Source organism: Sorex fumeus, unplaced genomic scaffold (genome assembly GCF_029834395.1).
Source record: "Sorex fumeus unplaced genomic scaffold, SorFum_2.1 ptg000093l, whole genome shotgun sequence".
NCBI classification, from domain to species: Eukaryota; Metazoa; Chordata; class Mammalia; order Eulipotyphla; family Soricidae; genus Sorex; species Sorex fumeus.
Genome location: NW_026606150.1, coordinates 2,648,491 through 2,720,579, shown reverse-complemented (window position 1 = coordinate 2,720,579; position 72,089 = coordinate 2,648,491). Strand labels below are relative to the sequence as shown.

Sequence of the window (72,089 nt, the reverse complement as noted above, 5' to 3'; positions counted from 1 at the left end):
TAGCAATAGATTTGGGGAGGTGAGGCGCAATTGGGAAAAGTTTGGACAAAGGAAGAAGGAGCACGTGTTGCCCAAGCACGCTTGTTGCTCTGCTGGGTGCCTGTGTTGCCCCCCCCCCCCCCGCCCCCGCGCGCATACATCTTGCCTGAGCACCTGTTGCCCATAAGATGTGGAATTTCATACTTTAATGTTGGGTAGTGCACTGACTCTCTCCGCACTGGAGAAGCCCACTTTCTCTCTTGAAGATGTATCCTAACTTGATGTTGGTGGGCCCCACAGGTGAGAAAGGTGGTCACTCTTGTGGTGGCATGAGCCGCGAGTGAACAGAGAGAGAGAGAGAGAGAGAGAGCGCGCTCAGGATAGGATAATGAGTTTATTAGAAGCTCAGCGATGAGGACCCCAAGTCAGAAGAGAAAGAGACTTGAACCCCATTTGCTGAGAGGGTCTCTCTTTTATCCTCTAAGAGTGGGCTACAGTCTATGTACCTTTTTAATCAGTGAGACAGGGGAGACAGGGGAGACAGAGATAATTGGTAAAAAATCAAATAATCAAAACATCTTTCCCCTATGGTATGGACTTCAGGAGCCAAAAGCATAGTACAGTATATCCTGCCTATTTGGTGTCGTCTCTGCACATTCCCATAAATTCTTCAGACCCAGTACAGTCCTGTAAATCTGGTGGTTTTGGGGGGTTCATAAAAGGAATGCTTCTTCCTCCCTTCTCTTGTTTAACATAAGGTTCCGTTTTCTGTTTCCCAGTCCCCATTCCATTTTCTCAGCTCACATTACTATTTCATAATTCTTATTACATTCAGTTTCTTACTTATCATTACAGTCACCTTCTCCCACTCCACCTCTGCCACCCGGGACCCGTTGGGAAGAATAGACAGGTAAAATCCGCGATGAGCCCCTGCTTGACTCAAGGCCTGAGTCCCAACAGCCCCACCAGGTGGCCATCACGCCACATCTGACTTCCACTTGGTCTTCCAAGCATGGGAGTTGATCCCCACCACCTGATTTCTCGGGGAGACACGGACTCAGGTTGGATCATATGGTCACTGGCTGGATGATATGGTCACTGGTATTCTTGCTGCAATTATGAAAATAATTAGGCTAAGTTTAATAAGATTAGTCTAATTTTAGAAGCAAAAGCAGCTTTATTTCTATTACCTTTGCATTTTTTTTCTCTACTTCACACCTGCTAGTCCTTTGTATTCTAAATCCCATATCACAAATTGGATTCACTTGAACCCTTGTCAGAGTCACTTTTAGATGGAGACCATAAATACACAGCAAGACATAGGGATGACTGTGTGAGTCCATTTGCCCCCTTAGTGAAAGATAGTGATATGGCAGAGTTGAGAAAGAGGAAGCATGTGAAAATTAACAACCTAAACTGTGTGGGTCACTCATGAAATTGAAGAAAGCCCATTTTTTTTACCATCCCAAGGATGAATCATTCTTATTTTCAGAAAAGTCGTGAGAATTGTAGATTAGCCCGTCCCCTGAGTCCATTTTCCCCGGAGCCCCCAAACTGCTTTTATTCATAAGGCATGGGAAGAAGTCAAAGTTCAGTCACATCCGTATAGCATGTTCTATTATGCCATCCTACATGAAAACTGCTTTACAATCAAAACATCTCAATTGTAGATTATTCCTCAGTATACTGGCTATATTACCAACAGTGTTGGGTTTTTCCCCATTAAAATCAGAAATGAGGCAGAGATGCCACCGGAACCCACACAAGGCTTTCTTATCACGGGCAACCCCGAGGAGGCTGGGTGAGTCCCACCATCAACCCCAGCAGAGCCCCAGCAGTAAACACCTCCAGAACTCAATCGCTGCCATGCTCATGGCCAATCTTCACAAGCTTGAACGAGCTTCATCCATGAATGAATCCACTGAAAAACTCGGGTTTGTGACCAAAATCTCCAGGCTTACACGGACTCGAGAATGAACGACCTTCCCCCTTCTCCCTGTTCTTCCAGGAGCCTGGCAATTATGTCTATGAACTGCATCTGGTGCCATATAAGCTCTTTAACAGCCATGTTTCAGAGACTCAAAATAAATATCAGAAGAGAGCCACAAGCTGCAAAGATGAGTCTGGACTCCAAAGTCACCATCCAGTTAAAAATTTAGCTTCAGATGTATCTCTGGATAAAGCACCTGTTTCCCTCTTCAAAGGTCCATTTGTACCTATTCCTTCTATTTGTTTTAGACAGTATTCTTTCCCAAAATTATGTGATAGCATGCTTTTCTTTATTGATATAAATATAACAGTCTAACAACAAAATTTTTGTTATGGAACAGATGACTGGGTAAAGAACCTTTGGTACATCTACACAATGGAACCATGTAGCTGTTAGAAAAGATGAAGTTGGTCCAAAGGATCTGAGTTATTGTTAAAATAAGGGATAAAGATTAAAAAATTAAAAATGAAAAGGTTTTCTATGGATGCTGAGAAGATAGATCAAAGGTATTTATGCAGGCAAAAGTATTTGTGTAAGCCACCCCGACCCCCAACCATGGCAGTGAAATTTCTGGAAAATAATAGCCCTGGAGGCTGCAACAAACCCACCTGTGAGTACAGGAACTAAACCAGACAAGACTTTGATCTGTCAGCAAGAAATTTAGAGAAGGCTGGACACCCCTCTAAGAAAAGCCCCAGCAGGAACAAAGGCCAGGGAAAGGAATTTTAAAGAGGACCATCAACCTACCAACTCTACCTCCTTGGCAACCATCCTAGCAATGGACTTTTACCTAGTTAGAAGCCTGGAGCCTGGAGAAATCTTATAAAAGTCACCATGTATAAAGGAAGGGCATGTCCATGCTGTCCAAGCACATGTGCTTCTGTGCCCAAGTGGCCAAGCACATGTAGTGAGCTCATGTGTCACCTGCATCTCCCCTCTTGAGATGTGTCCTGGATCTCTCTTCTTTTGGAGAAGCCCTGTTCTTTCTCTCCTGAATGTATTACTTTCTCTCCCTTTTTTTCTCCCTCCCTCTTCCTCAAAAACATACAAATAAAATCTGTTCTCTTCCTTCGCACTAGTCTACTTCTAAAATTTCTTTCTTTGAGATAGGGCAAAGACCTGGAAATCCTGGGTAATAAGGCGTAGGATTGACCTTTTCCTGCAAAGAACAATTCTCTCTCCGGCCTGAGTGTGCAACTACCCAAGAAATCGGGTGGTAGAGATTAACTTCTGTAGTGAGAAGACCAAGAGGCTTTCAGGTGTGGTTTGCTGGTCCTCTGGTGGAGCTAGCAGGGATCTGGCCCATGGTACACTTGGGCTCATAGCAGACTTTATCAGTCCTACTCTGTCCTGGCTGGCAGAGGCAGATTGGTAGAAAGTGACTGTCTTGGGGGCAAGGGGGGGACGGGTGAGAGCCCTCCCCGCACCAAGGGACCCAGATCCACCACCTCCAAAACCCAACCACCGCCATGCTCAAGGCCACTCCTCACATGCTCAGGCCAAACCTCATGCATGAGTGAAGTCCGACCAAACCCAGGTAATGAGGAACTTTGTGACCTTGGACTCTGGGCTCAACAGGACTGGGAGCGGAGATCCTCTGACCATTTTCCCCAGTTTCCAGCGACCCAGGGATCACACCCATACACCACCTCCTGCTGGTGCCCGATAATCTCGTCATAGGCCACCATTCAGATCACACGGCTTTTTCTCCTGAAAGGGAGCATAACATGACGCCTGACATAGTCATGACACCAGATTCTGTGCCAGGCTGTTTCACTTGGGGCGCTCCAGAAGGGGGCAGATAATAGCCCTCCCTGCCCCAAGGGACCCATCCCCGGCAGCCTAAAACCTCCAGAACTCAACTGTTGCCATGCTCCAGGCTGCTCCCCACACACTTAGGCCAAGCCTCGTGTACAAATGAACGTATTCCTGGATCGTGTGGCTGCATCATAAGACACTTCCTACCCATTCTCCATAAGTACCACACCACATTTCATGGGGTTCAAACAGTAGGCAACAAATCATAGAGGGAATTTTATATACTTTTATATGCATATACACATATTTTCAGATATATATACAAAAGCTCACAGCACTCAACCTTTAACAACATGTTAGTGATATCCTAAAGAATGTCTTAATGGCCCCTGCCAAAATAGAACAATCTTCACACTCTTTCCTTTATGGATACTTTTTTATAGCATTTTTAGCTTTTATTTTTCATAACAGACAATACAAAATATATTATTTTGGTTGTGCTTTGGGACAGGGATTGGGGCTTCGGATGGAAGCATCCCAAACATGGTGGTGGGAAGGTATAATGGTGGTGGGATTGGTGTTTGAATATTAAATGTAATCAAATATTGTGAACTACCTTATAAAATAAAAAAATTAAGAAAGGAAAGAAAGAAAGAGATAGGGAGAGAGAGAAAGAAAGAAAGAAAGAAAGAAAGGAAGGAAGGGAGAGAGAGAGAGAGAGAGAGAGAGAGACACTGTCTCTCTTCTCTCTGCCTCACATAAGCTACCCGTGGGGACTCACTGACTTCAGTGTGAAGTACAAACCTTGCATCCTGGAGACTCTGAGTTTGACCCTTGAGCACTACTCAGTGTAATCACGGTGATCCACAGCTCTGTCTTAGTGTAAGGTGTGATGCTGGTGGACTCTCCACTTCAAGGCTGAACAGCACTGCACAGCCAGCCTGAACCACCATCAAACCTACCAGCACAGCCAAGGATTTCTGGGAGTGTTCACCCAGTCCCCCAAAGCACTACTACAGAGCACTCCACATGCACAAAAAGATTGTGCTCTGACTCCATATCACTGAGCCTTCTTGGGTCTCTTGTACACAGAAATCTCGAGCTACAGCTGCAGTTTATTAAAGATTTTCTGTTTTTCTCTGCCAAACTGCATAGAAAACTCACAGCCCACGCCAAACTCTCAAGGTCATATGGAATGTGTGTTTCCAAAAGGTCAAGGCTTGAGAATCTGTTTCCAAGATAGACCATGACTTTGCAAGAGATATTATAGCACCTTTTCTTCTGTAAAAGACATCAGGTTCTCATCAGATGCTCCTCTCAAAGGAATAACTGAAGATTCCTAAGATAGGAACCCAAGATAGGGTGGAAACAAGAGAGATGGTCAGTAAGGGAAGCCATGGTATCTTTTTTAGTGTCTAATCTCTGAAGCCCTACATATAATATCTCCCTTATTCTATTCTTTAAAGTCGAACCTTTTCATTCAGCCCACACTTAAGAGAAGTGGAATTAGCTCCCACTTCTTGCTAGAAGAAGGAATAAAAAACATTTATGGGAATTTTAAAACTACAACATTATTTCCCCTGACCATTCATACTTTATATTCTACTTATTTGGGAACTATATTCACTTTTTAGAATCTTCAAATTTTCATCAGACTAAAGAATTATCTCAAAGCCTAGAATTTTATCACCTAAAGCTGCTTAAGGGAATGGAGGAGGCTGATCACGGTGTTTCCTTAAATAAGTCTTTTGAATAGTTTCTCTTGATCTGAGACCTGTGAAACAAAAGACAAGGTATCTGCCTCCTAAAATTTAATCATACAGTGGTGAGACAGCCATTACATAACTGATATAAACAGCCCCACTCTTAAGAGAGAAACAAGAGATAAACAGAAGTCATTGCCGCATAGATGTTCTGAAATCCAACTGGGAAAATTCTGGATCTTCTTGACAAAGAGTCTATGTGTTAGATTTTTACATTTTTAATTATTATACGTTAGACAACATGTTTATCGTATTAAAGTTTATGATTTCAATGTATACAATTACCACACCTCACCACAATCAAAGTGTCCAAGACCTTCCAGCTCACCCAACACAGTTATTGGGCTGTTGAGCCCAAGTTTTGGACTCTGAGTTCTTCTCACAAGAAACCCTTCTTTTTCATATTAAAATTGGTTTGTGGTTAAAACTGCATTTGTCAATCTGCTCTTGAAAGTCGAATGTGCGTGATTTGATGGTCTCACCTTACTTTGTTCATTTGCCGTCAGTTTCTGAACAAAGCAGCAGTGGTTCTCCCAATATGGATTTACTAAAAGTGTTCTGGATCTCAGAGTAGCATCAGCCAGATAAGAAAATTTAAATTTTTTAAAAAAGCCCTCTTTTCTTCACAAAGACACAACCGTAACAATAAATGTTTCCAATTTCCTTATGAGAAATGCAGAGAGCAGTTCAAAGTGTTAAATCAGGAAATAACACAAAAACACAAGGGGGAAATAAACACACAAAGAGGAATGGGAATTTATTATGCCCTGTTCCCAAAACAAAGCAGCTTTCAGTGCCTGTTTGCAGAATAGGGTTCAAGTAATTATTTAAACAGAGTTGTGCTTGGGTCAGGGTGCATGTTTTATTAACTGCCATTCTTTCTTGCATCTGTGACCTGCTTGCTTGCTTGCTTAGTGGAATTCCAGGATATGGTTTTGCCCCATTTAAAAAAAAAAGAAAGAAAGAAAAACTTGCTTTTTGCTCTCAACGCTACCTCTCTTAACCAGGCTGGGCTTAAGAGTTAACTGGAGGTAGCTCTTTCTCTGGGGAAAAGACACCAGTGAGCCAGAGTTCAGCTCCCCCAGTTGTGATGCTGCTGAAGACGCCAGCTTCTCTCCTGAATCACAGAGTAGCTGTGACCCTAGTTCCATTATCAAAAAAAGCCAGGATCTTTGATAATGTGTGCAATAAAAATTGACATGTGAGGAGTTAGAGAGAAGTACTTTTGCAAGCAGCCAATCTGAGTTTAATCCCCAGCACCCTATACGGTCCCTGGAACGCTGCCAGGACTGATCCTTGAGTGCAGAATCAGGAGTAAGCCCGAAGTACTGCTGGATGTGGGAGGAAAAGGAAGGAAGGAAGGAAGGAAGGAAGGAAGGAAGGAAGGAAGGAAGGAAGGAAGGAAGGAAGGAAATATGTGGGCTAGAATACATTCTCAGACAAAATTAGTAGGATTTTATTCTTTATGCTGGATGTGGGAGGAAAAGGAAGGAAGGAAGGAAGGAAGGAAGGAAGGAAGGAAGGAAGGAAGGAAGGAAGGAAGGAAATGTGTGGGCTAGAATACGTTCTCAGACAAAATTAGTAGGATTTTTATTCTTTATCGTAAGAGCACCAGCAGAGCCTGGCAAGCTAACTGTAGCGTATTCGATATGCCAAAAACAGTAACAATAACGGGTCTCATTCCCCTGACCCTGAAAGAGCCTCCAATATGGTCGTTGGTAAAGACGAGTAAGGAGAGGCTGCTAAAATCTCACGGCTGGGACTAATGGAGACGTTACTGGCATCCATTCGAGTAAATCACTGAACAATGGGATGACAGAGACAGTGATACAGTGATTGTAAGAGCACAAGACAGACAGCATGGAAGACAAGCGTTTTCCAAGTAACTCCACTGAAGAAAGTCTGTAAGGTATTTTTAGCGCACATGCAGGGAATTTGAGGGCATCTATCAGCTACCCCTGTGCTCTATGTTTTGTCAGAAGTTACCTGTTTTGTCAGAAGTTACTCCAGGATCAGGGCACAGTTCACTGGTCTGTGAAAGCATATTGGATTTTTCTGCACATAGTTCCAAAAATTGGCACGTGGCATTACAGGTAGCATATGTGTGGTGGAGTTGAACAGCACATGACCCCACTGGTGAGCTCCCCACACTGCCCCAGGAAACTCATCTCATGAACCAAATACCTAACATTGTACAAGCACTAGAGATCTGTCTTGGTGAGGGCAGCTATTATGAATATCAGGAGTTTTGCATTCAAATACCTGACTAATTATCTTATCCTGAAGAATGGTACATTTTGGGGTATTTTTGTTTGATTGGGTTTTATTTTATTTATTTACTTATTTTTGCTTCTTCTCTGCCTCTTCTTCCTCTCCTCTTCCTTCTCCTCCTCTTTCTTCTTCTCCTCTTCCTTCTCCTTCTCTTCCAACTCCTCCTCCTTCTATTCCTCATCCTTCTACTTCTCTTTCTCCTCTTCCTTCTCCTTCTCTTGCTCCTTCTCCTCTTCTTCCTCCTCTTCCTCCTCCTTTTCTGTATTCCTCTTCTTCTTCTTCCTCCTCCTCCTTCTTCTTCTCTTCCTCCTCCTGCTCCTTCCCAAGAGAACAATAAGCATGATCCCTAAATGACAATAATCAAAATTTTAAAATGTGCTTGTTAAGGAGAGGGCTGAGGTTGAGGTGGTAGAAAGGAACCTAGGGCCATTGGTGGAGGGAAGTTGACACTGGTGGTGGGAGTTGTGTGGAAACATTGTATGCCTGAAATTATATTAGAAACAACAGAATCATGGTGTCTTAATAAAAAAGCAAAATTAAATAAAAACAAGTTATTGTAACGGTCACCTACCTATACAAGGGGAGAGACTTAGAGATCTAAGTTCATAAAGCTAATTGATTGCTTAAATGTCTCAATTCAAAGTAACCTAGTTTTGACAGTAAAGTTGTCAAAAATAAAAAACGAAAATCTTTGAAGCAGAAATGGGGGGAAAATGTTGTGACTACAAAGAATGATGAACAACAATAACAACAACAAAATCCCCAATAACCCCATCAAAAATGGAGAGAGCGGATGAATAGAAACTTTGCTGAGAAAAACCACAAGAGAGCCAATAATTGCATTAAAAGTGTTTATATTCATTTATTGTAGAGAAATAGAAATAAAAGTAACAATATGGTATCATGAGACTAGTGAGGATAACATTTATTAGAAAATTTGAAAGCAACAATCCTTGTCAAGGTCTGCAATAAAATTTTTGGTAGGAATGTTGTCTGGTTCAGTATCTATGAAAAAATAGTATGGAGATTTCGCCAAAGAGTAAGAATAGAGCTCCCATATCCCAGTAATTCTGCTTCTTTACCTCAAAACACATAAACAATTAATTAGAAAAGTTATATACACACACCTATGTTCTAGCAGTGCTTAGTACAATAACCAGGATATGGAAACAACCCAACTATCCATGGGTACGTGTGTGGATAAAGAAGTTGTGGCATATATGCACAATGGAATACTATGCAACTGTAAGAAAAAATGAAATCTTACATTTTGCTGCATATTGGCCGGAACATAGGGTATTATGTTTAATTAAATTAATCAGAAAAGGAGTGCTACCAGATAATCTCATTTTGTCATATAGTAAAACAAAAGCAAAAAAATTGTAGTAGAAGGTGTCAGATCAAGACAAACCATTGACTCTGGATTATTGAGCTAAATATACCGAGCGTTCACCTTACAAGCGTCCAACATGGCCTACCCGAGTTCGATTTCTCCACCCCTCTCGGAGAGCCCGGCAAGCTACCGAGAGTATTCGATATGCCAGACACAGTAACAACAAAATCTCCAATGGAGACGTTACTGGGCCCGCTCGAGCAAATCGACGATCAACGGGAGGGCCTTTACCTTTACCTTTACCTTATACCGAGCAATGGCAGAGGAAAGTTGGTGAAAGGAGTGATGAGGTAGACTGGAAGCAGACTCTACTTCATGCTTAGCATGTAGAATTTCCGATCAGAATAAAGACAACTACATTGTGATATCTTCTATTGCTATCTGCCCCCTTTAATATTTTTCTCTTTTGTTGACTTTTGATAATTTTTAAACAATGTGTCCTGTAAAAATTGTTGCTTTGGGGGCCAGAGAGATGGTCCAGCAGATAGGGTATTTGCCTTGCATGAGGCCTACCTGGGTTCAATCCTTGGCACTCCATTTGGTTGACTGAGCATCACCAGGAGTGATTACTGAGTGCAGAGCCAGGAGTAAGTCCTGAGTACAGCCAGCTGTGACCAACACCCCCTTCCCCACAAATAAACATAACAGATAAATGACTTTCCCAGACAAGCATCAGAAGTCCTTATAAGAAAGAATTCTTCAACATGTAAACAAAAAGAGAAAAAAAACAAAATTTTGAGCAATTTTGATCAATTGACAGATATCCAGAAGCGTAAATAACATTAACATAAACCAACAAAGTCTAGTTTTTTAAGTGGAGTGATATGAATACTGTAGTGTTCATTAAAATATGCTCTTCAGGGGCTGGAGCGAGAGCACAGCGGTAGGGTGTTTGCCTTGCACGCAGCCAACATGGCTGACTTGAGTTCGATTCCTCCACCCCTCTTGGAGAGCCCGGCAAGCTACTGAGAGTATCTCGCCCGCACGGCAGAGCCTGGCAAGCTACCCGTGACGTACTCGATATGCCAAACACAGTAACAACAAGTCTCATTGATGGAGACGTTACTGGGCTCGCTCGAGCAAATCGATGAACAACGGGAAGACCGTGACCGACCTTCAGGGGCTGAAGTAAGAGTACAGCGGGTAGGGTGTTTGTGTTGCCTGTGGACGCAGCCAACTCAGGTTGCTGAGTTCAATCCCTGGCATCCCATATGGTTCCCCAAGCACTGCCAGGAGTTATTCTTGAGTGAGAGACAGAACCAACTCCTGAGCATCACTGGGTGTGACCCAAAAAAGAAAAAAAAAGATAATATTCTGCTCAAATTTTATATATGAAAGATTAATTCTTAAAATGTTATTTTGCTTTGATTCTCTGTGCCACACCTAGTAGAGCTGAAGGGGCTACTCCCAGGTCATTGTTTGGAATATCTTATGGTGCTGGAGGATCAAATCTGGGCCGCCAGCATGCAAAGTATGTTCTCACTTAATTGAGCTCTATGTGGCCTAACATAGCAAAACTCTAGAGGGAAAAAAGAAAAGGACAGGCTCTCTGAAGTCAAATATTGACAAACTGTTGGCAGCACAAAGGGTTATCTACTTCTTTTATTATTTTTCGGGTAACATAGTGTATAATGGTGTTAATATTTATACTTATGTATGAAGCTACTGCACCATTACAATCACCAAAGCTCTCCACCACTGTCCCTTGCTTTCTTTGAGTTGTGCCCTTTTGGACTCTCCCTTTTACAGAGTTAGAATTCAACGGTTTTTCAGTGAACACTCCATTCTCTTGCTTTCTTTGCAGACATATAAATAAAATGATTAGACATTTGTCCTTCCTCTGACTTATTTTGCTTAACACAATATCCTCCAGTTCCAACTTCTTGGATGTATTTCCATGGATTCTGGTCTAATCTCAAGGTCTTCAATGAACTTTTGTATATAGTATGAGACAAGGATACAGTTTCATTTTTCATATGTGATTCTCCAGTCTTCCCTTGTTGAGAGTTTTTTCTTGATCTTGTTCATGCAATCCTACTCCTTTGTCATTTGTCATTTATATGTAAATCTGAGGGTTTATTTCTGGCCTCTTATTTTTAATTCCCCTGCTAGTCTATTATCACACAGTTTTGATTATGATAAGTTTATACGTGCTACCCTTCAACACTGTGCTTATGCAACCTCTAGTCCAGTCATCATTCCTTCCCCCTGCTGTTTGGTAGTAAATGTTGTACCCAGGGTCAAGGTTTTATTGTTGTTGGATATTGTCCTGTGAGTTCAAACTGTGGGTGCACAACTCATGTGTTCAGGACTGAATCACCATCTCCCCACCCCAGTTCCAATGGCGACAGGCAAACATAGGAGGAAACAAGGGCCACCAGGCTGGTTGATAATCAGTCGCCATTTATTCAATTCTCACGACATTTGTATTAGAGAAATCATGAAGGGTTGGGGATAGCAATTACACATAGGTGTGGATGAACGTTATAATAAACAATGAACAGATATAAAGTCGTTCCTTCAGGGGAAGCTCTTCTAGGAGATATTCAAGGACAAAATCTCATTCTGCTGGGAGATCTGCCCAAGGGTAGAATACCATCTAAGTGTGTATTACTTTCTCCTTTCTTTACTCCATATCCATTTAAACAGTCATCTTAAAATTACTTCTTTTTATTTTTCTTTTTGCTTTTTGGATCATACTCGGCGGTCCTCAGGGGTCACTCTTGGCTCTGCACTCAGGAATTACTCCTGGCGGTGCTTGAGGGACCATATGGGATGCTGGGAATTGAACCCAGGTTGGCCACATGCAAGTCAAACGCCCTACCCACTGTGCTATCACTCCAGTCCCTTAAAAGGTAAAAAGGTAAAGGTAAAGGCCCTCCCGTTGATCGTCGATTTGCTCGAGCGGGTCCAGTAACATCTCCATTGGAGACTTTGTTGTTACTGTGTCTGGCATATCGAATACTCTCGGTAGCTTGCCGGGCTCTCCGAAGTTCCTTAAAATTACTTCTTAATAATATTTTCAGTTATTGTGTATGGACACAGTAAGAGACATATTAAGCTTAAAGGTGGCTCTTCCTGGGGACATCTCACTATATATCCCAGACTACAGTCCTCAGGCCAGGCTAGTCTTTCCTAACCACTGCGGCTCCTCTGTGTTTATCTTTAACTTCTCTTTTGTGCTCTACTTCCTGTATCTGTTAATCGCTAACATCCCCCAATCAAAGCCTGTGACTTATAAAGTCAAATTGTTCTTAGAACTCTGGATTTTATATATTTTTTCTTTTTTTTTTCTTTTTGGGTCACACCAGGCTCTGCACTTGGGTGAACCCAAGCACATTGGATGCAGGGGTTACTCCTGGCTCTGCACTCAGAAATTACTCCTAGAGGTGCTCAGGGGATCATATGGGATGCTGGGAATCAAACCCGGGTTGGCTGTGTGCCAGGCAAACACCCTATCCACTGTGCTATCACTCCAGCCCCCATTTTTTTCCCAAAAAATTATCAAATAATTTTTATTTGATAAAGTAATTCACAATATTTCATTGCATTTAATATTCATACACCAATCCCACCACCATTACACCTTCCCAACACCATTTTTCAGATGTTTCCATCCCAAACCCCAATCCCTGCCCCAAAGCAGAACTGAAGTAGTATATTTTGTATTGTTTATTATGAGAAACTGCTGAAAATGCTACAAAAAATGCATCCTCAGAGGAAAAAGTGTGGAGATTATTGTATTTCACTCAGGGGTCATTAAGCCCTTCTATAAGAGATCACTTACATGTTGTTAAAGGTTGAGCCTTGTGTGCTTTTTATATACATATCTGTAAAAAAAAAAAAAAGATATGTATATATGTATATTTCCCTCCTGGGACTCTGCACCAGGCTTTTTTCACTCGGGGCGCCCGGGGGGGGGGGGCAGGCAAAATCCCTCCCCGCCCCAAGGGATCCAGCTCCAGCAAACAACCTCTACTAATCAACCACCGCCACGCTCCATGCTGCTTTCTGGACCACGTGGCCCAGACACATCATAAGACACTTCCTACCCATTTTCCATAATTACCACACCATGTTTAATGGAGTTCAGACAGTAGGCAACAAATCGTGGGGAGAAATATTGCCTCTCGGAGAACCTGGCAAGCAACTGAGAGTACCCCACTCACACAGGCAGAGCCTGGAAAGCTCCCCATGGTGTATTTGATATGCCAAAACCAGTAACTATAACAGGCCTCATTATCTTGACCCTGAAGAGCCTCCAATCGTTTGGAAAGATGAGTAAGGAGAGGCTGCTAAAATCTCAGGGCTGGGATGAATAGAGACGTTACTGGCACTCGCTTGAGTAAATCAACAAGCGACGGGATGACAGTGATACAGTGATATTTCCCTCTAAGATTGATTGCCCCCCACTTTGAACCCTATCAAATGTGGTGCAGTAATCTTGGAGTATGGGTAGGGTGTGTGGTTTGAAGTATTAGGAATAGATTCACTCATGTGTGAGGCTAGGCCAAGTGTGTGGAGAGTGGCCGTGGGCATGGTGGTGGCTGGGTTCTTAGGGTTTTCAGCTGCCGGGTCTGGGTCCCTTGGGGCCCTCACCCACTCCCCTCTGGGTGAGAACTCTGGATTTTGTATGTCAGTGAAATGTTGCTTTTCTCTTTTCTTTATGTCCTTTGCATAGTTTAGTTTAGAGCAATGTCCTTTTTGTATAGACACAGGAAGACAGTCAATGCTATGCTTTTGTAACTTGGGAGTTAATTGACTCTGAATAATATTTACTCCTGTCTGACAGTAAATATCTGTCATAATAATATTCACTCCTGTCTGACAGTAAATATCTGTCATATTTACTCCACTTAAGCTTCAGTTGCCTTTAGTTCCTAACATCCCAAAAGGAGTGTCCCAGCGAGGGCCTTGTATGAAACCAGGGCAAGCTGTAAGCTACCTTGGCATGGAAAAGGGACAGGCTAAGCACCATAGAAAGTATAATGAGTTAAGAGCACTGTCATGGACCAAAACTTCATTATCCATTCATTTATTGTTGTACATTTGGGTTCTTTACATATTCTAGCTATGTACTTATTGATCTAATGAACATTGGTTCTTACTACTTATGTCTTTTTGAATTAATACTTTGGGGTTTTGGGAAATGAATGAAGAAATTTTTGGCAGACATAATTATGTAGGAATATTCCCTCTTCACTTTGACATTCAGAGCACTGGGCAGAAATCAAAGTGAAGAGGGAATATCCCTACATAATTATGTCTGCCAAAGCAGAAGCCACACCCTGCTGGTGCCAGATAAATATTTCATCAACCAACCTCCGCTACCTCCAATACCCCCACTACCCAGCCACTGCCACGCTCCAGGCCGCTTTCCAGACACATCATAAGACACTTAATACCCATATTCCAAGATTGCCACACTATATTTGATGGGATTCAAATATGGTGTGAACGATGGGAACACTATAAGGGTGATTAGAGGCCACCCTAAAAGCCACCATCCCTCTCGGAGAGCCCAACAAGCTACCGAGAATATCACGCCTGCACAGCAGAGCCTGGCAAGCTACCCGTGTCAAATTCGATATGCCAAAGACAGTTAAAAAAAATGGGCCTCATTCCCCTGACCCTGAAAGAACCCCCATATGGCAGCATTAAGAAGGATGAGGAAAGAGAGGCTGATAAAAACTCAGGGCCAAACTAGGCTGCCAAAACAAAGAAGGACTAAAATGACTGACTGTACTTCAACACATGTATGCTGGCATTGGAAGCATCCATCAAGGACCTGATGGTGCAAGCACGAAAGAACAAGTATGGCCAATGATCATCATTGGTCTGACCAAGACGAAAAGGCATCAACCACATCACGCCACTTTTGACACTGGAGAAGAACTGTTCCTCGGAACATGCGACGAAAGAGGCATTGGTGATGTCGGTGTCCTCGTCAACACAAACTTGGCCATGAACATTGATTCATTCTAATGCCTAACATCCCAAATCGAATGCTTATGTTTCAATAGATGTGGCTCACTGCTGGCAGTTTTTATCTTTGTTGTCTACATACCAATATCGAACTACAACGAATAAGAAATTGAGAAATTCTACACGGAGCTGGAGAAGTTCTATAAAGAAGACCACACCCTCTACAAGATCATTGTCGGTGATTTTAATGCCAAGTTAGGACCAAGAAGATTTCCCAAAGCACTTCACATTGGAACCTATGTCCTAGAATGGAACAAATAGGGTGAGAGACTGTCTGAGTTCATCATGTTGACCAAAACCATCCATGGTAACCCATGGTAACTCACAGTTCCAGAAGGCCGAATCTAAACGTTGGACATGGGAGTCTCCCGGTGAAGAGTTTCACAATAAAACTGACCACAACACATTCAATCAATGGTTTTGGCTGACCGTGGTCACTGTTGTCCCAAAATTCCAAATGGGACCGGACCACCATCTCCTTCGTGCAAAATTCTACTTCACAGAGCGGGGAGAAATGGCTGCAAAGTTTAAGGAGAGAACTCCCAGAATGACCACAAACTGGGAGCTCTTTGGCACTATTGCAGCAACATGAGAACATGCCGTTGTTTGACAACACTGACTAGGAATACGATTGACTGGTTCAGCACCTCCATGATTGTGCAAGGAATGCCGAGAGAGAGAAAGACACAAAAATACATCTGTTTTTGAAAACTCCCAAGCTCATTCGCCAACGTGGCTTGGCATGAGCCTCAGGCAACCACAAGCTAAGGTCTGAGCTCGCAAATCAGTGCAGAGAAGCAATCAAGGAAGACCTCAAAGAAGAAGAGCAGCAGGGCTGGCCAATGCAGCAGAAGCAAGGAAAAGTATTCGCAACACCTGCCTGTCCTTTGCCAACTACAAGACCAAGATGACTGCCCTCCAATATCCTCATGGATCTATCACATCTTCCAGAAGGGCAATGGAGAAGATTATCCATGACTTCTACTTGGATCTCTTCGATAGCCACGTCCAACTGCCCACATATCAAATTCCGCAGGATGGATATTCCCAATGATCTCCCTTCCGAAATCCAACACGTCATTTTGTCAAACAGAAACTTTCTCAAAGAAGAAATCTGAATGGCTAAAAGGCAAAAGAAGAAATCTGAATGGCTAAAAGGCACATGAGAAAATGCTCTACATCATTAATCATCAGGGAGATGCAGATCAAAACCACAATGAGATATCATTTCACACCACAGAGACTGGTCCACATCCAAAAGAACAAAAGCAACTTGTGTTGGCGCGGATGTGGCGAGAAAGGACTCTCCTTCACTGCTGGTGGGAATGCCAGCTGGTTCAGCCCTTTTGGAAAACAGTATGGACGATTCTCAAAAAATTAGAAATTGAGCTCCCATTTATATATCCCAGAGAGGCAAAAAAGTATAGTAGAAGTGACATCTGCACTTGTCTGTTCATTGCAGTACTCTTTACAATAGCCAGAATCTGGAAAAAAACTGACTGCCTGAGAACAGATGACTGGTAAAGAAACTTTGGTACATTTACACAATGGAGTTCTATGTAGCTGTCAGAAAAGATGAATTCATGAAATTTACATACAAGTGATACTACATGGAAAGTATCATGTTAGGCGAAATGAGTCAGAAAGAGCAGGATAGACATAGAAAGATTGCATTCATCTGGGGAACATAAAGTAACAAAATGGGAGACTAACACCCAGGAGTGGCTGAGATTAGTACCAGGAATTTTGCTCCATGACTTGGAGGCCAGCCACACGTGCTAGGGGAAAAGGAAGCTCAGATAGAGAAGGGAGCACCAAATAAAGGGTGTTGGGAGGATCCTCCCAGGATGGGTGAAGCATGCTGAAAGTAGAGTATAGACCAAACATGATTGTCACTCAGTGACTCTCTTGCAAACCACAGAACCCAAAAGGAGAGAGAGAGAACAAAAGGGAATGCTCTGCCACAGAGGCAGGGTGGGATGAGGAGGATGGGGGGTGGGAGGGATGCTGGGACCCGTGGTAGTAGAGGATGGGCTCTGGTGGAGGGATGAGTACTTGATCATTGTGTGACTGAAACCCAAGCACAAAAATTTGTAAGTCTATAACTGTACCTCATAGTGTTTCACTAATAAAAAAAAGAAAGAAATGACAGAAATTAAGAGCAGGGTGGGCAATATTTTAAAACTCAACTATGAGAAGCAGAATAACAGTAGTTGAGTAAAATATTGAAGAGCTTCAAGATAAGAAGGAGGAAACCACTAGGAAACAACAGAAGATAGAAAATAGTCTGAAAAGAAATGAACAGCATCCCAGAGAACTACGGGATGAGTTCAAGAGGAACAATACAAGAATCATTGGTCAAAGTAGCATATCGTATTTGTTGGTAGGGCAGTCACTAGCTGGTTCTGTGACTAACAAATAGATATATATCATCCCACTACCATTACATCTTACCCTCTACCATTATTTTGAATTTTCCCAACCACCACCCAAGTGCCCCAATAGCAGGTCCTAAATAATTTATTTTATATTGTTTGTTATAAATAATTTTATAACAATGATCAAAAAAGATTTTCTTAGAAGAAAGTGTGTGAAGATTGTTGTATCTCACCCTGGAGACAGTGAGTTCTTGTATAAGAGACTACTAACATGTTATTACATGTTGAAACTTGTATGCTAATATTTTTTAATTGAGATTTGCTACCTTACATCCTATCCAATGTGTGCTTTTCCTGGTACATCAGTGGTGTAGAGTAGGAAATATCACAGCTGTGTGCTCCAGGAATTCTAAAATTTTAAATAACGTGATACAGCCGGAGTGTTATTTTTAACTGGATGGTGACTTTGAGACATCTCTGTAACTTGTTGATCTCTTCTGAGATTTATTTGTGAGTCACTGGATCATGGCTATTAATGAGTTTATATGGCACCAGAGATAGTTTATGTGCGTGACTGATAGGCTCCCTGAAGAACAGTGGGATAACGGGAGGCTCCCCATCCCTGACTCCATGAAAGCTGGAATTTCAGTCACAAAACCTACTTACCTGAGTTTTTCAACAGATTCACTCATGGATGAGGCTGGTCAAAGCCTGTGGAGATCAGTGGTGGGCATGGTGGCAATTGGTTTCTGGAAGTTTTTGGCTGCCAGACCTCTGTCAGGGCATGTGAGAGGACTCACCCTTCCCCCTTCGGGCTGCCGTGGATATGAAGTTCAGCCTGGCATGGGGACTGAAGGCATCTCTGCAGCATGTTGATCTCTTCTGAAATTTATTTGTGAATCTCAATTGAGTTGTATCATAGACTGGATCGGTGCCACGAGTGGATTCTGTGTTCAGGTGGAAGCCACTGTCAATTAGACAGGCCCTACAATCATGTTCTCTGGTTAATCAAGGCAACAGGCTTTGCTCAAAGTTAGCTGGATCTCTGAGACAGTCCTCAAGATCAGATTGGCTGTTTGATCTGGTTTGCTATTAGACAAGGACACAAGATTTCAGGTTGGGAGATCCACCTATTACCCACAGTGGGGTAGTTATAGAGGTTGTGTGCCATGCCATGTGGGTTGGAGCACTGTCTGGTCTTCCTATTATGGAATGCAATCTACAGTTCACAGTTGTGAAGAGTCAGTAAACAAAATAGCTAGCTATGTTTGGCAATTGGACACAGTCATTGGATATACTGCAGAGTATAATTATTTTCTGGGGTCTGTGACAGAGTGGCACCCTAGACTCTGAGACATCCCAGAGTCCCTATTCAGTGTCACTGGTATGTGATGCCAGAGACATAACACTTAAATAGAACTCTGAGTTGGGGCTGGAGAGTTAGTACACTGACTAGGGCAGATGGCTGAACAAAGTTTGATCCCAGTAGCCCATACGGTCCTCCCCAAACCCTGCCATAAGTAAGCTCTGAGCACAGAACCAGGAGTAAGCCCTGAGCACCGCCCTTTGTGGTCCAAAAGCAAACAAATTTTTTAAAATATGGTTTATTCTCTGCCCAACTGGAAGTTATACTCATCATTCAAGTAGTAATAAACCTTATATGTGATCACTACGTTCTTCCTTTTGAATCTAAACTTTGATAAATTAAGTTATTTGGGTTAATGGTATTATTTAAAGCAAAGCATAAACTCAGCAAAAATTAATAATCACACCCCATTCAAATTTGTTCCAGTGAAAAAACAACAGGTTAGATATATAAATTTCTTCTAAATTTACAACTAAACATAAAAAATGCTTTCTTAGAAGTATCATAATGTATAATATTACATTTTTTTGAAACTGGCTGAATATTATCACAGGATTTTCTAAGTTATTCTACAGTTAAAGATTCAAGGTTCAAGTTCCTCTAAAGTCAATGTCAATTGTTATTTAACAAAAATCACTGAGCTCAAACAACAAAGAGTCAACCAAGTAAATATTTAAACGTAGACATTTCTTCAATAAATATTTTCTCTATGACAGTACTAAAGCAATGAATAAATATGCTTCTTGAAAGTATTGGGAAACCACTTACATTTCCTGCTCCAGTAGTCAGATCTTGATTTGACTTGTGTTGAGTCACACAGATTTAACGTGAAGTCATATTATGAAAGGAAACTTTCTACCAGTGAGTTTATTTTCATAAAGGCATTGTGAAGACTCCTAAGGATCAACTGTTCATACACAATGGGTTTTGAGGAACTCCTAAATCAAGTTGGTAACTTCGGTAAATTTCATATCCGTCAGATGGCTCTAATTTTTTTCATTTCTATGGCAATTGCCTCTCACATAGTATTAGAGAACTTCACTGCAGCCACCCCAGGGCACCGCTGTTGGGTCCACATCATCGACGACGACACTCTGTCTATTAACAACACCACGGTCCTCAATCAAGATGCCCTCCTCAGAATCTCCATCCCACTGGACTCCAACCTGAGACCAGAGAAGTGTCGTCGTTTTGTCCATCCCCAGTGGCATCTCCTTCATTTCAATGAGACCTTTCTCAATATGAGTGAGCCAGACACAGAGCCTTGCGTGGACGGCTGGGTGTATGACCGAAACAACTTCCCCTCAACCATTGTGACTGAGGTAAGATATCCTACTTACCTTTAAATCTTCTGGTGGGTTAGCACAACATAAACTAAATCGGTTTCAAATCTTCACTTACTAGTTAGATATTTTAGTTCCCTTTCATTTCAGCAAATGGTGATTACTTAGCATTTTAATTTCCAAGCACTTACTTTGAATTTGAGATCAATTTAGTTAACTAACTACATATGGATTTTTCTACAGGGTTTCAAGTCAATTGAGAAGACTTGATTGCACAATTACCTAACTTGGTATTATGAAATTATTTTAAGACTAATTTAAGTAGCTGTACTAATTTAAAACTTATCCAGGCCCATGATATTTTTTAAAGAAGCAAGTCAATATATTTTTCTACGGTGATTAAGTGCAGGCAATTATACTTGAAAAAAACTAAAATTTGTAATGTGCTTCAAAGATTAAGAATCCATGATCTATGAAGTCCTAACTAGACATACATTTTCCCAATATATCTTAGAAAACTTAGTTGAAAATTAATTTCTTGAGAAAGCCATCCTTATGCTGGGACTTGAAGAATATTAGCCAATAAATGTAAAGGATGCCAGAGAATATGTTCGCTAAGGGCTCTTTGAATGAGTAAACATTGCACTAGTATAGCCTGCTAAGAAAACCTGTCCTGTCTTTCCTCTTTTCCAGTGGAACCTAGTATGTGATAATAAAGCAAAGAAACCAATGGCTCAATTCTTGTTTTTGACGGGAATGCTCATTGGAAGCTTTATAATTTCTCCTCTTTCAGATTGGTGAGTATCTCCAGATCACTGTTTGCCCTTATTCTATAGTGTTTTTATCAGCTTGGTTAGTTCTTCCACAGAGAAGCTTTTAATGAGTTCAATGTATCATTTACACCATTGTAAGTGGCTGTGGTTTCCAGGGAGCTAGAGATGGAAATGGAGAATTAGAGTCAGGCTGATGAACGCCTGTGCCAGACATAGAAATGACATCTCCATAAGATCTGGGGGGTTTCAGTACAATATTTAGAGAGTATGTCAAAATACTTTATTTTGGAAGAAGAGGATAGGCATCCTGCCACAATATAGTACATACTTCCAGACAGAGTTCAGCCTATTTGAAACATAGACAAGGTGCAGCATTGTAAGCTGTGTACAGGTTTAGTCCCAAGTATCAGAATAGAAACCATAAGCCTAATTGACTCGGCCAAGGAGGATACCCAGAACAACCCAATACTGAACTCCTTGATTTCTACAGTCAAACTTAAGACTCCCATATATGCAGTTAAACTTTCCTTTGTTTGAATTTAGAATATAAGATCAGAAAAGGGACTGGAGCAATAGCACAGCGGGTAGGGCATTTGCCTTGCATGCAGCCTACCCGGGTTTGATTCCCAGCATCCCATATGGTCCCTCTGAGCACCACCAGGGATAATTCCTGAGTTCAGGGCCAGGAGTAACCCCTGTGCATCGCCAGGTGTGACTCAAAAAGAAAAAATAAAGACCAGGGAAGCACTGTCGCTCCACCTTCTGAGAATTCAGGGCATGTGGGGGACCCAAGACTTACTCTGTGAACCCTGGCCAGAAAGGGTTATGAATATACTTTTCTATAAAATTTAGTGATCATTGTAAATGATCACTCTAGATAAGAACTTAGTAATGAAAGTAAGTAAAGGAACAGACATGATAACCTCTCAGTACTAGTATTGCAAATCATAATGCCCAGAGAGAGAGAGAGAGAGAGAGAGAGAGAGAGAGAGAAGAAAATTACCTGCCACAGAAGCAGAATATAGAGGGTGGAGGTTGTGATAGAAGGAAAACTGGGTACATTGGTGTGGGAAATGAACACTGGTGAAGGTATGGGTGTTGGAACATTGTAAGACTGAAATCCAACTATGGACAGCTTTGCAACTGCGTACCATGGTAATTCAACAAAAAATAAAATGAAAGTTGGGTACAAAACTGAGAACACCACAGTAATGAGCAAGTAGATGGACTTGAGGGTGACTGAGAGGCATATGTGGGAGTTATTGGGCTCTTAAGTTATTGGGTGATGCTAGGTAACTGCAAATACCAAGACCATAAATGCCAACATATTGTAAACACATTACCTTAACTATAATAACTTTTTAAGCTAAGATACATAGAAAGGTCATCGCTGAAGCTGCATTAAGAAATAATATTAAGTAATAGCTCTACTAAGTGGTCTATAATGTGGATTTTAAAAAAAAGTCGTCTTTATCTGCCAAATAGGTCTGTAAGAACTGGAAAGATTGCCTGCTCCTTCAAATGCAGAGACACAAATAATACTAGATCATGAAGAATCAGGTAAACATAATATCTCCAAAGAAAACAAATTAAGCCCTAAGGACTAAAGTTCTTAAGAAAGAATTAAAAACAATCACCTCATTGGATGCAACACTGCCCATCTCTACCCAGGCAGCCAAGGGTTCACTCCTCATGAGAGTATAAGCCAATCAAAATATTCAACATGAGGATTCTGCTGAGAGCCTGTGGGACTGAGAATTACCAAAACCGGGACCCCAGTGGTGCTCAGGGGCTATTAGGATCACACCTTGTGGCATATGGAGGCTTTCAGGACCAAACCCAGTGGTACCTGAGTGAGAAAGAATCAGCTCTTTTCTAACATTTTTTATAAGTTGAGATACTGTGATTTATGGTACTGTTAATGACAGCTTCCAATGAACATAACTTCAGTATCATATCCATCACATGTACCCACCTCCCTTCCACAGAGTCCCAAATGCCCCTCCCATACAGCTCCCCCTAGCCACTACACACACACACTAATTCAGTTTTTGGTATCAGTTCTCTCATTGCCTTGCCATTGGCACTTCATTGCTTCCATGCTGAGTAGCATAAAGTTTCATATATGAGATAATCATTCTGTATCTGTCTCTTTCCTTATGACTGACTTCACTTAGTATTATATCCTTTAGTTCCATCCATCACGGCAAAGCCTGGCAAGCTACCCGTGATGTATTCGATATGCCAAACACAGTAACAACAAGTCACACAATGGAGACGTTACTGGACCTACTTGAGCAAATCAATGAACAACGGGAGGACAGTGCTACAGTTGCATTCATGTCATAGCAAATTGTATGACTTTTTTATTCTTAAAGCCACATAACATTCGGGGCTGGAGTGATAGTACAGTGGGTAGGGCGTTTGCCTTGCACGCGGCCAACCCAGTTCAATTCCCAGCATCCCATATGGTCCCCTGAGCACCGCCAGGAGTAATTTCTGAGTACAGAGTCAGGAGTAACCCCCGTGCATCGCCGGGTATGACCTAAAAAGCAAAAAAAAAAAAAAGCCACATAACATTCCATTGTGTATATATTCCACAATTTCTTGATCCATACTCCATAGTTGGGCATATGGTTTGTGTAGAAGAAACATCTCAGAGAAACTCAGTGAATTTCAAGAGACCACAAGCAGTTCAGTTAAAAAATAAAACAGGAAACAATAAATGACCAAAAGGAGGTTAATCACTTAATCACTTAAGTTCCCGTTAGTCGTCGATTTGCTCGAGCGGGCGCCAGAAACGTCTCCATTTGTCCCTGTCGTGTGCTAGTGTAGCCCAATGGCATCTGTTCACTCCGGGAACATGAAGAGCCTCAAACCGATCGTTCATGATCTTGACGAAGAAGTCTGACCATCTGGTAGGTGGGCGGCCACGCAGTCTTTTGACATCCCGTGGAATCCAGTCGGTAACAGCTCTAGTCCAGCGGTTGTCTTTAAATCTCATTACGTGACCAGCCCGTCTGATTTTTGACACCTTGGCAAATGAGACAGCGTCCCTGATTCTTGATCGTCGACGGATGTCAGAACTCCGGATTCTTTCTCTCATTTGAGTGAAACGTGATATTCCAAGCATAGCTCTTTCTATTCTTCTTTGGGAGACCTGAATAAAAGGAGGTTAATTTAAAAAAAAAAAATGAATGAGACCAGTTGTAGTTACTGGTTTTGGCATATCGAATACACAACCATATTTGATAGGGTTCAAATATGGTAATACCTACAAGGGTGATTAGAGGTCGCCCCAAAAGGAGGTTAATTTAAAAAAATAATCAAGAACTAAACACTAAAAATTATTCAGAAAAGATATTTGCGTTCCTATGTTCACTGCAGCACTATTCACAGAAGTCAAAATATGGACATACTCAAAAACAAATCACTGGATAAAGAAACTATGGTACATATGCACAATGGAATACTACGAAATCGTACTCTGGTAGAGTGTGGTGCTAGAATATTTTATTACTATAACCCTATCATTAATAGTTTCGTAAATCACAGTGCCTAGTAAAAGAATTTTATTTTTTTATCATTTTTTTATTAGTGAAACACCATGAAGTACACTTATAGACTTATAAATTTTTGTGCTTAGGTTTCAGTTATACAATGATCAAGTACCCATCCCTCCATCAGTGCTCATCCTCCCCCACCACGGGTCCTAGCATCCCTCCCACCCCTCATCCCCCCCCCCCCCGTTCCACCCTACCGCTGTGGCAGGGCATTCCCCCTTGTTCTCTCTCTCTTCTTTTGGGCACTGTGTTTTGCCAGAGAGGCATTGAGTGGCAATCATGTTTGGTCTATAGACTACTTTTAGCATGTCTCTCCCACCCTGGGAGGGTCTTCACAACACCCTTTATTTGGTGCTCTCTTCTCTATCTGAGCTTCCTTCTCACCTAGCACATGTGGCTGGCCTTCAAGTCATGGAGCAAAATTCCTGGTACTAATCTGAGCCATTCCTGGGTGTTAGTCTCCCGTTTTGTTGCTTTATGTTCCCCAGATGAATGCAATCTTTCTGTGTCTATCCCGCTCTTTCTGACTCATTTCGCTTAACATGATACTTTCCATGTAGTACCACTTGTATGTAAATTTCATAACTTCATCTTTTCTAACAGCTACATAGTACTCCATTGTGTAAATGTACCAAAGTTTCTTTAACCAGTCATCTGTTCTCGGGCACTCAGGTTTTTTCCAGATTCTGGCTATTGTAAAGAGTGCTGCAATGAACAAACAATTGCAGATGTCGCTTTGACTATACCTTTTTGCCTCTCTGGGATATATTCCCAGGAGTGCTATAGCTGGGTCAAATGGGAGATCAAATTCTAATTTTTTGAGAATCGTCCATACTGTTTTCCAAAAGGGTTGGACCAGCCTGCATTCCCACCAGCAGTGAAGGAGGGTCCCTTTCTCGCCACATCCGCGCCAGCACCTGTTGCTTTTGTTCTTGTGGATGTGGGCCAGTCTCTGTGGTGTGAAATGATATCTCATTGTTGTTTTGATCTGCATCTCTCTGATGATTAGTGATGTAGAGCATTTTCTCATGTGCCTTTTTGCCATTCGGATTTCTTCTTTGCGAAAGTTTCTGTTCATTTCCTCGCCCCATTTTTTGATGGGGTTGGGTGATTTCTTCTTGTGTAGTTTAACCAGTACCTTGTATATCCTTGATATCAACCCCTTGTCGGATGTGTATTTGGTGAATATTCTTTCCCATTCTGTAGGCTGTCTTTGTATTTTGGTCACTGTTTCTTTTGAGGTGCAGAAGCTTCTTAGTTTAAGATAGTCCCATTTGTCTATCTCTGTTTTCACTTGCTCGGCCAGTGGCGTGACATCTTTGAAGATACCACTAACTTCAATATCGTGGAGAGTTTTGCCAACTTTGTCTTCAATAAACATTATGGATTCCGGTCTGATGTTGAGGTCATAAATCCATTTCGATCTTACTTTTGTGCATGGCGTTAGGCAGAGATCTGAGCCCACTTTTTTGCATGTAGCCGTCCAGTTTTGCCAGCACAATTTATTAAAGAGGCTTTCTCTGCTCCATTTCACTTTTCTTGCCCCCTTATCCCTTATCGAAGATTAGATGATTATATGTTTGGGAGGAGATGTCAGTATATTCAACTCTGTTCCATTGGTCTGCAACTCTGCCTTTGTTCCAGTACCATGCTGTTTTGATTATTATTGCTTTGTAGTAGAGCTTGAAGTTAGGTAGGTTGATTCCTCCCATTTTCTTTTTCCCAAGAATTGCTTTAGCTATTCGTGGGGGCTTATTGTTCCATATAAATTTCAGGAGTGTTTGCTCCATTTCTTTGAAGAATGTCATGGGTATCCTTATAGGGATTGCATTGAATTTGTACAGTGCCTTGGGAAGTATTGCCATTTTGACAATGTTGATTCTCCCCATCCATGAACAGGGGATATTTTTCCATTTCGTCGTGTCCTCTTTTATTTCCCGAAGTAGCGTTTTGTAGTTTTCTTTGTACAGATCCTTTACTTCCTTAGTTAAGGCGATTCCTAGGTACTTGATTGTCTGGGGCACAATTGTGAATGGAATTGTTTTCTTCATGTCACTTTCTTCTCTTTCCTAGTAAAAGAATTTTAAATTATTTTCACAAACAAACAAAAAGCAAATAGAAATATTTGAATCTAATAATACGGTGACTGTTTGAAATTTTTAATATAGGACTAAATGTTAGACTCAATCATGAAGACCAAGTACATCACTTTGAGAAAGGTACTTTTTAAATTGGATGATTTAAAAGAGCAACCACCACCACAACAACACAGAAACATGAAGAATTTAGAAAGTAAGCACAACTTAGGAGACAAAATTCAGTAATCTATGTGCTGTGGTATATCAGAAAGGGAAGAAAGAGCCAGAATTAGGAGCCAGAGTAATATTAAAGTGGGTAGGCTGTTTTCTTTTCATGCAGCCGACTCAGCTTTGATCCCCAGCATCCCATATGGTCCCCAAGCACCAACTGGAATAATTCCTTAGTGCAAAGCCAGGAATAACTCCTGAGAATTTCCAAATGGAAACCACCCCAAAGAAAACAAGGAAAGAAAGAAAGAAAGAAAGAAAGAAAGAAAGAAAGAAAGAAAGGAAGGAAGGAGAGAGAGAAAGAAAGAGAGAAAGAGAAAGAAAGAGAGAGAAAGAAAGAAAGAAAGAAAGAAAGAAAGAAAGAAAGAAAGAAAGAAAGAAAGAAAGAGAAAAATAAAGAGAGAAGGAAGGAAGGAAGGAAGGAAGGAAGGAAGGAAGGAAGGAAGGGAGAAAGAGAAAGGGAGAGAGAAAAAGGGAAAGAAAGAAAGAAAGAAAGAAAGAAAGAAAGAAAGAACAGAAAGAGACAGGATTATTATTTTTAAAAATAATAGTTAATTTTCAGAATCTAGGAAGAGAAGTAGGCAATTTGAATTATGAAATTTTCCTAAGTAGGTAAATTCCAAAGATATCTACACTAAGACATATTATAAATAAATTTCCATAATTTAATTATAGATCATTTTGAAATAAGCAAGAAAAAAGTGGTATGTTACACATCAGTGGGGTCCTAAAAGACTGTAATTAGATTTTACAACAGAAACTTTGCAGGCCAGCAGGGAGTGGGAAGATATATTCAAAATATTGAAATTTTAAAAATCTGTCAACAAGAATACTTTATCTGGAAAAACTGTCTTCACATAAAGAGAAATAAAGTCCTCACGCAATGAGAACTAAGAGAATTCATTACCAATACACCCACCTTACAATAAATACTAATGTTAGTTCTTCCACTTGAAAAGAAAAAGATATCAAGCAACATAAAAACATGCATCTCACTGCTAACAGTAAGTAAAAAGACAAAGAATATCATACTACTGTACAAAAAAATTTCAATGCTTCTGTACAAATAAAAAGGCAAAAATAGAAACTTGGCCATGGAAGTAATACACAAAGAGGTAAAATTTGATATGAGCTACTGAAATTTTGTGTGAAAAGTGTTGATCTTCAGACTGTAATTTTAGTTGTATCAACTTAAAACAGACTGCTTAACTATAAAATCACAGGTCACGGTCCTCCCGTTGTTCATTGATTTGCTCAAGCGGGCCCAGTAACGTCTCCATTGGAGACTTTGTTGTTACTGTGTTTGGCATATCGAATACATCACGGGTAGCTTGCCAGGCTCTGCCGTGCGGGAGAGATACTCTCGGTAGCTTGTCAGGCTCTATAAAATATTATGTGTAAACCCATGATATCCCCAAAATGATACAGTAAATAGATAAAAATAAAATAATGAAATGACGATACCACAGAAATAATCAAATCACAAAAAACACTATAATAGTAATGAAAGAAAAAGGAAATACAAAACACATAGAAAAGAATTTTTAGCCAGAGAGAAAGAATAGGGGTTAAGACCTTGCATGTAGCCATCCCGATCATGAAGGACCTCTTGAGCACAGTTAGGAGTGACTCAGAGCACAAGCTGGAAAAAGTCCCTGAGCACCATTGGGGTGTCCCACAACCCTCCCCAAAAGAATGGATAAGAGAGCAATAGTAAGTTCTTACCTAATAATGCTCTAAATATAAGTGTATTGAAATTTCTAATCAATGGTTATGGAGTGATGGAATTGATATATAACAAGATCAAAATTTATACTGTATAGAAGAGACTATATACTAAAGGACAGACATGAGCTGAAAGATAGCTGAAAGAAGAGGTAAAATATTTTATTTGGAGACCTGTCAAAAAATTAAAAATAGAACTTTCAAATTATGCAGATATTACACTCATTGGCATTTCTCCAAAGAACACAATAAAATAAATTAATGAAGATACATGGACACCTATGCTCATTGCAATGCTATTTAAGTAACCAAAATCTGGAAACACTCTAAATTCCCTATAACAGATGAGTAAATAAATCAATCTTGGAATATATAAAAAACTGAATGCTACTCAGTCATTAGTAAAGAAATACTGCATGAGGGTACGGTGCCACCAGCAGGTCAATCTGTACCTGTGAGGCGAGTGCATCAGCAACCTGATGGAACCATCAGGCCTTCAGATACCCCAAAATTGCTGCTGTGCCTTTTGCCAGGCCCCAAAAACTTGGGGCAAAGTTTACCAAGAAAGTAAACGGCCAAAAGTTAGGTATGTGGGAGACACACCCACAAACCACCTCCAGCTCAGCTATATAATTGGAGGCATAGCCTCTCTGGTTCCTGATTGAACTGCTTACTGGCCATGCTCCCAGAGGCTCAGAAACGAATCTCGGAACCCAAAAGCTTTTGGCAGAAATTCGTCCTGTTCCCACAGTAGGTTACTGGGGCTGGGCCACTCCAGGTGGGAATAGGTTTCATACCTTGGCCTGTTCCCCTTGGTGGTCTGGTGATCGTCATCCTCCAGAGCCACAATACAGTCAGGTTTGGGACTGCAGTGACGAGACACACGGGGCCTCACCAGATGGGGGTGGAACCAGCCCTTTCCTCCCCATCCCAGCAAGACCTCGAATCGCCTACAAACGGCCTCTCTGGCTCCTGATTAAGTTGATTAATAGCCACGATCCCAGAGACTCAGAAACAAATCTCGAAACCCAGTGGCTTTTGGCAGAAATGCATCTGGACCGCATACACGGCCATGGTTCTAGAGGCAAATGGACTTAATCCAGAGCCCAACAGCTTGCGGCAGAAAAGTGAATGGACCATGTGTTAAACTATGGCGCCATGCCTCCCTGGGAGGGAAAGGGTGTTGCTCCCTTCCGCCTCCCCCCCTTTCCCCCTCCCAGCAGCAAGGTGGCCGCCTCCTCAGAGCTTATTGGAAAGCCAGGTATGATCCGGCGTTGACGGGGCAACTGCAGTCTCATGGGAAGGGGGTTGGTACCAGCTTGTCCCTCACGCCCTACCGAGGTCCTGAGTTGCCCCCACAAGCGGCTCTCTGGCACAGCCATAAGACCAGATGCACAGAAACCAATCTCTAAATTATCTGGCTCTTTGCAGAAATCCAAAATTGCCTGACCACAACAGTGGATACGTAACATTATATGATTCTCATAACCAGCTATAGAAAACAAAGTATTTCACAATGCCTTTTCAGCAATTCTGATTGTTGTGGGGTGGGGGGTAATTCTAAACAATAATGGTGCATCTTTTGTCGAAATGATGAATGTAATCAATGTAGAGAAGAGTTAAGTAGAAATCATCTGCCTCACAGGCATTGGGTGGGGTGGGAGGGGGGGTATACTGGGGTTAATAAATAAAACTATGAAAAAAAAAGTAAGGTGGAGTTCATGCCCAATTCAATCAGCTAATCAGTGACTGAATAAATAGCAGTACTCCTACATAAAAAATTTTAAAATTTAAAAAAAAAGAAATACTGCAATAATAAAACCACAGGGCATCATGCTGAGTGAGAAGGACAAATAAAGGATAAAAGAAGAAAATAGAAAATGGCCAATGGGAAAAATGGTGAGAGTCTTCCTACAGAATTGAGTCTACCAAACAGAAGAGCTGTGAGAAAGTCTTTAGAGAATGGTGGAGGAATACTGGCATTCTGCTGGTGTGTGTAGTGACATATTATGTCTGAAACAGTAATAGTAATGCTATTGTAAATCATTATATCTCAATAAAAATAAAGTTGAATAAAAAAACACAATCAGACATAACAATTATAAATATATATGGTTCAGTATCAAAGCACTATAAATCTAGAGCAAAATATCTAAAGATCTAGAGAGGAGATAGCAAGGCAATAATACAAAGAGACTTTAATGCTAAACTTCTCATAATGGATAGGTTATCCAGACAACAATTTAATCAGGAAACGTTGAGCTGTAACACCATCATAAAACAAATGCCATTCATAAAACAAATACCATCGTAAAACAAATACCATTCACCTGCATAACATTCCACTCAACAATAGTAGTATATACTTTCTTCATGAGCATTCACAGAATATTATCCAAAATAGATATACTTGTTAAGTAAGGTAAAGGTAAAGGCCCTCCCGTTGATCGTCGATTTGCTCGAGCGGGCCCAGTAACGTCTCCATTGGAGACTTTGTTGTTACTGTGTCTGGCATATCGAATACTCTCGGTAGCTTGCCAGGCCCTCTGAGAGGGGCGGAGGAATCGAACTCGGGTCGGCCATGTTGGCCGCTTGTAAGGCGAACGCCCTACCGCTGTGCTATCACTCCAGCCCAACAAAACTTAAAAACTTAAGATTAAAATTATTTCAAAGGGCCGGAGAGAGAGTGTACTGCAGGTAGAGCGCTTGCCTTGAATACAACCAATCTGGGTTCAATCCTTGGAATCCCATATGGTCTCCCAAGCAACACCAGGAGTAACTTCTGAGTGAAGAGACAAGAGAATCGCTGGGTGTGACCCAAAAACATTAAATTAATTAATTAATTAATTAATTAAATGGTTTCAAGTCTCTTCAGACCACCATGAAATCAACCAAAAAAAAAAAACAATATATGTAAGAGGAACACCTGAGATATTTCATACGTAATAAACAGCAAACAATAAGAACACCCAAATATCATAATTCAGACTAAGTAATAAAAACCACAAGAGCAAGATAAGAAAACAAAGTAGGGCTTGGAGTGATAGTACAGCAGGTAGGGTGTTTGCTTTCCATGCGGCCTACCCAGATCTGCACCTGGCCATTCCATATGATCCCTGACTGCAGAGCCAGAAGTTAGCCCTAAGCACCACCGCGTGTGGCCCAAACCCCACCCCACAAAAAGGGAAATGAAAAAAAAGAAAAGTATTCATAAAGGAAGCATTCATACATAAAATGCGATATATACATGTATTCGCATACATATATATATACATATGCATACTTGAATGAATACTATTCAGTTATAAGAAGATAAATTCTGACCATTTACAAGAAAATAATATGGTATTTTACTTACTGTCAGACAGCGAAAGACAAATTGCAAGAGCTAAAGCCATAAAGCTTCTTTCTCTTTGTTTTGGGGCTCCAGCTTACTCCTAGCTCTATGCTCGGGAATCACTCCTGGCAGTGCCTTGGGAAACCTATGGGATGCTGAGGGTTGAACACACATCAGCTGCACAAGGCAATGGCCCTACTCACTGGACTATCTCACAAGGCCCTATTCTTTTTGTCTTCTCTCTCTCTCTCTCTCTCTCTCTCTCTCTCTCTCTCTCTTTTACTTTTTGAGCCAACTATCCTCTGCGCTTACTCCTAGATTTGTTCTTGTCCCTGTGACAAATTTCCTTTGAACATTAAACTACAGTACCCTCCAAAGTACAGCAGTTAAATCCAAGTTGCAGAAACGCCAAGATTTTATCTCTTTTTTAGAGCTTCATGATACCTTTTTTTATTATTTTTTAAAATTTTTATTAGTGAAACACCATGAGGTACAGTTGTAGACTTACAAATTTTTGTGCTTGGGTTTCAGTTATACAATGATCCAGTACCCATCCCTCCACCAGTGTCTATCTCCATCATTTACATTTTTTTTTAATTTTTGTTAGTGAAACACCATGAGGTACAGTTGTAGATTTGAAATTTTTGTGCTTGGGTTTCAATTGTACATTGATCAAACACCCATCCCTCCACCAGTGCCCATTTTCCACCACCACGGGTCCCAGTATCTCTCTCACCCTCCATCCCCCTGTCTCACCCTTCCTCTGTGGCAGATATTCCCTTTTGTTCTCTCTCTCCTTTTGGGTGTTGTGGTTTGCAAAAGAGGCATTGAGTAGCAATCATGTTTGATCTATAGTCTACTTTCAGCATACTTCTCCCATCCTGGGAGGATCCTCCCAACGCGCTTTATTTGGTGCTCCTTTCTCTATCTGAGCTCCCTTTTCCCCTAGAGTGTGTGGCTGGCCTCCAAGCCATGGAGCAAAACTCCTGGTACTAATCTTGGCTACTCTTGAGTGTTAGTCTCCTATTTTGTTACTTATGTTCCCCAGATGAATGCAATCTTTCTATGTCTATCCCTCTCTTTCTGACTCATTTCACTTAGCATGATACTTTCCATGTAGTACCACTTGTATGTAAATTTCATGACTTCATCTTTTCTAACAGCTACATAGTACTCCATTGTGTAGATGTACTAAAGTTTCTTTACCCAGTCATCTGTGCTCGGGAACTCAGGTTTTTTCCAGATTCTGGCTATTGTAAAGAGTGCTGCAATGAACAGACAAGTGCAGTTGTCACTTCGACTATACTTTTTTGCCTCTCTGGAATATATTCCCAGGAGTGGTGGTGCTGGGTCAAACAGGAGCTCGATTTCTAATTTTTTGAGAATAGTCCATACTGTTTTCCAGAATGGCTGAACCAGTCGGCATTCCCACCAGCAGTGAAGGAGGGTCCCTTTCTCACCACATCCGTGCCAGCATCGGTTGCTTTTGTTCCTTTGGATGTGGGCCAGTCTCTGTGATGTGAAATGATATCTACTTATTGTTTTGATCTACATCTCCCTGATGATTAATGATGTACAGCATTTTCTCTTTTAGCCATTCGGGTTTCTTCTTTGAGAAATTTTCTGTTCATTTCGTCTCCCCATTTTTATGGGGTTGGATGTTTTCTTCTTGTGGAGTTCAACCAGTACTTTGCATATCCTTGATATCAACCCCTTGTCAGATGTGTATTTGGCGAATATTCTTTCCCATTCTGTAGACTGTGTTTGTATTTTGCTCACTGTTTCTTTTGAGGTGCAGAAGCTTCTTAGTTTAAGATAGTCCCATTTGTCTATTTCTGCATGATACCTTTTTATACATGTATTTGGCAACAAATTCTTTTTTTTCAAACTTTTTAAATTAAATCACAGTGAGATGCACAGTTACAAAGTTGTTCAGGATTGGATTTCAGTCATATAATATTCCAACACCGATCCCTTCACCTGTGTACATCAATGGCCCCAGTTTCCCTCCTGCCACCCCCTCACCCCCCACTCCCAGCACCTGCCTCTATGGAAGACACTTTTCTTCTCTCAGCAACAAATTCTTAAAAAAAAATAAAACCAAAATCAACAAAAGAAAAAAGAAAGTTAAATTGGACTTTATCAAAATGAGAAACATTTGTGCATTGAAAGATGTTATCCAGAACATATATGGATGAATTCACCAAACCATATATGTGATAAAGGTTTAGTGTCCAGAATATATAAAGAACTTATAGGGGGTATGATGCCGCCAGCAGGTCAATCTGTACCTGTGAGGAGAGTACATCAGCAGACCGATGGCAATGTCAGACTTTCAGATACCCCAAAATTGCTGCTGTGCCTTTGGCCAGACCCCAAAAACTTGGGGCAAAGTTTACCAAGAAAGTAAATGGCCAAAAGTTAGGTATGTGGGAGACACACCCACAAACTACCTTCGACTCAGCTATATAATTGGAGGCATGGCCTCTCTGGTTCCTGATCGAACTGCTTAATGTCCATGATCCCAGAGTCTCAGAAAGGAATCTCGGAGGGCTGGAGCAATAGCACAGGGGTAGGGCGTTTGCTTTGCACGCGGCCGACCTGAGTTCGATTCCCAGCATCCCATATGGTCCCCTGAGCACCGCCAGGAGTAATTCCTGAGTGCAGAACCAGGAGTAACCCCTGTGCATTGCCGGGTGTGACCCAAAAAGCAAAAAAAAAAAAAAAGAAAGGAAGGAATCTCGGAACCCAAAGGCTTTTGGCGGAAATGCATCCTGTTCCTGCAGTAGGTTACTGGTGCTGGACCACTCCAGGTGGGAATAGGTTTCGTGCCTTGGCTGTTCCCCCTGGCAGCCTGGTGACTACCATCCTCCAGAGGCCACTGGACAGTCAGGTTTGGGCCTGCAGTGACGAGACACACGGAGCCTCACCACATGGGCGTGGAGCCGACTCTTTCTCCCCATCCCAACGAGACCCCGAGTCACCGCCTACAAACGGCCTCTCTGGCTCCTGATCAAGCTGATTAATAGCCATGATACCGGAGACCCAGAAACAAATCTTGAAACCCAGCGGCTTTTGGCAGACATGCATCTGGACTGCATACAAGGTGGCTGCCGGCTCAGAGCTTATTGGAAAGCCAGGTATGAGCCAGCGGTGACGGGGCAACTGCAGTCTCATGGGAAGGGGGACAGTACCGGCTCGTCCTTCACGCCGTACTGAGGTCACAAGTTGCCCCCCACAAGCGGCTCTCTGGCACAGCCATGGCTCCAGAGGCAAAAGGACTTAGTCCAGAGCCCAGCAGCTTGCAGAAGAAAAGTGAATGGACCATGCGTTAAACTATGGCACCATGCCTCCCTAAGATGGAAAGGGTGTTGCTCTCTTCGGCTTTTTTCCCCCCTGGCAGCAAGGTGGCCACCGCCTCAGAGCTTATAGGAAAGCCAGGTACGAGCCAGCAGTGACGGTGCAACTGCAGTCTCATGGGAAGGGGGCAGTACCAGCACATCCTTCACACCCTATTGAGGTCACGAGTTACCCCCACGAGCGGCTCTCTGGCAGGGCCATAACACCAGACACACAGAAACCAATCTCGTAATTATCTGGCTCTTTGCAGAAATCCAAAATCCTGGCCGCGTGACATTATATGATTCTCATAACCAGCTATAGAAAACAAAATATTTCATAATGCCTTTTCAGCAATTCTGATTGTTTGGGGGGAAATTCTAAACAATAATGGTACACCTTTTGTCAAAATAATGAATGTAATCAATGTAGAGAAGAGTTAAGTAGAAATTATCTGCCTCACAGGCATTTGGAGGGGTGGGAGAGGGGGTATATTGGGGTTCTTGGTGGTGAAAATGAGTACTGGTGAAGGGAAAGGTGTTTGATCATTGTATGACCGAGACTTAAACCTGAAAGCTTAGTAACTTTTCCCACAGTGATTCAATAAATAAATATAAAAAGAAAAATAAATAAATAAAAAAATTAAGGTGGAGTTCATGCCCAATTCAATCAGCTAATCAGTGGCTGAATAAATAGCAGTACTCCTACCAAAAAAAAGAACTCATAAACTTAATCACAGCTATTGCCCAAGCAAAAATTGGTTAAGGACCAACATACATATTTTTCAAAAGAAAAAGACCTATAGACACATAAAAAGATTCTCATGATCAATTGTTAGGAAAACTCAATTTAAAACTATTCCTGAAATCAGAAGACACCTTCTAGGATAGTTTTATCAAAAATAAAAATTGAAAATAAAATTTTGAAGTAATAAAGAACATTTGGAGAAATTAAAACCATTGTATGGTGGTGATGAGATAAAAATGGAGTGGTGGTTTCTCCAAAATCAAAATAAGAACTTTCACATGAATAGCAATTATCCCCAAAATTGCAGTCAATATTCATTATAGCATTGCATAAACCAAAGGTTAAAAAAAGATAAGTATCAACAAATAGTTTACTGGGTAAATCAAACTAGTAAATTTGTATAATGGAATATTGTTGGCCCAGAAAAAATAAGAATTTTGATATATGGCACAATGTAAGTGAACCTCAAAAAATATGCTAACTGAAATGGTCCAGGACATAAAAAGACAAATATAGTATTATTCCCCTACATAACTGTAGGATAACACTGTTTTGTCCTTCCTCGGGTAGCTTAGGTTTATTGGGTCACACCCATCCCAGTGCTCCTGAGTCACTCCCATTTTGTTTATTTGTAACTACTTCTCTATGCTCTCTTCCCCAGTTAATCAGCTTATTCCCCTAATCATATTCTGTCTAGGACACTGAACTTGTATTAAAGTTAATATTGCCTTTCTCCTCTCCTTATGTCTTTAGAATAGTTTACCTTAAAGAAATGTCCTTTCTGTATGGACACAGGAAGACAGTTAGCATTATTCTTTGTAACTTGGAAGTTGATTGACTCCGAATAATATTTACTCCTGGGCATCTGCTTTCTTGACTTAGTTGCCCTTAGTTCCTAGCACCCCAAAAGCAGGGTCCCAACGAGGGACTGAATGGACCCAGGGCAAGCTGTGAGCTACCCTGGCATCAAAATGGGCCAGGCCAAAGCGCCACGATACTCAACTATAAGTTGAGGCCATGATCTTGGACAAATGCTGTCATGATCCAAAAGTAAGGAACGATGAGACTAGGACCCTACTGGGCTAGGAAGACTAACCTGGTCTGAAGGACTGCGGAATATATATGAGATGGCCTCAGGAAGAACCAAACTGTAAATTTATGTCCCTTACTGTGCTCATACAGAATGACATTGCTAGAAATATTAAAAGTAGATTTACTACAACTATCTAAGTAGATTACTAGCTGAGAAAAGAACACACCCTTATTGGGATCCCACCCTTGAGCAGATCTCCTAGTAATCTCTTTAGATGATACTTTATCTTGAGTTAATCCTTGAGGAGTGGTCTTACATTAATGTTCAACCCACCTTTGTGTCACCACCTTATGTGATTTCTATATAAACTAAGACTGTAGGCTGAGGCAGGAGAGAGACCCAAAGTCAGATCAAGAGGGGCTCAAGCTTGAGAGAGAGAGAGAGAGAACGATCATCCTGATCCAGGCCATACACAGCGGCTCAAGAGCACCGAACGCAGGCGGTGAGACAGCCGTCCAGAGAGCCCGTGAACACACAACCTTCAGCATGTATAGTTTTTTTTACATATAACATCTTAAAAAGATAAGTTAATGTAAACAAAAAGTAGATTAAAGGTTATCAAAAGGGGGAAAGGCAATGGGGAATTATTTCTTAATAGGTTATATTTAGTTAGACCTGGGAACACAGAGACTTTTACACAATGTAGGGCTAATGAGTCAAAGATACCCACACCATGGATAGACTGGGAGATACCATCCACGCGGGTCACAGACTGATGGGTATATGACAAAGTTTAGTGAAAGGATAATGGCTGTAATAGAGGGGCAAATAGGGGTTCATTATGTGCTGATCGTGAGACAGGAAGAGGAAGATGAATTCTGTGCTTACTGAGCTAATACAAAGGTAGAGCAAAGAGCTTTACAGATACCACAGGTGTCGGCTCCCCTTGCCTCAAGCCCTGGCTGCTGGCAATTGCAAGGCCATCAACCCGTACTAATCGTCACAGAATGCCGGTTCCCCCGATGGCAGCTCACCCTCCTTCAAGGCCGGTCCGTGGAGTTTGCCCACAAGCACCATGGTCCAGGTATTCAGGGAGCTGTGCCAGGAAGAGCTCCAACAGTGTCATGAAATTATGAAAGACAATAAGTATACAACACTCTGAACATAATCAACCACTAAATTGTGCATCTGAAATGGTATTTGGTAATTCATATATTTTTATTTTACCTGGGCGGGGCGGGGAGGGACGAGGAAATTATAAGGGCAATACCCAGGAAACTTGGCACATCCAAAACTTTGGGATCTGTTGGCATGGGAAGCAGTGCTGGCTCTCCCAGCAATGCTGGAGGCCACCAGGGTAACACCCAGTGGAATCAGGAATGCAATGCTCGGACCCAAATCAGAAACTTTCACATGATAGTCAGGTCTATACTAGTTGACCCACCCACTTCTTGTCTCAATAAAAATTATTTATGAATCTCCAATTGTGATTGTGAATTGCTTACATAATTCTATCTTGTTTCAAGTATTTCTGTCTTGTCTCAAATATTTTTAAAATACTGTTGTTGAGTTCAGGCTGGAGTGATAGCACAGTGGGTAGGGCGTTTGTCTTGCATGCAGCGGACCCAGCCAACCCAGGTTCGATTCCTCCGCCCCTCTTGGAGAGCCCGGCAAACTACTGAGAGTATCTCCCAGCACGGCAAAGCCAGACAAGCTACCCATGTATTCCAAATGCCAAACACAGTAACAAGTCTCACAATGGAGACATTACTGAGCCCGCTGGAGCAAATCAATGAACAACGGGAGGACAGTGCTACAGTGCAGTTGTTAAGTTCATAGACATTTGACACTTTCTATACTATTTCTATACTATTTGACACTTTCCATACTCTTTATATACTATTTTTATCAAAATTTATTTTAGTTCATCTTGATACTTATAGTCTACTGCCATTTGGAATGGCAGCCAATTCCTGTTTGCCTTCAATTTCACTATTTTAAGTACAATTAATTATCACTGTATACTGGTAAAGAGCATATATTTAGGTTTTTCATCTATTTTGGTAGCATCTTTCATGGAGAGTCTGATCAGCCTATTATGAATTGGTTAGTCTGATGTCACTGTGGTTTAGTTTTAGTCTACCATTTTATTTTATTTTTTTATGTAGAAGTACTGCTATTTATTCAGCCACTGCTTAGCTGATTAAATTGCCATGAACTCCATCTTACTTTTTTTCATAATTTTATTTATCTATTATTTTTTCTTCTTATATTTATTTATTGAATCACTGTGGGAAAAGTTACTAAGCTTTCAGGTTTAAGTCTCGATCACACAATGATCAAACACCTCTCCCTTCACCAGTACTCATTTTTCACCACCAAGAACCCCAATATACCTTCCTCCCACCCCTCCCAATGCCTGTGAGGCAGATGATTTCCACTTAACTATTCTCTACATTGATTACATTCATTATTTCCACAAAAGATGCACCATTATTGTTTAGAATTTACCCCCAACAATCAGAATTGCTGAAAAGGCACTGTGAAATACTTTGCTTTCTATAGCTGGTTATGAGAATCATATAATCTCACATGACTGCCTCTGGAGCCATGGCTGTACCGTGGGGGGCAACTCGTGATCTCAGTGGAGCATGAAGGACGAGCTGGTACTGTCCCCCTTCCCATGAGACTGCAGTTGCCCAGTCACCCCTGGCTCATACCTGGCTTTCCAAGAAGCACTGAGGTGGCAGCCACCTTGTATGCGGTCCAGATGCATTTCTGCCAAAAGCCGCTGGGTTTCGAGATTTGTTTCTGAGTCTCTGGGATCATGGCAGTTAATTAGCTTGATCAGGATCCAGAGAGGCCGTTTGTAGGCGGTGATTTGGGGTCTTGGTGGGATGGGAGGAAAGGGCTGGTTCCACTCCCATCTGGTGAGGCCTCGCGTGTCTCATCACTGCAGGCCCAAACCTGACTGTCCAGTGACCTCTGGAAGATGGTGGTCACCGGGCCACCAAGGGGAACAGGCCAAGGCATGAAACCCATTCCCACCTGGAGTGGCCCAGGGCCAGTAACCTACTGCAGGAACAGGATGCATTTCTGCCAAAAGCCTTTGGGTTCTGAGATTCGTTTCTGAGTCTCTGGGATCATGGCCATTAAGCAGTTCGATCAGGAACCAGAGAGGCCATGCCTCCAATTATATAGTTGAGCCGGAGGTGGTTTGTGGGTGTGTCTCCCACATACCTAACTATTGGCCGTTTACTTTCTTGGTAAACTTTGCCCCAAGTTTTTGGGGTCTGGCCAAAGGCACAGCAGCAATTTTGGGGTATCTGAAAGCCTAACCGTGCCATCAGTCTGCTGATGCACTCGCTTCACGGGTACAAACTGAGCTGCTGGCAGCACCATTCCCTCCCCCATTATATTTTTGTTTTCTAGATTATTTCTTGATTGTAATAGTAAGTATGATTATAACTAATCTGTGTTATTTTTGTTTCTGTGGTCTTTAGTTTCTGCCTTTGGGAAGAATTATTTAAATGTTTGTATAATTCTATTTTAATTTTTTTCAAGGCAATTCCCAATTCCAAACTTCATCTATTTATTTTTATTTTATTTATGTGCTATAAATTAGTACATCCTCTTTATTCCAAGTTGTAATTACATTTTCTTGAGACCCGATGTAACAGACAATCCCCATTCCTTAGTTTTCTCTTCAACTTCTTTCTTCTTTAATTTTTCATCTCATAATTTTTTCTTTGGAAAGAATTTTTTCTTCTCCTTCTATTCTTCTTTCTTCTATACCTTCCTCTGGGTTGTAACTTAAATTCTGTTCTGTAACACATGACTTGAGTTCATGTATTCACAGTCAATAAAAGAGATACACTCATATCTTTAAGGAACTATCATTTCACTGATGCTTCTTTTGTACCAGTTTAGCTTTAGTCTGTATGGCCCTAAGGCTCAGGTACACAATTCGCTCTCTCATATTCTCAAGTTGCTACAGAATTTCTTCTGTGTTAAACATTACATTAGTACAGTGAATGCAGAGGCCATTGCAAGTGTAGGCTCTTTGACATGGTGTCACTAGTGCCAAAGGCCTCCTGGTACTTGACTGGACATTTTGGTATTGATGAATGTTTGGGTGTTCATTTTATAAGCAAGAAGTATTACTTTTGAGGGGAGTATTATTGGTGGCTTAGCTCTCGAATTTTCCAGCTTTCTCACACAAAGACCACCTGTAATACTGCCTCTAAGTTTCAAAGGTTTTCTGAAGTTGTTACCTAAAATTATTATTGTCCCCCAAATTCTAACCCGACTCTTTGTTTCTCAGGCTTGGGAGAAAGTTTGTTCTCAGATGCTGTTTACTTACGTTTTCCCTCTGTGGAATCGGTGCTGCCTTTGCTCCCAACTTCATCATTTACTGCTCACTGCGCTTCTTGATGGGCTGTACAGCTACATCCATCATAATAAATAGCTCCATGCTCGGTAAGTCAATCATCTTGATTTTCTGTGTGTTCACATATTTGAATTTAACCATCAATTCTCACCTTTATCTGACATTAATATCCACTCCCCCACCCTTAACCCTCTTGTTTGCTGTTGTTGTTGTTGTTTCAGTTACAGAATGGTCAAGACCCCAATCAAAACCCTTGGCAGTATTAGTACTGTCCTGTGCCTTTAGTAGTGGAAATATCCTCCTAGGAGGACTGGCCTATGTTTTTCAAGAATGGCGCACTCTGATGCTCACATTGTGTGTGCCTCACTTAGTCTTCTTCCTCACCTCAAGGTATGTGCTTCTCTCTCACTTTGTCTTATGGGAACCTGACAATAAACTGAATAATGGATTGGGATTTATTTATTTCCCTTTTCCCTGAACGTTTTCTTATCATAGGACCTAACACCCATGTCCCTCATTGTTTCCTTCTGTGCAGCTTTGAGAAAAGGCTCAAAGAATAGCATTGACCCTTCTGCTTCACAGTATTATTCATTTCCTGTCATTTTTCTCCTTCTCTTTTCCCATAATAATAGCAATAGACTTATTATTATAATATTGTTTTCCTTAATAAAAATGTAGCACTGTAGCACTGTCCTCCTGTTGTTCATCAATTTGCTCGAGTGGGCACCAGTAATGTCTCCATTTGTCTCAGCCCCTTAGATTTTAGCAGTCTCTCTTTACTTGTCCTTCCCAACGGTGTCATATTGGAGGCTCTTTCAGGGTCAGGGGAATGAGACCCGTTATTGTTACCGTTTTTGGCGCATCGAATATGACACGGGAAGCTTGCCAGGCCCTGCTATGTGGGCAGGATACTCGGTAGCTTGTTAGGCTCTCCGAGAGGGACGGAGAATGTATATAAGACAATACAAGCAAGTATATTAAAACCAGACACATGTGTGCTGCTTTAGGTATGTCAGTGAGCTAGACTATAAGAGGTCGCACGGCTGGCACTTCCAGGAGCTTTGTTTTACAGTCTCTGGATTGTGGTCATTGATGGGTTTACATGGCGTTGGAGGCAGTTTGTGGGTGTGACTGCCAAGCTACTGGAAAATGGGGGATCTGGGTGGAGGAGGCCCAGCCCTGATCTGAACATGTTTGGAGATCTCAGCCGCATGTCCCGCATACCTGGGATCCTCTGCCGGTTCCTTCATGCATGAGGCTCGTCCAAGTGTGTGGAGGGTGGCCTTGAGCATGACTGTGGCTGAATTCTGAAGGTTTTCAGATTCTGCTTCATTTATCCAGTGTCAAAAAAATTGAGGATGTAGGAGCAGGAGTAATAGTATAGTAGGTAGGGCACTGATCTTACACATGGCCAACCAGAGTTTGGTTTCTGATACCCCTGAGCCCACCAAGAGTGATAAGAGTGATCCCTGAGTGTAGGAGTGATCTTAGAACATTCTGCCTATATTTTCTGCATATATTTTATAGATTCTAGTCTAAGTTCAAGATATTTGACCTGCTTTGAATTAACATTTGTGTAAGGTGTGATATGTGTATCCAGTTTTATTTTTTTTACACATAGTTATCAAATTTTGACAACATCATTTGTTGAAGAGGCTACCTTTACTCCATTTCATGCTCTCAACTCCTTTGTCAAATATTAGCTGGCTGTACATGTGGGGAGTTGTCCTTGGATAGTCTATTCTGACCCATTGATCTATCCTTATTCCCATACCATGCTGTTTTGATCATTATGACCTTATAGTACAGTTTCAAGGTAAGTAATAAGATACAGTACATACCTCTCCCACCAATTTCTTATTTTTCAGAATGGTTTTCTTACTTTACAGTTCTGGGTCTTTTATGATTTCATACAAAATTTATTATAGACTTTTCTAAGTCTTTGAAGAATTTTGTCTGATTTTAGATAAGGATTGAATTGAATCTACACAGTAGCTTAGGTAAGACAGTCATTTTGATAATATTTATTCTTCCGGTCCAAGAAAATGAAATATTTTTCCATTAAGGTCTTCTATTTCCTTCTTTAGTGTTTTTGAAGTCATCATGCTATAGATCTCCTGTTGATCCTGAAAATCTTCCAAAATATCAAATAAACAAGAATCCTTCCAAACACCTTCTATGAAGCCAATATAACACTGATACCCAAAGCAGACATTCCTTAACCAATATGTAATGTCCAACCTTAGTTTTGACTTTATTCTTTACCTTAAAAAATATTCAGTTTGGTACAAATGTGACTGTTTTCATCCCTAAGGTCTACAGTTAGCCAATATGATTTTTTCCAATCTTTCACTCTGTGCTGGTGTTTATCCATGAGAAGTCAAATGTGTTTCTTGAAGACAGCAAAAAGCTAGATTTTAAACTTTGTTTCCTGAACTGTCCAGTCTCTTTGTGACTTTTGTTAGGGAAAGTCAGTCCATTAACATTTAGAGTAAGTATTGATATAACAGGAATTGTTATTTTTATATGAAGATTTTGGTTGTTTTGCTGTTTTCCTTTTTTATAGGAGACCATTCTGTATTCCTTGCAGAGTTAGTTTAGATGCAGCAAATATCCTCAACTGCTGTTTGTTGGAAAATATTTTATCAGTTCCTCAGATCTAAGCAATGTCCTTGAGTGATTGCAAATTCTTGGGTGCATATTCTTTTCATTCAATACTTAGAATATATCATTCCTGTTTCTTTATGCTAATAGTTTCATTGAGAAATCTGATGTGAACTTCTGATTTTTTCTTTTGTTTTGAAACTTTGTTTCTCCTACCTCACTTTAAGGAATCTAACTCTGTCTTTGGTTCTTGCCATTTGATTACAAATAGCATTTGTCATTCTTCCGTTTAGATTTATTTTGTTTGGCACTCTTATGGCTCCTGGAATTGTGCACAAGTCTTCTCCTCAAACTGGGAAAGTTCTCAGCTATTTTCTCCTCTGTCAATCATTTTTTCTTTCTCTCCCTTGGAAATTCTGATGATGTATAAGTTGTTCCTCTTCCTATCGTCAATTAAAATCTTAAATCTTGGTTATTTTAATGACCTCTTCTTTATTGATAATGAATACCTTGTCTTCAGGGTTGCTAATTCAAATTACTAATTCAATTTCAACTTTTTCCATTCTGCTGCTGAATGGGTAGTCCTGCTGTTCTATTCTTTAGTTGCTTCAATTCTGCTTCAATAAATTCTTTAATTTTTCTTTAGCCTTCTTGAATCTCTCTTCAAATCTTTCCTGGGTTAATTAAACATTAAAAAAGAGTGTTTCTCTGTCATTCTCAGGCAGCATCAAGAAGTCTCATGTACTTGAGGACTTTCCTGGACTTCTGTTCCTATCTCTTAATCTAACTAAATTCCTTCATTTTTATGCGTATTTTACTGGTATTTCATGGGAACTAAAGGTGGAATTCCAGGGGCCGGAGTGATAGTACAGCAAGTAGGCCATTTGCCTTACACGCGGCCAACCCAGGTTCAGTCCCCAGCATCCCAGATGGTCCCCCAAGCACCATTAGGGGTAATTCCTGAGTGCAGAGCCAGAAGTAACCCAAGAAGCATTGCTGGGTGTGACCCAAAAAGCAAAAAAACAGGTTGAATTCCAAGTTCCAGTTGTTCTGAGAAGATATTTGGGTTTCCTTTTCACAAATGGTGGCTTTTGCTTGTGATGTTATGAATTTATGGTGGCCACTAATGCCCTATGATGATTTCTCAAATGTTTGCAAGATTAATCTTGTGCCTGTGGCTCTGATTTATATGCACCTGGTTGACAATTTAATTTGTGACCCCCAAGTCCAGGAGCTGCTTTAGCACCAAAGTCTAGCTGGCCTGAGCTCTGACCCATTGTTTATTCTTACGGGTATCTGGCAGTTGAAGTGGTTTAACAATCCAACGGACCTTGTCAGTGATTAGAGATTGTTATTACATGTACTCAATCAAAGATATTCAGCAAGCTGAACTTTGCATCTATGGAGGGATTTTTTTTATCAAAGCACCGTGAATTACAAAGTTATTCATAGTTGAGTTTTGAACATCAAGTATTCCAGTAATAATCCTACTTCCTGTGTCAACTTCCCTCTGTCAGTGTTTCCCCCCGCCTTTATCTTGACCATTTTAAGTTTGTTAAAGTTTGGGTCTTTCAAAGTTGTTGACTCTGTGATTTAGATTTTTGGCTATACCACTCCCACCACAGTCGATGTACCTGAGACCCATTAATCTTTCTCCCCCATTGCTTCTCATCTGTCTCTTCTTCCCCTTTCCCACCTAATCCCCACTGCCTCAATTTCTTTCTCCTGAGGAAGGCTTTGGTTTTTTTTGTTTTTGTTTTTGGAGGGTTTTTTTTTTTTTTTTGGCTTTTTTAGTCACATCCAGTGATGCCCAGGCATTATTCCTGGCTCTTGACTCAGGAATTATTCCTCATGGTGTTAAAGGAATCATATGGGATGCAAGGGCTTGAACCCAGGTCGGCCAAAAGGCAATGCCCTACCTGCTGTACTATCTCTCCGGCCTCTTACAGAGGTATTTTTTTTTAATTTGTTGGCACCTGTTTCAGGATCACCACCTCATGGGTGGGGGCTCATTAGGGTGTCTACTACCTGTTGAACATTAGAGATGGCAGCTGTATCAGAAATAGATTGGGAATTGCAGTATATATATATAACACGGACTGGAGCAATAGCACAGTGGGTAGGGTGTTTGCCTTGCACTTTGCAAGGCAGGTTCAATTCCTCCACCTCTCTCAGAGAGCCTGACAAGCTACCAAGAGTATCTCACCCGCAGGGCGAAGCCTGGCAAGCTATCTATGACGTATTTGATATGCCAACCACAGTAACAAGTGTCACAATGGAGATGTTACTGGGCCCGCTTGAGCAAATCAATAAACAATGGGTGGACAGTGACAGTGACAGTGATATATAACACAGACACAATACTACAGTTGTCTCCTGGCCACAGGTAGGAGAAGACTGAGAAAGCAACTGGGTGCTGCACCTCAGACAGAAATCCTACCCGGTGTGACTTATCTTGGTTTTGTAGTTGGCGAAGGACAGGCAGGCATTGCGAATACTTTTCCAGGCTTCTGCTGCATCTACCAGGACTGCTGTTCTTCTCGCTTTGAGGTCTTCCTTTATTGCTTCTCTGCACTGCTCCCAGCCAGGTGTGACACACACACACACAAAAAAAGCAAGTTTAATAATAATAATAATAATAATGTGCTATAACTCCAAAGTCTGTATTTCTAACCATGAGTTTCTCTTCCCAACCCAATAGAGGGAAGATAAGAGATGGATGGGGGGAAACATCTGTAGTCATTGATCAATGGTGAGTACCCAGAGAGCTGACTCCACTTTTATGCTGTCTTTCAACAGATGGATAATAGAATCTGCTCGGTGGCTGATTATCACCAATAAACCAGATAAAGGCTTAAAAGCACTTAAAAGAGTAGCACGTATAAATGGTCTGAAGAATGCTGGGGAAACTCTGAACATAGAGGTGAGCAGGAAAGCAAATGCAGTTCCTGGGACTGGAGCAATAGTACATCAGGGACACAGACTGTCTCATCCGGGGCAACCCGGGGGGGTGGGGGAGAGGCAGGTGAGTTCCCCTCCCCACCCCAACAGATGCCCAGCAGCCAAAAACTTCCAGAACTCAATCGCCACCATGCTCACAGCTGATCTTCATAGGCTCGGAGGGGCCTCATTCATGAGTGAATCTGCTGGAAAACCCAGGTATGTAGAACTTGTGACTGAAATCTCCAGGCTCACATGGAGTCAGGAATGGGCAACCTCACCTCATCTCTCTGTTCTTCCGGGAGCTGGCAGTCACGCCCATGTACTGTCTCTGGCACCATATAAACTCAGTAACATTCATGATCCACTACCTCCACTACCTCCACTTCCCAGCCACCGCCATGCTCCAGGACGCTTTCTGGACCCTAGGGCCGAGATAACACACAAGAGAAGCCCCACAGAACAAGATAAGTGGAACTCTGAGACCTTGGACTCCAGGCTCAATAGACCCGGGGACAGAGATCCTCTGCCTTCTCCCACCATCCACAGGTGACAAAGGGTTTACAACATATCATAAGACACTTAATACCAATCTTCCGGGATTGCTGCACCATATTTGATAGGGTTCAAATATGGTTTTAACCATGGGAACACCTACAAGGGTGATTAGAGGCAGCTCCAAAAGCATCTACTCTTGGTAGCTTGCCAGGCTTTCCGAGAGTATCCCGCCACATGGCAGAGCCTGGCAAGCTATCTGTGGCGTATTCGATATGTCAAAACCAGTAAATACAATGTGTCTCATTCCCCTGACCATGAAGGAGCCACCAATATGGCAACATTGAAAAGGATGGGAAGGAGAGGCTGACAAAATCTCAAGGTCGAACTAGGCTGCCAAAATGAAGAAAGACAAAAATGACTGTCTATACTTTCAATGCATGTATGCTGGCATCAGATGCATCCAGCAAGGACCTGATAGTACAAGCGCAAAAGATCAAGTACAACATCATTGGTCTGACCGAGAAAAGAAGGCATCAATCACATCACGCCGTTTTTGACAATGGAGAAGAACTGTTCCTCAGAACATGCGACATAAGAGTCATCGGTGGTGTCGGTGTCCTTGTCAACACGAACTTGGCCGTGAGCATTAATTCATTCGAATGCCAAATAACCCGAACTGGACGATTACACTTGAATAGATGTGGCTCACTGCGGGCAGTTTCTATCTTCGTTGTCTACGCACCAACATCCAATTATGATGAAGGATAAATTGAGAAGTTCTACATGGAGCTGGAGAAGTTCTATAAAGAAGACCACATCTTCTACAAGATCATTGTCAGTGAGTCTAATACCATGGTAGGACCAAGTAGATCAGCTGAAGAACTCCATACTGGGACCCATGACCTAGAATGGAACGAACAGGGTGAGAGACTGTCTGAGTTCATCATGTCGACCAAGACCATCCATGGTAACTCACAGTTCCAGAAGGCCGAATCTAAACATTGGACATGGGAGTGTCCCGGTAGATGGAACCACAACAAAATTGACCACATCATATTCAATCGACGGTTTTGCCTGACCGTGGTTGATGTTGTCCCAAAATTCCAAACGGGATCGAACCACCATCTCCTTCATGAAAAATTCTACTTCATAGAGCAGGGAGAAAGGGCTGCAAAGTTTAAGAAGAGAACTCCCAGAACGACCACCAACTGGGAGCTCTTTGGCACTATTGCTGCAACATGGGAAGATGCTGTCGTTGACAACATTGACGAGGAATACGATCAACTGGTTCAGCACCTCCATGATTGTGCATGGAAAGCCAAGAGAGAGATAGTCACAAAAAACCTCTTGTCTTCAAAAGCTCTTGAGCTTACTCACCAATGTGGCTTGGCGCAAGCCTCAGGCAACCACAAGCGAACATCCGAGCTTGAAAAGCAGTGCAGAGAAGAAATAAAGGAAGACCTCAAAGAGAGAAGAGCAGCAGTCCTGGTAGATGCAGCAGAAGTCTGGAAAAGTATTCACAATTCCTGCCTGTCCTTCGTAACTACAAAACCAAGATGACTGCCCTCCAACGTCCTGATGGATCTATCACATCTTCCAGAAGGGCAATGGAGAAGATTATCCATGACTTCTACTCAATCTCTTTGATAGCCACGTCCACCTGCCCACATACCAAATTCCGCAGGATGGATAGGTCATTCCCAATGATCTCCCTTCTGAAATCCAAGACTCCATTTCATCGGTAAAGAAACGAATAGCACCTGACCCAAACAAGGTCAGACCTGAACATCTGAAGAACCTGCCATCAGTACTCATCAATACACTGGCTCAGCTCTTCACATGCTACCTGTCTGAATGCAAGTTTCCATCCCAGTGGAAAACCAGTAGGACTGTACTACTGTACAAGAAGAGAGACATCCATGATATTGGCAACTATCACCCGATCTGCCTATTGTCTGTCATCTACAAGCTGTTCACTCGAGTCATCCTGAATAGAATTGGCAGAACACTAGATGAAGACCAATCATGCGAGCAAGCGGGGTTCTGCAAAGGATTCAGCCCAATCGACCATATCCACATGATAACCAAGCTCATTGAAGATTCTCGGGAGTTCAAGATGCCACTCTGTCTAACGTTCTTTGATTTAAAGAAGGTCTTTGATTCTGTTGAGACGAAAGCCGTCATCGAAGCCCTAGCCAATCAGAGCATTCAAACTCAATACATCAGGATCCTCCATGAGCTGTATTACGGATTCACTACCAGGATCTCACCATTCTGCAAAGAAGTGATCATCCATGTCAAGAGAGGGGTTCGGCAGGGTGATACCATTTTACTGAAACTCTTCAGTGCCATCTTCGAGAATGTCATGCAACGACTGAAATGGGAAGGAATGGAAGTGAAGATAGACGGTCGGCAATGACACCACCTCCGCTTTGCTGATGACATTATTCTAATAACACCAAACATTAGCCAAGCGGTACAAATGCTGGCCAACTTCGACTGTGAGTGTGGAAAGTTTGGACTCCAGCTGAATCTCACGAAGACAATGTTTATGAGAAACAGTCTCGTTCCTGACGTTCCATTTGCTCTCAACGGGACAACCATCTCTGAATGCAACAGTTATGTGTACCTAGGTCGAGAAGTCAACATGACGAATGACCTGGCACCTGAGTTGAGCAGGAGGAAGAGAGCACCTTGGAACACCTTAAAGAGTGTTGAAGAAATAGCTAAGAGGACGAAGAACATCCAGCTCTGGGCACATCTCTTCAATTCCACTGTTCTTCCTGCATTAACATACGCCTCAGAGACCTGGGCCTTACGAAAGCAGGGTGAGAATGCTCTTCAGGTCTCCCAAAGAGGAATCAAAAGACCTATGCTTGGAGTATCACGCTTCACTCAAATGAGAGAAAGAATCCGGAGTTCCGACCTCCATCAACGGTCAAGAATCAGGGACGTTGTCTTGTTTGCCAAGGCGTCGAAAATCAGATGGGCTGGACGTAATGAGATTTGGAGACTACCACTGGACTAGAGCCGTTAGACTGGATTCCACAGGACGTCAAAAGACCACTTGGTCACCTACCACAAGATGGTCAGACTTCTTCATGAAGACCCTGAACGACCAGTTTGAAGCTATTTGTGCTCCTAGAATGAGCAGATGCCATTGGGCTACACTAGCATGCAACTAGGATGAAAAGAGACGTTACTGGTGCCCGCTTGAGCAAATCAATGAGTTACAGGATGTCAAGTGATCAAGAGAACAGCCGTGATCCAGAGATTCACAAATAAATCTCTAGGAAGAGAGCAACACAGCAACACACTGCAGAGATGCTCCAGACCCCAAAACCACCATCCAGTCAAAAAAAAAAAAAAACTAACTTCAGCTGTATAACCGTATTTAAAATTTTTGAATTCCTGGGGGTATGGTGCTGCCAGCAGGTCAATCTGTACCTGTGAGTCGAGTGCATCAGCAGCCTCATGGTGCCTTCAGACTTCCAAATACCTCAAAATTGCTGCTGTGCCTTTGACCAGACCCCAAAAACTTGGGACAAAGTTTACCAAGAAAGTAAACGGCCAAAAGTTAGGTATGTGGGAGCCACACCCACAAACCATCTCAAGCTCAGCTATATACTTGGAGACAAGGCCTCTCTGGTCCCTGATCAAACTGCTTAACAGCCATGATCCCAGAGACTCAGAAACAAATCTCGAAACCCAGCAGCTTTTGGCAGAAATGCGTGTGGGCCACGCAGTAGGTTACTGTTGCTGGGCCACCCCAGGGGGGAAAGGGTGTTGTCCCTTTGTCCCTCCGCCTGCTCTCCATAGGCGGCTCAGTGATCACCATCCACCAGAGGCCATTGGATAGTCAGGTTTGGGCCCGCGGTGCCGAGACATGTGGGGCCTCACGGGATGGGGGTGGTGCCAGCCCTTTCCCCTTTCCTCCCTGTCCCAACGAGACCCTGAGTTGCCACCCACGAACTGCCTCTCTGGCTCTGATCAAGCTACTTATCAGCCATGATCCCAGAGTCTCAGAAACAAATCTCAAAACCCAATGGCTTTTGGCAGAAATGCGTCCAGTCCCTGCAGTAGGTTACCAGCTCTGGGCCACCCCAGATGAGAATAGGTTTTGTGCCTTGGCCTGCGCCCCCTTGGCAGCTCGGTGGCCACCATCCACCAAAGGCCATTGGACAGGCAGGTTTGGGCCCACAGTGATGGACACATGGGGCCTCATGGATGGGGGTGGAGCAGGCCCTTTCCTACCCACCCCAACAAGACCACAAGTTGCCGCCCATGAACAGCCTCTCTGGCTCCTGATCAAGCTGCTTAATGGCCATGATCCCAGAGACTCAGGAACAAATCTCGGAACCCAGATTTGTATTCAACACCATATTCTACACCACTGATGTACCAAGAGTGGCATACCACATTTGATGGGGTGTAAGGTAGAAAGTAACCAATATTGGGGAGAAAAGAATATTTATGTTTGTATGTGTGTGCATATATATATATATATATATATATATATATATATATATATATTGCTCAACCTTTAACAACATGTTAATAATCTCTTCTATAAGGGCTTAATGTCTCCAACAATCTTCACACACTTTCCTCTAAGAAACCTTTTCTGGATCATTTTAATGGATTATACATAACAAGCAATACAAAATAATTTAGGTCCTGCTTTGGGGGCAGGGTTTGAGGGTCTGGGTGGAAACATTTGAAATATGGTGATGGGAAGGTGTAATGATGGTGGGACTGGTTCTGGAATATGTAACAAATTATTGTGAACAACTTTCATGATCACGATCATGATCATCCTGTTGTTCGTCGATTGCCTCGAGCAGGCACCTGTAACGTCTCCTTCGCCCTAGCCCTGAGATTTTAAAAAGTGCCATATTCAAGGCTCTTTAAGGGTTAAGAGAATGAGACCCATCATTGTTACTGGTATTTGGCATATTGGGTACACCACAGGGAGTTTGCCAGACTCTGCCATGTGGGCAGGTTACATTCGGTAGCCTGCCAGGTTGTCCAAAGTAAGAATGAGATAATAAGATGTTATTATCTTATAATGTTATTAATAAGAATGAGATAATAAGCTTCCGGAAGCTGGGTTTTATAGTCTCTGGGTCTTGGCCATTGATGGGATTACACGGTGCCAGGGGACAGTAGGTGGGTGTGACCCCTGCCTACTGGAAGATGGAGGATCTGGGTGGAGGATGCTCATCCCCGATCTGAGCAGGCTTGGAGACCTCAGCCCCAGGATCCACATGCCTTTGTTCCTCTGCCGGTACCTTCATGCGTGTAGAGAGTGGTCTCAGCATGGTTGTGGCTAGTTCTGGAGGTCTTCAGCTGCCGGGGCTCTGCTCGGGGTGGGCAAGGAAACTCAACCCAACCCCCTCCAAGGGTCCCCAGCGAGGACAGCCAGGCAGGAGGGTAGGAGACTCTGCGCTGTTCTCTTCCGGGAGCTGGGTTTTATAGTTTCTGGGTCTTGGCCGTTGATGGGATTACATGGCTCTAGGGGGCAGTTGGTGGCCTGGCGCTGTGTAATAATAAATTATTGTGAACAACTTTATAAAAATTAAATAAAATTTAAAAAATAGTACAGGAGGGAGGGTGATTTTCTTGCTCACAGCTGACCCAGGTTCAACCCCTGGCATCCCACATGGTTCCCCTGAATACCACCAGGAGTAATTCCTGAATGCAGAACCAGAAGTTACCACTAAACATCACTGGGTATGACAAAAACTGAACAACCAAAAAGCAAACAAACAAAAAAGGCAATCCTGGTTTGGAGAGAAGATATAAACTGACATCTGCCTTCCCTTCATTGAGATAGACAAGCTACTTTTTTTTCCCTTTATTTTATTTTTTTTTCAGTTGTAGATTTACAATTTTTTGTGCTTTGGTTTCAATTATACAATGATCAGATACCCATCCAACCACCAGTGCCCATTTTCCACCACCATGGATAATATCCCCCCCACCCCCACCCCCCCATCCCCCCCCCCGCCTCTGTGGCAGGGCAATCCCCTGTGATCTCTCTCTCCTTTTGGGTGTTGTGGTCTGCAAAAGAGGAATTGAGTGGCAAACATGTTCAGTCCATAGTCTACTTTCGACATGCATCTCCCCTCCTGGGAGGATCCTCCAAACATCCTTTATTTGGTGCTCCCTTCTCTATCTGAACTGCCCTTTCCTCTAGGATACCCGGCTGGCCTCTAAGTTATGGAGTAATCCTCCTGGTGCTGATCTCAGCTATTCTTGGGTATTAATCTCATACTTTGTTACTTTATATCCCCCAGATGAATGCAATCTTTCTATGTCTATCCCTCTCTTTCTGACTCATTTCGCTTAGCATGATACTTTCCATATTGTACCACTTGTATGTAAATTTCATGACTTCATTTTTTCTAACTGCTACATAGTACTCCATTGTGTAGATGTACCAAAGTTTCTTTAACCAGTCATCTGTTCGTGGGCATTCAGGTTTCTTCCAGTTTCTGGCTATTGTAAAGAGTGCTGCAATGAACAAACAAGTGCAGATGTCACTTCGACTATACATTTTTGCCTCTCTGGGATATATTCCCAGGAGTGGTATTGCTGGGTCAAATGGGAGCTCAATTTCTAATTTTTTGAGAATCGTCCATATTGTTTTCCAGAAGGGCTGAACCAGTGGACATTCCCACCAACAGTGAAGGAGGGTCCCTTTCTCGCCACATCCACGCCAGCATCGGTTGCTTTTGTTCTTTTGAATGTGGGCCAGTCTCTGAGGTGTGAGATGGTATCTCATTGTGGTTTTGATCTGCATCTCCCTGATGATTAATGATGTAGAGCATTTTCTCATGTGCTTTTTTGCCATTCGGATTTCTTCTTTGAGAAAGTTTCTGTTCATTTCATTGCCCCATTTTTGGATGGGGTTGGATGTTTTCTTCTTGTGGAGTTTAACCAGTATTTTGTATATCCTGGATATCAACCCCTTGTCAGATGTGTATTTGGTGAATATCCTTTCCCATTCTGTAGACTGTCTTTGTATTTTGGTCACTGCTTCTTTGGAGGTGCAGAAGCTTCTTAGTTTAAGATAGTCCCATTTATCTAATCTCTGTTTTCACTTGCTCGGCCAGTGGCGTGGCATCTTTGAAGATACCATTAGCTTCAATGTCATGGAGGGTTTTGCCAACTTTATCTTCAATGTACCTTATGGTTTCTGGTCTGATGTTGAGGTCTTTAGTCCATTTTGATCTTACTTTTGTACATGGTGTTAGGCAGAGTTCTAAGCCTATTTTTTTGCATGTAGCCGTCCAGTGATGCCAACACAATTTATTAAAGAGGCTTTCCTTACTCCACTTCACATTACTTGCACCTTTATCAAAGATTAGATGATCATATGATTGAGGGGAGATGTCAGTGTATTCAACCCTGTTCCATTGGTCTACAGTTCTGCCTTTGTTCCAGTACCATGCTGTTTTAATTATTACTGCTTTGTAGTACAGTTTGAAGTTCGGGAGGTTGATTCCTCCCATTTTCTTTTTCCCAAGAATTGCTTTAGCTATTCGTGGGGGCTTATTGTTCCATATAAATTTCAGGAGTGTTTGCTCCATTTCTTTGAAGAATGTCATGGGTGTCCTTATAGGGATTGCATTGAATTTATACAATGCTTTCGGTAGTATTGCCATTTTGACAATGTTAAGTCTCCCGACCCGTGAGCAGGGGATATCTTTCCATTTCCTCATGTCCTCTTTTATTTCCTGAAGTAGCGTTTTGTAGTTTTCTTTGTACAGGTCCTTTACTTCCTTAGTTAAGCTGATTCCTAGGTACTTGATTTTCTGGGGCACAATTGTGAACGGGATTGTTTTTTTTCATGTTGCTTTCTTCTCTCTCACTGTTTGCGTATAGGAAAGCCATGGACTTTTGGGTATTGATTTTATAACCTGCAACTTTACTATACGAGTCTATTGTTTCTAGGAGTTTTTTGGTGGAGGTTATTGGGTTCTCTAAGTAGAGTATCATATCATCTGCGAATAGTGAGAGCTTGATTTCTTCCTTTCCTACCTGAATGCCCTTAATATCTTTTTCCTGCCTAATCGCTATTGCAAGTACTTCCAGTACTATATTGAACAGCAGTGGAGAGAGTGGGCATCCCTGAGATAGACAAGCTACTTTTTTAATGTGGTCCATATGAGACTATAAATTCACTTTCCTAATTTTCCTTATTGTCCTACACAAGAAACTCTGAGCAATGTACAACTACCTCTTCCTTTAATTCACCTCCTAATCTGAATCTCTAACCTACGCACTTGCTCGGGTTCTGCACACTCTTCTCTTCCCTCATTTTTAAAGTGTCGTTGCTTCTCTATAATTTCTTAGCCTCCCTAACTCCTTACATATTTTTTCACAGCTCTTGCACACCTGTGATTGATTGTAGACTATGTTACAAGGTGGAAGGAAAAGAAACACGTTTCTTGTCATACTGTGCGCTGAGGCTCTTGACAGTACCTTGTACTATGTTGGCAAATGATACATATTTGTTGTGCTTAAAGGTCGTGAGTGTCACCATGCAGCAGGCCCTGGAGGAAGCACAGAAAAAAAAAACAGTCTTTGACTTGGTCCGCACACCAAACATGCGTAAGAGGATCTGCCTCATAGCCTTTGTGAGGTAGGCATTATGCCAGGACTGAAATATTAGGGGAGTGGAGACATGAATCTATTCATTTCAAGAGTTAAAACAGGGTTGTGAGGGTGAATACTGTTTTGAAAATATAAAGAGAACACCCAAAATAATTGCTCTATTTGGAAAATCCAATTGCCTTTTAAAGGACTCACATAGGGGACTGGAGCAACGGTACATCTGGGAAGGTGCTTTCCTTACATGCAGTTGACCTGGGTTCAATCCTAGGCATCCCATATACTTCTCCAAGCACCACCTGGAGTGATTCCTGAGTGCAGAGCCAAGAGTAACCCTGAGCATTGCTGGCTGTGCCCCCCCCCCAAAAAAAAAACAAAACAAAAATTAAGACTCACATAGAACGGCTTAAAAAGTGAGGCATAGATCAGGTCATATCATGTTCAGTCTCATCACTAAAGACTGATGTTGGGAACTCCCATCACAATAAGGATTTTTGTGTTTCATTGTCTTTATTTTTTTCTTTCAGATTAAATGGAAAAAGCAAATTTTACAAATAATAAATAATATCACAAACAACAAAGGGAAGAGATTCTGAAAATATATACAACTTAGTGAATATTTCAATATGCAACAAATGCAACCAATTCTCAGATCAATATTGAAATATTCTAATTCCCCAGAATCTTCTGTCTCCATTTCCCACCATGGCAGTAATCACCACTAACTCAACCCCACCTCACTGTCTTGTCCCATGACTTATGAATGACTCTGATCTCCATGACCATAGAAAAGAGATGGCATATCTTTTTTTTTAACGTTTACCAGTTGTGAATTTTTTGTCATAACCGGTGTTACTCAGGGGTTACTCCTGACTCTGCACTCAGGAACTCCTGGCAGTGTTCTGGGGACCATATAGGATGCCAAGGATCAATATCGGGTCGGCCGCAGTGCAAGGCAAATGCCGTACCAACTGTGCTCCAACCCAGTTCTGAACATTTTTCATCAGAACAAGAGTTACAAATCATCTAGGAACTATACCTTATTTTTGCTTTTTGGATCTCACCCAGAGATGCTCAGGGGTTACTCCAGGCTCTGCACTCAGGAGTTACTCCTGGCGGTGCTTGGGGAACCATATGGGATGCTGGGAATCGAATCCGGGTCGTCCACGTGCAAGACAAATGCCCTACCCGCTGTGCTATTGCTCCAGCCCCTGGGAACCATACCTTTTAAGACCATATATTATAATACTGATATTTCAAAATTTTAAATGGGAACAGGAAGATTTTTATTGAATTGAAACTGAACACTAGGACAAAAGAGACATCTAAACAATACAAGCATGAGCAAAGCAAGCTTTGCATTTGAGAGTTCCCTGGCAGGATGTTGTGCCTTGAGCAATGCCAGGTACTTGTTAGTAGTAGCCCCTGATCACCACTAACTATGGCAAAAAAATTAAAGCAAAAGACCAATCATATCATTTAGATATATGGAATGTGTTAAAACATGGAAAAATGTAAGAAAAAAAGCAGAAATGTTTAGCCACTCTTGGAAACTAATATTAAAGAAAGTCAAATTCAGTCAATCAGTTGAAAAAGTAGAAATGTTTCCTGGGTTTGAGATATTTCCAGTGAGAAAGCTAAATCAAGGTAATAGTGAGATGTCTAACTAATAGTGCTCTTTGGCACTATTGCGGCAACATGGGAAGATGCTGCCATTGACAATATTGACAAGGAATACGATCGACTGGTTCAGCACCTCAATGATTGTGCGAGGAAGGCCAAGAGAGAGATAGCCACAAAAAAACTGTCTGTCTTCAAAAACTCTTGAGCTTATTCACCAACATGGCTTGGCGCATGCCTCAGGCAACCACAAGCGAATGTCCGAGCTAGCAAAGCAGTGCAGAGAAGCAATAAAGGAAGACCTCAAAGAGAGAAGAGCAGCAGTCCTGGTAGATATGGCAGAAGCCTGGAAAAGTATTCGCAATGCCCACCTGTCCTTCGCCAACTACAAAACCAAGATGACTGCCCTCCGACATCCTGATGGATCTATCACATCTTACAGAAGGGCAATGGAGAAGATTATTCATGACTTCTACTCGATCTCTCTGATAGCTACGTCCACCTGCCCACATATAAATTTCGCAGGAGAGATATGTCGTTCACAATGATCTCCCTTCTGAAATCCAACATGCCATTTCATCGGTAAAGAAACAAACAGCACCTGACCCAGACAAGGTCAGACCTGAACACCTGAAGAACCTGCCATTAGTACTCATCAATACACTGGCTCGACTTTTCACACGCTACCTGTCTGAAGGCAAGGTTCTGTCCCAGTGGAAAACCAGTAGGACTGTACTACTGTACAAGAAGGGAGACATCAACAACTTTGGCAACTATCGCCCGATCTGCCTATTGTCTGTCATCTAAAAGCTATTCATTCAAGTCATCCTGAATAGTATTGGCAGAACACTAGATGAAGGACAACCAGGTGAACAAGTCGGGTTCTGCAAAGGATTCAGCCCAATCGACCATATCCACATGATAACCAAGCTCATTGAAGTTTCTCGGGAGTTCAAGATGCTGCTCTGTCTAATGTTCTTTGATTTAAAGAAGGTCTTTGATTCTGTTGAGACGGAAGCAGTCATCGAAGCCCTAGCCAATCAGGGCATTCAAACTCAATACATCAGGATCCTCTGTGAGCTGTATTACGGATTCACTACCAGGATCTCACCATTCTACAAAGAAGTGATCATCCATGTCAAGAGAGAGGTTCAGCAGGGTGATACCATTTCACCAAAACTCTTCAGTGCCACCCTCAAGAACATCATGCGACAACTGGAATGGGAAGGAATGGGAGTGAAGATAGACGGTTGGCAATGACACCACCTCCGCTCTGCTGATGACATCGTTCTAATAACACCAAACATTAGCCAAGCGGCACAAATGCTGGCCAACTTTGACTGTGAGTGTGAAAAGGTCAGACTCCAGCTGAATCTCATGAAGAAAATGTTTATGAGAAACAGTCTCATTTCTGATGTTCCATTTGCTCTCAATGGAACAACCATCTCCGAATGCAACAGTTATATGTACCTAGGTCGAGAAGTCAACATGACGAATGACCTGGCACCTGAGTTGAACAGGAGGAAGAGAGCGCCTTGGAAAGCCTTCAAGAGCATCGAAGAAATAGCTAAGAGGATGAAGAACCTCCGGCTCCAGGCACATCTCTTCAATTCCGCTATTCTTCCTGCATTGACATACTCCTCAGAGACCTGGGCCCTACGAAAGCAAGGTGAGAATGCTCTTCGGGTCTCCCAAAGAGGAATCAAAAGACCTATGCTTGGAGTATCATGCTTCACTCAAATGAGAGAAAGAATCTGGAGTTCCAACCTCCATCGATGGTCAAGAATCAGGGACGCTGTCTCATTTGCCAAGGCGTTGAAAATCAGATGGGCTGGACACCTAATGAGATTTGAAGATGACCACTGGACTAGAGCTGTTAGACTTTATTCCACGGGACGTCAAAAGATCCCATGGCCGCCCACCTACAAGATGGTCAGACTTCTTCGTGAAGACCCTGAATGATCAGTTTTAGGCTCTTCATGCTCCTAGAACAAGCAGACGCCATTGGGCTACAGTAGCACATGACAGGGACAAATGAAGACTTACTGGCACCCACTCGAGCAAATCGATGAGTAACAGGATGTCAAGTGATCAAGTGATCAAGTGAGATGTCTGATCTTGACCTTCATATAACATAAGTGATAAAATGATTCTGTGGAAAATTCTTTTCCTTAAGATTGTTCATAGACAATTTTTCCATTTTGCTCCATTTAATCTACTATGCTATAGTCTTTAACACTGTTTGAGCCATGGCACCTATCTTTTTAGACACAGACTTTAAATCTTCTGATATACATACTTCTCTTATTCTCCACAGATCTTCTGCCATCTTATCATATTATGGCATTATAGTCAATCTACAGCACTTTGGGAACAACATTTTCCTGTTCCAGACACTATTTGGAATTATCAGTACCTCCGCTCGATTTCTTGGATTTTTTGTAGTGCGTAAAACAGGCCATCGATCAAACCAAATGTTTCTCTATTTCCTGGTGGGAATTTTCATTTTTACCACCAGTCTTGTGCCACAAGGTAAGAGAAGATTTTTAAGAAAAGTCTTTCCCTTATTCTTCAGGAATTATGTTATTTGCACTAGTCTGAAGCCAGAAGTAAAGAACAGTGCCAAATAAGGAGGAAATATTCCCCCCAAAACCAAACTATTTAGAACAAATTTTCCTAATAAGTTGTTGGTGAAAGAGCCAAGAATCAGCAGGGGGAAGGTTAGCACTATATTTCTCTTGATTGTATCCTGGATGTAGCTGGAAAGTGGTGCCATTTTTTTCTGGACAGTTTCTCTAGAACAGTAAGTAAAGTAAAATAAGTAAAGGCCCTCCCATTGATCATCGATTTGCTCGAGCGGGCCCAGTAACGTCTCCATTGGAGACTTTGTTGTTACTGTGTCTGGCATATCGAATACTCTCGATAGCTTGCCGGGCTCTCCGAGAGGTTCAGAGGAATCGAACTCGGGTCGGCCATGTTGGCTGCGTGCAAGGCAGACACCCTACCCACTGTGCTATCGCTCCAGCCCTAGAACAGTAATTGATCACTTTTCCCCTCTAGCCCTTTATATACTCTTTATAGCAATCATGGAGCCTAGACCTTATAATCATACCCAATGTTAGGTCACTTGTTTTTTTCCAGGCTTTTTCTTACCAGTTTTGATAACTAGACTCCTTCCCAGTCTCCATGTACCTCCACATGTAAGCATGCTTTTAAGTCACTGTGACTGAAGCCCTCACTTCTAAGAAACTTCTTGGTTTCCAGGGCCCAAAATCAACACTCATTTCAAGTATCAAAAGTATCAAAATGTGGGGCTGGAGAGATAGCACGGCGGGTAGGGCATTTGCCTTACACGCAGCCGACCCAGGTTCGATTCCCAGCATCCCATATGGTCCCCTGAGCACTGCCAGGAGTGATTTCTGAGTGCAGAGCCAGGAGTAACCCCTGTGCATCACCGGGTGTGACCCAAAAAGCAAAATAAATAAATAAATAAATAATAAAGATGCTCTTTTAAAAAAAAGTATCAAAATGTTTTGTGTAGGGATAAGAATTCAAGCAGCTCAATGACTATTCCTTATGATTGTTTTATAAATTAAAAAATAATGGTGATATACAGTAATTAGAAGAACCTCAATGGGCACATTGCTTCCCAAAGCAGATTTTTAAAATAATATTATACATTAATCTGTGATGTAATGTCTTAATGAAGATTTATTTCTTTGCTACTGTTTTTATCTTATACAGCCAGTTGGTATGTAAAAGCATGTGTATTGACACTTGTTAGTAGGGAAAAAAACACTCTCTCATCCTGTTGCTCATCAATTTGCTCGAGCGGGCCCAGTAACGTCTCCATTTTGAAACTTGTTACTGTGTTTGGCATATAGAATACGTGGTGAGTAGCTTCTCAGGCTTTGCTGTGCAGGCGAGATACTCTCGGTAGCTTGCCAGGCTCTCTGAGAGGGGCGGAGGAATCAAACAGGGCTCGGCCGGGCCAGCTATGTGCAAGGCAAATGCCCTACCTCTGTGCTATTGCTCCAGCCCAATTAATAGGGAAAAACAAATCAAAATAACAATGAGATGTCATCTCACACTGGTAAGAATGGCATATATCACAAAGGGGAGGGGGTGGAGCAATAGTCTAGCAGGTAGAGCATTTGTCTTGCACACAGCCTACCCTGGTTTGGCCCGCAGCATCCCATACCCCAATGTTACTTACCCCAAGCACAGCCAGGAATAATTTCTGACTGCAGGGCCAGGAGCAACCCCTGAGCTTTGCCGGGTGTGACCCCCCCCCAAAAAAAGCTGAGGGGCCAGAGAAATAGTAAAATAGTTAAGGCTCTTGCTTTGCATGCAGCTGACCCAAGTTTGACTCTTCAGTACCACCAATGGTTACTCCTGAACAGAGAGACAAGACTAACCTCTGAGCACTGTTGGGTGTTTTTCACTCCCACCTACAAAGAGACTTGAAACAATTAGTATTGGTGAGGATGTGATGGTTTCACAATCTTTTCTAGTTTTGTCTAATTTTCTAAGTTTGTTTAATTTTCCTCTGGAAAACAGTATGGAAATTTCTCCCAAAAAGACAGACTAGAGTTTCCATATGATCTGTAATTCTATTTCTTGGCAACTACTCCCAAACACAAAAACATTCATGGAAAAAAAAAACATGCACACCTTTGTTGATTTCAGTACTTAGTACATTAACCAAGATGTGGACAACCCAAATAAAAGTCCAACAGCAACTGAGTAGGTAAAGAAGTTGCAGTATGTAAACACGATGGAATGTTATGCAGCCATGAGTAAAAACCTTGAGCTGGACTGTTAGGACAGCTAAGGAGGTGCTAGCCACCCCGGGTGCAATCCCAGGCATCCCACATGGTCTCCTGAGCCTGCCAGAAGAGATCCCTGAGTGCAGAATGTAGAGTAATCTCTGAACATCAACAGGTGTGGCCCAAAGTCAAAATACAAAAGAAATCAAGAAAAGAAAAAACGGGGATTGAGCGATAGCACAGCAGGTAGGGTGTTTGCCTTGCATGCGGCCAACCAGGGTTCGATTCCCAGCATCCCATATGGTTCCCCGAGCACCGCCAGGAGTAATTCCTGAGTGCATGAGCAAGGATTAACCCCTTTGCAATGCCGGGTGTGACCCAAAAACAACAACAAAAAAAGAAATAAAATAGATAAAATGCTGCCATTTATTACAACTTAAATGCAATTAGAGGGCATCCTGTTAAGGGAAGTAAATCAGAGGCAGGACAAATGCTGGATGATCTCCCTCATCTGTGTTATATAGATAATAGAACAACAGAATAAACGTCATCAAGTGATACCAGCTTTTGGCCATGAGTTACAGAACTGAGAATATAAGGGGTAGGGCAGTCTATATGGTGGGAAGTTGGTAATCAGGTGAACTGCAGGTAACAGAAGAATACTGGTACAAGGTCTTGAGCATTTTACTGGTTGTGAGGTGAGGAAGCAGTGCATACCAATTCCGTAAATGCTAATACTATTGACCTAAACTATAAAACTTTTTTCAGGTTTTTTATACAGTCACACCCAGCAATCCTCAGGGGTTACTCTTGGCTCTGCACTCAGGAATCACTCCTGGCAGTGCTTGGAGGGAGATTCTAGGGAATGTTGAGTTTGAACCCACGTTGGTTGCTGACTATAAAGCAATAGCCCTACCCACAGTACTAACTCGCTAAACTATAAAGTAACATATAGATCTATGTATATGTTTTTGTATATTAGACTTATTTGCTAAGAGTGTTATGATTCCCAAATTGTGGCACTTTTCTTCCAATTAGAAGTGTCAATTCTTAGTTTCTAATGCTTAACATTGTTTTTAGGTACAGTATTTCTTCCTTTCCACTAACAAAGTAGTTCAAACCTTTTATTACTCTCTTGAACATACCCAGCCCATAATAATATAATATAAACACCAAATTCACCAAACCTGATTCATTCAGGTTTACCTCAAGCATTCCTGGTTTTACAATTAAAAACTCTACATCATAAAATCCCCCAATTTCTAGGAAAACCAGGTTGATTTATTTTTTTGCTGTTAAGAAATAGAATTTTATTGATATGCTGTGATTTACAAGACAGTTAATGATGGTTTCTCATACACATTATTTCAACAATGACTAATCTCTCTTTAAATTCTACTTTAATTGCCAAGTTTTCAAGTTTTCACTGAGTCTTGGACTCTATCATTTCCTGCATTCCATAAAAAGGAACATGTAGGTACATTGCAGATTAAATAAAAAAAAAACAAATTTGTTCTAGAATTTCCATTCTTCTCTGGCAATGTCACATATACAGATACATTTTTCTCCATTAGGCCAGATAATTTTATTTTTATTATTATTATTATTATTATTGCACAGCAGGTAAGGCGTTTGCCTTGCACACGACCGACCTAGGTTCAATTCCTCCGTCCCTCTCAGAGAACCCGGCAAGCAACCAAGGGTATCCCACCTGCACGGCAGAGCCTGGCAAGCTCCCCGTGGCATATTCAATATGCCAAAAACAGTAACAACAAGTCCCACAATGGAGACGTTACTGGTGCCCGCTCAAGCAAATTGATAAAAAACGGGAGGACAGTGCTACAGTGCTATAGGCCAGATAATTTTATATACTTTTACCATTTGTATCAATAATTCAACATTTCTAAACTTTTTTTTGAGGGCTAGGGACACACCTGGCAGTGCTTAGGGTTTCCTCCTGGCTTTACATTCAAATATCACTTCTGGTGATGCTCAGGCAACAGTACATGGGGCCGTGGATCAAACCTGGACTGGCCAAGTGGAAGATCTGCGCGCTACCCATTGTACTATATCTCTGACCCAACATTTCTCAACTTATTAACCATGCCATGGTTTCTACCACCATACAAAATTTTGGTAGTCAAGTTCAAATAAGCAAATAGCCTATAAAGTAAATTTTCTGATCCAATTTTGTGGATAATGTTTCTTTCAGCCAGATTTCAGTTTCTCTGTCTTTCTTCCTCCAGAAATGCAGGTTCTCCGTGTGACTTTAGCGTGTGTAGCACTAAGTTTAATTAGTGTTGCTTTTAATGAATATGGAGTCCACTTCGTTGAACTCACCCCTACTGTCCTCAGGTAGGAGTTAATGGATGCTCTGCCAGGATCCCAAATAGATTTTTCCGACTGCATGACACTTAGTGTGAAATAAATATAATTAAAATCATGGTCACGGTCCTCCCGTTGTTCATTGATTTGCTCGAGCGGGCCCAGTAACGTCTCCATCATGAGACTTGTTGTTACTGTGTTTGGCATATCAAATACGTCATGGGTAGCTTGCCAGGCTCTGCCGTGCGGGCGAGATACTCTCGGTAGCTTCGAGAGGGGCGAGGGGCATAGGAATCGAACTCGGGTCGGCCATGTTGGCCGCTTGTAAGGCAAACGCCCTACCACTGTGCTATCGTTCCAGCCCATAATTAAAATCAGGTGCTATAAAGGCTATCAATTGCAATAGTAATATTAATAGACTAATAATACTATAGACGTGCTAGTTGCTGAGTCCTTTATGCCAAGCACTTTCTAATCTTGAATGCACTATCTCATCCATCATTTGGATACTCTTCAGGAGTGGTGCAATGGACAACACTTTGTTTTGTTGTCTTTTTTGTTTGTTTGTTTCATCTTTTACATAGTATTTGGACTTTGCTATTCATGTAATAGCCACGTTTCTATGAACATTTTCAGGAACTTGCTATATTTGCACACCAGAACAACATATTTGTTTTAAATGATGAAAATGAATCTTTAAACACTTTGAACCTAACAAAGACCCTAAGACACCATAGAAGAAAAAATATCAAAAACAAATATTCGTTACCAAAGTCCACAACCAAAGTCCATTAAAAAAATGTGCTATACAAAAAATTTGTAAGTCTACAACTGTACCTCATGGTGTCTCAGTAATAAAATTTTTTTAAATGCGCTATATTAACTTATAACCAACACAGAATGAAATACCATCAAGTCCATGTGTGTGTTTTTACCAGATTGTAATGTGTTGTTGTTTACCCTCCAGGGCAAGAGCTTCCATGGTAGACTCAGTATCTTCTCGGTGTGGAGCAGCACTCGCTCCCATCTTGATGACCCTAGAGATGCATCTTCCCATTTTGCCCTGGATCTTCTATAGCATCGCTCCTATCCTTTCTGCTTTTCTTCTTTTCTTCTTACCTGAAACCAAAGATATGCCTTTGCCTGACACCATCGAGGATGTGGAAAAGAAGTGAGTAACCCACTTTCTTTCCTGAGAAGAGCTGTGCAACTTAGGTCTGGGGTGAGGACAAAACACAGAATGGACCTCGTCGGTCACAGGAGAGGCTCACTCTGGAATCCTTCTGTCTCAGGCCATGGAAATTTTAATTATGAAAGTTATAGTGTGTATTCCTTTCCCTCAAGAGAAAACTTCAGGGTACTGGGGACTCAAGTGGTAAGTCATATGTCTTGCATGTGGGAGACCCTAAATTCAATCTCAGACCCAAAACACGGGCCCCTGTGTGTTGCCTAGAGTCCCTGGTGATCTTTAGCAAGACTATGATCTAACTGGCCTCACAAAAATAGGCAGTAATGATAGTATAGTAGTAGGTTGCATTACACACAGCAAACCTGAATTCTAACCCCCACCCCTCATATGATTCCCTGAGTCCCACCAGGAGTGAACCCTCAGAAACTCAGCACAGAACCAGGAGTAATCCCTAAGTACCACTGAGTATGGCCCAAAAACTAAGAGAGAGAGAGAGAAGAGAAATATATTCATAACAATATTTTATGAATCTCAAAAAATGAGGTCCTAGGGCCAGAAGGGTTATATAAGAATTCAATAGCTGATATAGCTCTGTAGCACTGTCCATCGATTTGCTCAAGCGGGTACCAGTAATGTCTTCATTGTGAGACTTGTTGTTACTGTTTTTGGCATATTGAATACACCAAGGGGAGCTTGCCAGGCTCTGCCGTTCAGGTGGGATACTCTCGGTAGCTTGCTGGGCTCTCCAAGAGGGACGGAGAAATCGAACTCAGGTCAGCCACATGCAAGTAAACGCCCTACCCCCTGTGCTATTGCTCCAACCCAATAGCTGATAAAAGAATAATATTAGAAGGATGGAACAGAGTTAAAGACTCTCCGGAAAGATAATAGAATAAACGCGTATTGTTTCAGCTTCATTTTGATATTCAGACATCAGTAAGGAAAGACTGAAGACAAAGAAAAATGTTAAGTGGTAAAAAATTACTTTAAGAGAGAAAAAAAGGAATCATGTTTGCCAAGTTTTCTACAAACACTGCAAACCAAGTGACTTAAACAACAGAAATGAATCATCTCATACTTCTGGAAGACAGCGATTTGTGCTTATGATGCTGGCAGAACTGAAGCTCTCAGAAAGAATCCATTCCAGGGCTCTTTACTGGGGTTCCTTGGGGTAAGATGTCATCACTTCGATATTCAGGTGGCATTCTTTCTGACATACTTCTGTTCCCATATTTAACCAGTCCTTCTGGGTTAGGGCCCATCTTTCTTCAATTACACCTCATGATCACTAATTTTATCCAAAACTTATTTCTTAGTCAGGTAGTTCTGTTAGTGAAAAGCATCACCAATTTGTGGGACTTGCTAATCACCACAAGAAAAGTCATCAACAGGACTCGGGCACACAAGAGAGCACTTACTTTTCTAAGGCAACAGGAGATATTCGAATCTGGAACCTGAACTTTAAGTCCTCCTTCCACTGATACACAAGAATGACGCTCCAGTCCCCAATCTTTATTGCATCCAGGTTCTGTGCCTATATCTCAGCCGTCACATAGTCTCCAGTCTTGGCATTTTCCCTAAGTGTTAGGATTCGCATCTGAGTCAGCAGAAGAAGGAAGAAACTGAGAAGTGGTGCAGTCTGGAAGTCTTTGTTAGCTTCTTGCCTTGGAATCTCATTCTGGGGGGTGCAATTGCTATGAAAGTTGCCACACTGTTCAGAAGGGGTATTTTATATACAGTGCAATCAGTGGCAAAATAAAAGAGTCTGAGTGCTTTGAGAAAACCTTGAGAAAGAGCAGAAGGGATTAAGACATTGTCCTCGGCAATTTATGAAAACATATCTCGTGATGTTTCTGTTCTCATCCTAGAGACTGTCTTGCCAGGATGCAGTCTCAGAGTCAGCCTTGGTTTCCCACCTAGAGCTTGGGAAAAGAAGCGGGGAAGGGTGCAATCGCATCAGTGCCCTGCAGCTTTTGTTGCCCGAAACATTCCCAAAAAGCCCCTGGGAATTTGCTAATTCTCTCTTGGGGGTGTGGGTCACACCTACAGAGTTCTCGAGGCTTACTCCTAGCACTGTGCTCAGGGATTACTACAAGCAGTGCTCAAGGGACCATATGCCAAGCCAAGGATCAAGCCTGGGTCAGATATGCAAGTCAAGCAGCTTATCCCTCTATTAACTCTCCAGTCCCACTGATTCTTAATAGGTTAAAGTATCAGAAGTTTTCGCCATAGCAATCAGGCAAGAAAGAGATATTAAAGGCATCCAGATTGGAAAAGTAGTCAAACTCTCACTATTTGCAAATGACAGATTTGCAAATGACAGAGTTGCAAATGACAGAGTTGCAAAGAAAAATGCAATTTTCTTTAGAAAATTCTAAAAATTACAACAACAACAACAACAAAAGTTCCTGGAAAGAATAGACTTGTACAGTAAAGTAGCAGGCTCCAAAGTCAACATGCAGAAAGCCATGACTTTTCTGTTTGCAAGTAATGAAATAGGAGAGGGAAATTTTAAAACTAATCCATTCACAATTGTGCCTCAGAAAAGTTAAATACCCAGGAATTAGCTTAACTAAAGAAAAGACTTAAACACCACACACACACACACACACACACCCTACAATTAACTACTGAAAGAAATTAAAGAAAAACAAGGAAATGGGAACTCATTTTCCGTTCATGGATTGGAAAGATTAATGTTGTCAAAATGACGATCTTGCCCAAACATAAACAGATTCAGTGAAGTTCCTGTAAAAATATCTTTGACATATTTTAAAGACAAAAATTAAACACTGCTGAATTGTATACAGGGTATAAACTTTCCCAGAATAGCCAATGAAATTCAAGGGAAAAAGACGATAAACGGCTTCTCTTTCCCCAACTTTATACTATACTAGAACTCTGTGGTAATCAAAATTGCAGTGGTATGGCAATAAGAATAGACTCAAACAATGGAATAGAATTGAGAATCCAGACACAGATCCTCGGATATACAGATAGTTAATCTGCAATAACAGAGCAAAAAGCGTGAAATAGAGCAAGGAAAACCTCTTCAACAAATGTTGGGAAAACATGCAAAAAAAGAAAAACAGAAGAAATGAACTCAGAGCCCTTTCTAACACCACGCATAGAAGTCAAATCGAAATGAACTAAAGACCTTGAAATCAGTCCTAAATCCATAGATTATACTGAGGAAAAGATATAGAGGTATCTTCAATGATTCAGTGACATTGAGCAAATAAGTGGAAGAAAAGATAAACGAATGGGACTACATAAAACTAAGAAACTTCTGCCTCACAAAGGACATACTGAACAAACTATGTCCAAAAAAACCTCTCCACAGAACTGAAAAAGAATATTTTCCCACCACTCATCTGATAAAAGGTTGACATCCACGAGCGATAGCACAGCGGGTGGGGCGTTTGCCTTGCACGCGGACAGCCAGGTCGAGCCAGGTTCGACTCCTCTGCCCCTCTTGGAGAGCCCGGCAAGCTACCGAGAGTATCTTGCCCACATAAACGTATTCGATACGCCAAACACAGAAACAAGAAATCTCACAAAGGAGATGTTACTGGGCCTGCTCGAGCAAATCGATGAACAACAGGAGGACAGTGCTACAGTGCAGGATAGATCCAAGATACATAAAACACTGCACTGGTAGAACTTCACAACTTCATAAATAAAATGATAAAAGCAACCAATGCTTTTAAAAAATGGGGGGATTGGTGGGGGACATGAACAGAAATTTTCATAAGAGAGACATAGAGATAAAGGTATGTGAAGAAATACTTGGCATCACTTATTATCAGGGAATGCAAATCAGAATAATGAGATATCATCTCACACCAGTAAAACTGGAATTCATCACAAAGAACAAAAACAAGCAGTGTTGACTTGGACACAGGGAAAAGGGACCTTCAATTATTGCTAGTGGGAATGTCACCTGGTCCAGCCTTTTAGGGAAAAAATATGGACACTTCTCAAAAAACTAGGAACTCAGTGTTCATATGACCCAGCAATTCCACTTTTGGAATCTACACCCCAAGGACTCAAAAACTCTACTTAGAAAAGACATCTGCACTCCTTTGTTCATTGCAGCACTTTTCATAATATCAAAAACCTGAAAACAACCCAAGTTCCCAAGAACTGATGAATGAATAAAAAAAAAAAACTGCGGCTGGAGAGATAGTACAGTGGGTAAGGTGCTTGTCTTGCAGGCAGCTTACTCAGGTTTAATCCTAGGCACCCTACATAGTCACCCAAACCCTACCAAGAGTAAACCCTGAGCACTGCCAGGTGTGACTCAAAAACAAAAATATTTTAAATCCCTTTGATTTTCTGAAGGTGTCATTGGCCAGAGACCTAATGAAATCAAGTGCTGAGAGAAACTTTCAAAACTGCCCTTTTGGGTCTGAATAGATGTTAGGTCCTTACCAGAATCTAAGCTAATCCCTGTCAAAATTCCTGTCAATTTTTTGGTAAGTTTTACTGGATTTTTTAAGCTGATGCAAAAAAGCAGGGATGGGAAGGGACTCTCAAATACATAAATAAAAATGATAAAATTAAAAGTTGACGGCAGGTAAAGCTTGGATTTGAGAAAAATTTATTTTGGCTTCTCTGTTTTAATTTTTCTGTTTTTCTGTTTAAAGACAAACATTAATCTGTCTTTGCTGATTTATTGTTTCTGTTTCTTTTTCAAGCCACAAAAAATCAAGAAAAGAAAATGCAAAAGAGTCCTGCATGAAAGTGACAAAATTTTAAGATCTCATCAAATAACTGGTGAGGAAAATAAAAATCTGAGAGAACAAAACAGGATTTTCCCCATTGTTGTTTACCTACAAATTAGCAAGAAATATATGAGAATGCATCACATTTAAAAGTATGGCTTTGGGTTGCAATTAAATAATTCTTGGGAACATGTAATTCTATGAACAATACTATTGCAAAGTAGTTGAAAAGACGAAGCAAATAATATGAAATAAATCTTCATGGTGGTGGGATTGGTGTTGGAACATTGTATGACCAAAACAACTCTATTATGAACAACTTTGTAAATCACGGTGTCTGAATTTTCAAAATAAAATTTTTTAGAATAAAATAAGATTCAGTTTAATTTTTAAAAATCATATGTTCGCTCAGAACAAGCCTCACACATGAATGAAGTCCCATGGAACGCAGATAATGCAGAACTTTGTGACCTTGGACTCTGGACTCACGGGACCCTGAACAGAGACCCTCTGCCTGCTTCCCCCAGTCTCCAGTGACTCAGGGATCACACTCATAAGCCACACCCTACCAGTACCAGATAATCTCCTCATCGGCCACCCTCCAGGACTCACAGATGTTTGTCCCAGATGGGAGTATAAAAGGAGGCCCCCAGAACCATGCCACCAGACTCCGCACCAGGCTGTGGGGCAGGTGAAAGTCCTCCCCACTCCAAGGGACCCAGCCCAGGCAGCCAATCTCCACTGCCCAACCACCACCATGCTCCAGGCCGCTTTCCAGACTTTGCAGCCGCCCAACACATTATAAGACACTTTCTACCCATTGTCCATAGTTACTACGCCATATCTGATGGGATTCAGACAGTAGGCAACAAATCATGGAGAGAAATATATAAATATATGCCTCTCGGAGAGCCCAGCAAGCTACCGAGAGTATCCCTCCCGCACAGACAAAGCCTGGCAAGCTCCCTGTGGCTTATTTGATATGCCAAACACAATAACGATAACAGGTCTCATTCCCCTGACCCTGAAAGAGCCTCCAGTCGTTGGGGAAAGACAAGTAAGAAGAGGCTGCTAAAATCTCAGGGCTGGGAGAAATAGAGATGTTACTGGGGCCAGCTCAAGTAAATCGACGATCAACGGGATGACAGTGATACAGTGATACAGTGAATCATATATTAGTGGGCATATAATTCAGAAGCAAAGGAAAACCAAGAAATGAGAATGTAACTGACAATAGATGCTGCACCATGTGTCTATCAGACATATACAAAAATCAGAATATAAAGCATTTGCAACCAAAACTCAAAGGAAATTCATAAGCAGATACCAATATAAATACAGTTAACTCATGATCCCTAGAGGTCATATTACTAGTAATTAGATAAATATGCTCCTTGGAGAAACATTCATTGAAATAAT

At 41.7% G+C, this 72,089-nt stretch overlaps 1 protein-coding gene across 1 annotated transcript; it reads left to right on the top strand.

The window, feature by feature from the left end:
* Window positions 1-19,665: 19,665 nt before the first annotated feature.
* On the top strand, window positions 19,666-71,002 carry LOC130039960 (solute carrier family 22 member 10-like). Its single transcript, XM_056131960.1, has 10 exons — window positions 19,666-20,205; window positions 20,860-20,963; window positions 41,314-41,468; window positions 41,601-41,769; window positions 46,783-46,906; window positions 55,956-56,071; window positions 59,978-60,192; window positions 64,676-64,784; window positions 65,722-65,925; window positions 70,644-71,002. The coding sequence occupies exons 1-10, from the start codon at window positions 19,804-19,806 to the stop codon at window positions 70,702-70,704; spliced, it is 1,659 nt and encodes a 552-aa protein (XP_055987935.1). The 5' UTR covers window positions 19,666-19,803; the 3' UTR covers window positions 70,705-71,002.
* Window positions 71,003-72,089: the final 1,087 nt, after the last annotated feature.

Coding starts and splice junctions, on each gene's coding strand:
- LOC130039960 (XM_056131960.1), top strand. CDS start 19,804: ATGGGTTTTGAGGAACTCCTAAATCAAGTTGGTAACTTCGGTAAATTT. Junction 20,206..20,859: donor CCTCAACCATTGTGACTGAG/GTAAGATATCCT, acceptor CCTCTTTTCCAG/TGGAACCTAGTATGTGATAA. Junction 56,072..59,977: donor TGCCTCATAGCCTTTGTGAG/GTAGGCATTATG, acceptor TATTCTCCACAG/ATCTTCTGCCATCTTATCAT.